General features: G+C 49.8%; 3 protein-coding genes across 18 annotated transcripts; 2 read left to right on the top strand and 1 right to left on the bottom strand.

Annotated features, from left to right (window-relative positions):
- The first annotated feature begins 11,790 nt into the window (after positions 1-11,790).
- Positions 11,791-26,833, top strand: IL2RB (interleukin 2 receptor subunit beta). Of its 3 annotated transcripts, XM_074572729.1 has the most exons (10): positions 11,791-12,048; positions 13,302-13,402; positions 13,736-13,862; positions 15,402-15,507; positions 16,691-16,799; positions 17,790-17,938; positions 18,363-18,543; positions 20,329-20,425; positions 22,199-22,283; positions 23,654-26,833. In XM_074572729.1, the coding sequence occupies exons 2-10, from the start codon at positions 13,321-13,323 to the stop codon at positions 24,479-24,481; spliced, it is 1,764 nt and encodes a 587-aa protein (XP_074428830.1). In that variant the 5' UTR covers positions 11,791-12,048; positions 13,302-13,320; the 3' UTR covers positions 24,482-26,833. The 3 variants fall into 3 exon arrangements, with proteins under 3 accessions (XP_074428830.1, XP_074428827.1, XP_074428828.1); XM_074572726.1 differs by lacking the exon at positions 11,791-12,048 and having other exon boundaries at positions 13,069-13,402; XM_074572727.1 differs by lacking the exon at positions 11,791-12,048 and having other exon boundaries at positions 13,069-13,402; positions 18,366-18,543.
- A 1,402-nt stretch (positions 26,834-28,235) lies between these two features.
- TMPRSS6 (transmembrane serine protease 6) lies at positions 28,236-49,885 on the top strand. 4 transcript variants are annotated; one of them, XM_074579638.1, is made up of 19 exons: positions 28,236-28,922; positions 29,708-29,776; positions 30,552-30,708; positions 30,884-31,026; positions 31,221-31,288; positions 32,536-32,720; positions 35,486-35,527; positions 36,494-36,698; positions 37,055-37,191; positions 37,745-37,857; positions 38,325-38,434; positions 39,510-39,655; positions 40,617-40,715; positions 43,089-43,202; positions 43,496-43,612; positions 44,354-44,522; positions 46,065-46,336; positions 47,932-48,068; positions 48,772-49,885. In XM_074579638.1, exons 2-19 carry the CDS (start codon positions 29,741-29,743, stop codon positions 48,928-48,930), a joined length of 2,409 nt encoding a protein of 802 aa, XP_074435739.1. In that variant the 5' UTR covers positions 28,236-28,922; positions 29,708-29,740; the 3' UTR covers positions 48,931-49,885. The 4 variants fall into 4 exon arrangements, with proteins under 4 accessions (XP_074435739.1, XP_074435759.1, XP_074435749.1 ...); XM_074579658.1 differs by lacking the exon at positions 29,708-29,776 and having other exon boundaries at positions 28,237-29,023; XM_074579648.1 differs by lacking the exon at positions 29,708-29,776 and having other exon boundaries at positions 28,237-28,922.
- A 403-nt stretch (positions 49,886-50,288) lies between these two features.
- Positions 50,289-57,868, bottom strand: KCTD17 (potassium channel tetramerization domain containing 17). 11 transcript variants are annotated; one of them, XR_012586117.1, is made up of 8 exons: positions 57,385-57,868; positions 56,649-56,757; positions 54,788-54,879; positions 53,777-53,872; positions 53,277-53,402; positions 52,408-52,552; positions 51,958-52,030; positions 50,289-50,938 (listed from the first exon to the last, which is right to left on the bottom strand). XR_012586117.1 is itself a non-coding variant. In XM_074579726.1 (8 exons), the coding sequence occupies exons 1-7, from the start codon at positions 57,589-57,591 to the stop codon at positions 51,991-51,993; spliced, it is 948 nt and encodes a 315-aa protein (XP_074435827.1). In that variant the 5' UTR covers positions 57,592-57,868; the 3' UTR covers positions 50,289-50,938; positions 51,958-51,990. The 11 variants fall into 11 exon arrangements, 7 of the variants coding, with proteins under 7 accessions (XP_074435827.1, XP_074435818.1, XP_074435802.1 ...); XR_012586115.1 differs by having other exon boundaries at positions 50,289-51,023; XR_012586116.1 differs by having other exon boundaries at positions 51,958-52,229.
- Positions 57,869-60,948: the final 3,080 nt, after the last annotated feature.

A 60,948-nucleotide genomic window follows, 5' to 3' on the forward strand; every position in this document is an offset into this window, starting at 1 on the left:
TGCTTGCTAACAATGAGGTGAGTGGCAGTTCCAGAGTTAAGCTGGACACATATTTTTGGAAAAGCTGTGTTTGATGAGAAAGGCTTGAGGTTCAAGTCAGAGGTGGAAAGACAAGTGGCGATTGCCCATAAAGTTGGGGAAAATGGGGAGACGTGAGGTGGGAGTGGAGACTTGGAGACCTGAGTGGAAGATCCTAGGAGGGATAGAGTCCTAAGGGCAGGGAGATGACTTTTGGAGCTATCAGTGTGGGTCAAAGAGGTAAGTAGGGCTTTGTTTAGCATCTTTGGGGTTTGGACTGAGGGGACTCCTGCTGAAGTGGAGGAATGGACAAGAAAACAAGAGAAGATGCCCATGTAGGACCTTCTGTTTTGAATTTAATCCATCTTCACATAGCTTCTGCGGTGTTTTGACGTGTACCAGATGCTTCATTTGGCAAGGCATAGAAAACATAATCACACGCATCCTTACAGGTCCTGTGTCCTGTGTCAGGCACACAGCTAGGGCTACATATATTCTAGTAAATGCAATACTCTGCCAGGTCAGAGCCTGGCCTTCTTCGCATTTTTTATTTACTTCTGAGGAAGCAGATAGAAATGTGTCCTCAGGAAGTGCAGGGGTTGCGCTTGTGCATGTTCCTGGCCCCTTGAGGTGAGATGCTGATAGATTGGAGGTGATCTTGTCACAGTTACAAAAGGTGAGGAGTGAGGGAGGAGTGGAAACGTGTAGCCAGACCTTCTAGAAAAGTTTTCTTTGATTTGGTCCTTCAGCCTGCCCATTTGCAGAGGAAAGTGCCATATGAAGAGTCTCTTCAGCCAGATCCCTTGGGGATAAGATGCATGGTGACAGGCGGGATCTGTAGCTGGTGCCACCCGTCACACCATGGATACCCAGCTGGGGAGTTGCTGTAGGTGAGGCTCAGCTCAGGCCAGGTGGACCCTGCAATGCTGTTGAAGGAACAAGGGCTACACTGGGTCAGACCAGCCCTGCTGCCCTTCCAGTGGGTGCAGCCATGCCCTGAAGGCCACGAGACCTCCATTCACCTCATTCACCCATGGGCTGGGTCCTTTTCCATGCAATGGGGCTGCGCTGAGGTATCTGAGCCTGGGGTTGGTGACAGCCAGCACCCCTCTCCCAGGCAAAGCAAGAAGCATGCCCTGGGGTGGGCAGCTACAGCACTACCCTGGGGCCGTGCCTCTCTTTTCTCCTGAAAGACAGGTCCAAGCTCTGCTGCAAAGGGCTCTGTGGCCACGTCTCAAACTTGTTCAAGGTATGTGCCAAGGGGCTGGCCCTTTAAACTGGCTTCCTGCGGGTTTGTGGTCTTGCAGGTATGAAAGGGGGGGGAAGTGGGAGAGAGGAGGTAAAGGGCAGGATATGGTGCTGTCTCCGGGGTAGAAAGTGCATGTCAGGAGAAGCTGAAGGCCCTGAAACAACATCTTGCCCTGTGATAGCTGTGGGAAAGGGGAAGAGAGAAGCAGAGCAAGAAAAGGTATACAAAAGGAGACCTTTAACCCTTCTGAGGGCACTCAGATGGGCACAGGTAGATGTGCCTGCACCCAAAGCACCAGGGAGAGCAGGGGCGCAGCACTTTGGCTCTGCATCTTGGCTCTGCATCTTCCCTGACCCTTTGTCACAGATGGGGCATCCAGTGGAATGGGAATGGGATGGGATGGATGGGAAAGGTCTCTGGAAGCCTCTAAAGCCTCATCCCAGCTCCCAGCCATGGTACAGGGTCTGCCCCACGTCAGGGATTTGTGCACCATTCAGGGGGTCGCTGCACTGTACCGTAGCAGGTTCCCCTTCTGCTCCAGCCTGCTGTCCCTCTTCTCCGCCCAAACCACCCAGTCAACCTGCTTCACTCACACCTCAGCCTTGTTTGTCTCCCAGAGTCCAGGGAGAGAGACGGGGGTGATACAACGACCCAGCCAGCATCGCCCAGTGCTGCAAGCAGAGCCCTCGCCTCCCTCCATCCAGTGCATCGCAGCCAGATGCCAGCAATGGGTTGAACCTGTGCCAGATCTCCCTTTTTCTCACCTTCCCTTTCCCATTGCTGTCTGGGACCTGCCGTTGGGCCCAAAGGGCTGGATGCGGACCCTGCCTGTGGCTGCACGGATGGTGGGGCACAGCTGCGTTGCGAAGCATGATCGTTCCACTGCCTCACATGGCACGGCCCTCCTCTGACCACAGCGGGAAAATGGGCATCTGCCAAGCCATGCTGGGCTTCAGAGGCCAGCTCAGTGCGCACTCTGCTATGACACCCACACATGTATGCACATGCACGTACCAGCCCCATATGGACATCTCTCGTCTTCCTGCCAACGGAAACTGTTGCCCTTTGCAAGCCTGGCTCGCTCTGAAGATGCTATCAGGACGTGGTTCGAGGGGGGCTGAGGCTCCAGGCCTCTTTGGTACAAGCACAGCTCCCTCACCTCATGACATGCCTCCCCCTTCTCCCACAAGCCCTCTGTGATCTCTCTCCCTGCAGTTATACCATGGTGAGTGCCAGGGCAGGTTTAAATCAAAGGCTTCTGACAGTTTCTCAACCCACAGACTGTCCCATCTCTTGAGTTTGTGTCACTTAACTCGCAAATGATGAGGGAATTATTGCAAAATCTTTCCCAGTCTCTGTTTGCAATGGCTGAAATGGGAGGGAGCAAGATGGAGAGCTCTTGGGTTGGAGACGCTAAGGAGCAGGGGGCTCCCCATCTACCTGGGAAGGCTGGGAATGCAGCCCTGGGTGAGTGGGAGGTGGGGGGCTGGGTAGTTTCTTGATTCACTTTAAGCTACTTGCATCCATGCCTTCAAGAAGTGAGGCTGACCTGCATCAACCTCAAAGCTGCTGAGGTGCCTCCACTACCAGGGAGCCCAGACAATGCAAACTGCAGTGCACCTCTGAGGCAGGAGATGTGTCCAAGCCTCACTGGTTGCTACTGGGGGCAGTTGCAATGCTTCAAAGTAGCCAGGGGAAGAAAACACCCAGGGAGAGGAAGGAAGACAACAGTCTCCTGTCTAACTGGCACTGATCCTGCAGGTATCATTTTCGCTGTTCTGGTCCCCTGCTCTGAAGCTCTGACTACCTTCCAGGCGTTTGACACAACGGCATCCTAGAGCAAGACTCGGGCATAGCATCTTCCATGGGGTACCAGAGGCTCACTGCATTCTTCTGTTTGCCCCACACGTGCTTTTCTGGGCTCAAGGCATTCTCCCATTTGCCCCTACAGACACTTCCCCCCACTGACCCCACCTGTCCTCGATTCTTCCCCTGAAGTAGTGGAACGAGGCAGATCACTAGAAAGGGCTTCATAGGCAACCAAGCCTGTCTCCTGCAGCCACGAGCAGCAATTAAGCAGATCTTTTGGGCCAAGGGCCCACAGAATTACTGTTCCACACACAGTCCAAAACACCTCCTGAGACCTTGCTTTGCTCCGACTCCTGCTTCTCTCCATGTGGTATGCTGGTGACACTGGTTGACTCTTCAGAAGACTTATGCAGGCTTTTACAGTTGCACCACACTTCAAGCTTGGTCCTGCAAGGCTTTGACATGTTTTTTTGAAATTCCATTTGTTCATGATATGCCAGAGTCTGAAGCACCCCCCTGACCCTAAGCCAGGCTTGCTTCTCCTCCCTCATCCCCAACCCTGCCAGCTGTGGAGGCAGCACAGCTATATCTTCATGGCAACGGCTAGACCAGGCAGGGACAGTGGTGTGTTGGCTCAGACTGTGACTCTCTTGTCCTGCAGGATGGCAACCTGAACTCTGGGGAAATGGAGGGAGGATCAATGCATTGTCTTCTGTTTGCTGTGGGGCTTTTTTTTCCATCCTACCCCCCGCCCCCCCCCAACCTTTAAGCTCCTGGGCCAGGGCTCCTCACCATTGCAAAGCAGAGAGCTCTCTGAGTGCAAAGTGCAGGGGAAGCGGTGGGAGGGTCAGGTGAGGACCGAGAAGGGCGAGAGGAAAAGGTCAGTGATGCAAGCCCAAAGCAATGGCTCTCAGCTGAGCTGCTCCGCTGTTTGTCCGTGCTGCGCTATTTCTACTCGGCAACAATTCACACATCTGGGGACCACAGCTCCTTCCACCGCCCACGCTCTTCCTCCCCCCTCACGGGGGCTGAGGCAGGGGAGGGGGGAAGGAGGGCGAATACTGCACCAGGCTGCCGGCATCGTTTCCAAGACCGAAGGGGAAAAAAACCAAACCGAGTGGCCCTTTTCAACTGCCACCTTCCCTCCGGGAGCTGAGCATCTCTGATGAAGGAACCTGCTGCCTGCAAAGGGAGTGGGGAGAGGAGGAAGAAAGGGGGGATCCTTTCTCTTGGGGTGCAGGGAAGGTCAGCGCTGGGGCAATGTACTGACGCCCTCATCCTTGGAACATAAAAGCAACAGTGCCAGTTTCCCCTTAGAATTAAGGTCCCACCTGGGTAGACCGTGGCTAAGGGCAGGGACCCTGGGTGCCTGGGGATGCGTGTTGTCCTTGGCCTGTTTCCAGGGTTAGCGTGCGAGTGGAGCCAAGTGCTTGATCCCCTCTGTGTTTCCCGGCTCGGCTGCAGCTCTGCGTGCGTGCCTGCGGGTGTGTTTATGTGTGCGAATGTGTGCACAGGTGCAGGCCGGGGGGGGGGGCCATGTTCCCCTCCCCGCCCCCCCGCTCCCCCCCTCTCCCCGACCTTCTCCACAGCCTGCTCCCAACTGCAGGGCACGGCACCCTTCCAAAAACAGCCCTCCTGGCCCCGTGTGGGCTGCGAGGGCTGCAACTGCTTTTTTTGAGCTGTGGGGAGAGGGAGGATGAAATTATGAACTGTTTCAATGCTCTGTGCCCTTTTCTGCTTCTTAGGCGGGAGGTATTGCAACAACAGGGAATGGTGGTATTCAAAAAGGCATTCCCTTCCTATCCATGCATGCCACCCTAAGGAACAGAAGAGGAGGGAAGTGACACCCTGGTCTTGTTTTTCTCTTGAGCAACCAAGTCGCATTTCCCCTCAGACCTCCTTCTCCCTCTTTCCCAAATACAGGCACCGTCAATGGGGCAGATGTGGTGAGATGTGGCTTGGGCTTTGTGTTATAGCAACAAATCTGAAATGTTTCACAAGTAAAGGGCTCTGTGTCGCATCACTCAAGGAGCACCTTCAGGCTCCTCAGAGACTATAGTGGGGAAAATACTAATTTCCACACTGCTTGTTTTTTCTCCAGGTGATGGTCTTGCAGTGTTCACCACGGTCTGGTTAGTAGTCTCCAGTAACAAGCAGCCTTTCCTACTCCATCTCCCCAATCCAGGAAATGAGGTCTTCAATTGCATGCAACCATACACAAAAACTTCATCAAGCTGCAGAGCTGCTGTGCTACAGGCAGTTCACCCCAGAGAAGGGTTCCCTAGGAGGAAAAGTCCTCAGAGGAGCCAGCCTAGAGCTGAAACCCTGACAGAGGTGGGCTCCCAAGAGGAATGAGGAGCCCTTTGGGCTGACCTGTTTCACAAGCCGGTACATCACTTGGAGGATTGAAGTGCCCTCAAGTCCTTGGGTCAGGTTGTGGGCCTGGACTTCACCCTTCCCTTCCACTCCTTCCACCCAGGCACACTGGTTGTGGCTATTGCCTTTCTCATCATACCTTCTGCCTCCCAAGGTGGGGAAGAAAGAGTAAAGTGCTCATGCGCAGTGATGTTTGAGGGGCAAAAGGAGGGGGGCTGAACCTGAGAAACCACGAAGCAGGGGAAAAAATGTCTCTCCTGACTGAGGCCAGGGGAGAGACAGGAGCACAATTCCTGAGCACCGAGCCATGGAGAGACAGGCAACTGCCCCCAAACAAGTAATTTCTGTTCAGGCATTTTAATGACATGAAAAGCAATAATTGCCATAGTCACAAATCAGTAAACCACAGAAGGGCTGAAGGGGGAGCAGGGGGCTTGCCTTTGGATAAGCATGACATCATCAAGCGTATTTCAAAACAAAGTCAACAATCTAATTAACTCCCTTTCTAGAAACTGCTCAGGCACAGAGATGAAGAAAATGGAGAAGGAGCAAGGAGAGCTCTGAGCAGAGTGGGGGTGGTTGTTGTAATGATTTTTTCCTCTACAGAAGGAAGGGAAATGTGATTAAATTGGGAGCAGGCTTCGCTAGTCAAAGCACCTGAGGGTTTATTCCCAAGAATCTCCTTGCAGTATCATGTCTTGCCTTCAAGCAATTTTGACTGTACAATAAATCTCTGAATTCTTCTCAATTTATTAGGTCTGGAAGCCATCATTGCTTCATATTAGGCTTGTCAAGCATTCCCACACAAGCCCCTCTAACTTTAAATAGAGAGAGATTTAGCACATTGGGAAGCTGCAAAACAGAGCGGGGCTTTATCTTTCCAAGACCGCCCAGGTAATAAGGCAATAATCTCCTGCAAAGATGAGAGGGGTTGCTGGCGCAGAATAGCAAATCAGACAGCTTTCAGCTCATTATCTTGCTCCGGCACAGATTTGGTATAAGGCTGGTCTCTGAATCCAGCGCTGCCCTCCTGTAGGTCGTATAACTTGCACAGGCACTCCCCTCTTCAACACAGCAATTTCAGTAAGCACTCTGGCTGCGCATCTTCAGCATTCAATGCCAGGGGAACCCTCAGGGACTTGCACAGGCGTGTTTTAATACTAGAAATCAATATGACAGACCTGGGCAGTAGACATCTGTGCGTGATGCAGGATCTGGTGCCTGGTCTGAGAATCTCAGTTCTTGAAGAAGGTGGGAAGATGTCCTTTGTGCCCCTTTCTCTGCTGTGGAAATTGAGACACAGAGAGGATGTGAGAGCTGTACAAATACATTGATAGTCCCACGGGTATGCCACCTTCCTTCCAGCTCACACTGGTGAGTTTTCCGTTGCAGGTGTGCCAGGCTAAGGTCATCTGCATACACAGACGCCCCAATTCAGATGACAAGAGATCACTTGCCACACTGCTGTGGCTCAAATGCCTGCTTTGCCTCACACACTGTGTCCACAGGCTCAGACGAGGGCACAGGCACTGACCTTCCTTCATGTTGCTGAGCCCAAGGGTACTGAGGGACACAGAGTGCCAGGCCAGGGTGACAGTCCAAGTCTTAATTGAGTGCCTCTAGGGAGGGACTCATTGAATTCCCTCCCTGGGGGAGCCCTTGTGGCACCACAAGCACCCATCAAGGAGGCAGGCATCCACACCTAGGAGCTCTCTTAAGCCTTGAGTCTGCTGCGTGGGCTTCAGTTCTTCAGACTGAAGTCCTGACAGTATCTAGTTCTACCCAAACATAACAAGGAGTTGGGGCTCAGGTCCTGAGCGGGGGCATCTCGTGACCGTCCCGTGCTCATGCTTATGAGTTCATAGTTATGTGTTCACAGCCAGGCAGGCTAAGAGCGAAACTGCTCAAAAATAGCATGCTTACCCTCCCACCCTTGTTTCCCCACTTCTCTGGGCCTGTGACCATCACCGTCAGGGAGTGAAAGTGAACACCTCCTCCATCCCCCTCCCACCTGTGGCCCCAGGCTTGCCACGAGTGAGAGTGCCTGCAAATGCCTCAGCTTCTTACTACTTGTATCCATGTTCTTCCCTAGCCTGCAGGGCTAGGGAATCCCTACTTCTGAACACTTTGTGTGTATTTGTATATAACGTGTATATTTGATGTCTTCTGCTTTTGTCAGGCAGATCTAACAGGACACTGTCTGGGGGACAGAAGTTGGAAGGGAAGAAAAGCAAGAATATCATCTGCTGTGTAGGTGGGCTTTAATGATTGCTGGCTGGCGTGGCTACTCCCATTGTGGTACCTGATCCCAGAACTTAAACTCCATTGCTTAAATGCCTCTCCACTTAAACACGGTGATGGAGATTAACCTGAAGGCAGCGTTTAGCCTATAGCAGCAATATCCGTAGGAATGATGGAGCAAGAGGAAAAAAAACCTCTTTAACGTTGGCCCGAGGTTGCCATTTTGATACAAAGCAAAGCCTCTTTTAGACCCGTAACGTGAACAAATTCAATAAAGAGCTCACTGATACACTAAACAGTGTTTCCCCGCGGGGCCATTTTTACAGACTTTTTTCGGAGTAGAACCACAATTTAAGGGGAAAATAACGGCAGATGTAGAACAACGTCGGAGTTTTGAGAAGCGCACATATATGAACGGCAGGAAATTCAATGTAAAGGTTATAGCTAAAACAACATTATTTGGAAAGTACCAAAAACAACCTGCAGAGCGTCTAGAGATCTTCACAGTGTATCCTGTCAGGAAGAGAACTTGGGTGGCCATCAGGGCATCTCTGCCCTCCCTCTCTCACCTCCTGCTGGCTTTTCACCCTTCCCACTGCTTGACTCCAGAGTGCCATGAGGACAGGACACCGAGATGGATCTACTGAGCCCTTCACTGAGCTTGCCCCTGGTGAGACAGATGGCTTGTAAACTGCAGGCAAGGCATCCCAGTTAGCCTGGGGCTCCAGTCCCAGCTGAGAGCCAGCAAAGGGAAGGGATGTTGATGGATCGCGGGACAATTCAATACCACGCAATACCTTTGCTCTTCACACTTCTTCACTCTTTCTGTTCTCTTGTTCACCTCTGCCATTCTGCAGAGACTCTCAGTGGATGCACAGCTGAAAATGAGAAGTTTCAGGAGCACTGCTCTGCTCTAATGAAAGCAGAGTGGGGGGAAAAAGTTCAGCCTGCACGTAAGGACCTGCCCCAGCCTTGAGGATTTTTAAAACTTACATTGCTCCTGAAACACCGATCTGGCTCAAACAACACCTTTAACCAAACCTCCAATACCACACTTTTACCTGTTGCTTTGACACCAAACAACAATGCTGACTGGCAAGTTCACCCGTCTCGGTCGCCATTATGGGGACAGGAAGGTAGTCACAAGAACACATCACACGTGTCGCTGACAATGCGGTTTTGCTGGGCTTCTCACATTAAAAATGGCACCATTCCTAACAATGTCGGTGTAAAGGAGATAAAAAGTGCCAAACTCTCAGCAGCCCGACATCCTGGGCAATCAAGTCTGAAAGCTGTGCTGGTGGCAAGTGTATTTGTTTGTATCAGATGGGGCCTGGACACGATGCCTGTGTAGGAAACCCTTTCCTACTTACGCCACACAGTTGTTGTTTTAGCACATTTAAAACTGTGTTTCCAATGCTGGAAACTGATGAATTGATGCTGAGGCATCAATGTTCAGCTGTCTGTTAGCTGATCCATTGGACCATTCCCCCCCCAGTTTTGGAAAAGTCAATCAATTCCAGCCACACTTGACAAAGAAGTATATCCCTTACTAATGTTAAGCAAAGGTGGCTGGATAGAGGAGAGATGGCTCTCCATTTGGATCCTCATTGGGAAAGTCTCCTATGTGACATCAGTCCTTACTAGGTAGCAAAAAAATCAGCATAAGAATCTATCGTAGAGATGAAGATCTAGAAAAAACAGTCTCCAGTGAATTGGCTGACCAGATAAATCCTTTTTTTCAACTATAGCAGCCACTCATCTTCTCTAGGGACTAACTACATGTTGTCTTCCTCTTCCACTGTTTCAAGTACCGTAGTGCACAACAAACCTCATCTGATTCTTACACATTGAAAAAAATGAAAAAAGAAAAAAAAATTAATCAGTGGTTGGGTTTTTTTTCCCCTTGATAAGCTGAACAATAAAAAATGGGTGCTTTGTGCTCTTGCTTTCCCAAAGTGATCTGTGGTCTGAAGGAAAGCGCAGATTTCTCAGTCTGAAGGACAAACGGGAAAAATGATGGTTAACACGAATACTCCGTTGCAGCCGCAGAGCTGGTGATACCAAGAAGTTACTCAGAGAGCACTTCATCGCTTCAGCTGAGGACTTCTCCACCACAGTAATCTGTATTCATTTTAAGAGTGCCTGGGAAAGGCTGGCTATGCCCTGATGTTACATGCCATTACAGTTGGTGGGAGCCTCCAAGGTGCACATACCACAGCCAGTGATTACCAGAGCAGGAAAGCACGCAGCTCATCCTCTCTCCTGCTCCCTTCAAGAGAGGCTGGCTGGTCAGATTCCCCAGTCGCCCTCACAAAGGGTGGTGATAACAAGAGTCTTCAGATGACTACCAAGAGCATTCAAATGATACCTCTCAGACTCCTGGTCCGTGTCGTACGTGGTAAGGAAAGAGGTGTTGCACTCCAGACAGCTCACTAAGTCATTAACCACAATGCTCTCCCAGAAATGGCCATGAGAATCCACTATTGCAACCTCCTTCAAAATGGCTCTGCCCATAGCTTCATATCACTGTTTTACTCCAAAACTATTTTTTTTTGAGGTCTAATATCTTCTGAGATCCAGTCTCTGGGCTGGGCTGCCTGTGACTAAAAACTCCTCCTCTTCCCACACCCTTTTCCAACTACCTGAAACCAAGATCCCTTTGTTGTTAAAGGAGGCCCTATCCTCCAGGTTTATAGAGTCCTCAAAAAGGAGCTGCCTGGAGACTTGAGGTAAGCCTCTGGCAACTTTTGGTCAGCAAAAACTGCTTGCTGGACCTGAGCTTGGGCCTTGAGCTGCTCTTGGAGAGAAAGGTGAGGTGCACAGAGCGGGGCGACCACTGTGTGTATAAAAGGAGATTCTCATCATCTGGCCCCACACCAGCGGCCATCTTCGTGCGGCTCAGACCAGACAGGAAACGTGATATGCTGTATTTCAGAGAATTATATTTGTGTATAGAAAAAGAGAGGTGTGCACGGACACGTATACATGTGCATGCCTATCTGTGAACTGGGCAATCATCTGGCCATGGATTTGTGTTTGTATGTCTGGCTTGGCTTGGGATGTGAAGGCAAAGTGTGCTGGGAAAGACCTCTGCCTGTGGTGAAAGGATCTTCTAAAACTAAACATGCCCTGCAGGGCCTGTGAGGGGTTATTCACCTGTGAAGGTGAGGGGACATGAAGCTTTGGAAGTGTTCAAGGCCAGGCTGGATGGGACTTTAAGCAACCTGGTCTAGTGGAAGGTGTCCCTGCCCATGGCAAGGGGGGTGGAATTAGAGGATCTTTAAGGTCCCTTCCAACCCAAACCATTCTATGATTCTCTGATAAGAAGGTGGACATATTTTTTGCACCCCCTCTGGCTTGTTGAATGGACAAGCCATGCCAAACAGACACTGCAGCTAATGCAGGGTGGTGTTGCCTGTCTGGACTAGCTGCGAGGCTCAAGTCGGAGGGGGTGATTCTTCCTTCTGTGGAGCGAGTGTGGTGTTCAGCTGGGTAGGGAGGCCATGGGATGGGTGTTCCTGTGGTGTCACACCATCTGCAAGTGTGAAGGTTGTGCTTCAGGCTTGCTCACACTCAGCACTGCCCTCGTTCCACTCCTGCTCTGACCCAGGATGGATCCTCTGAAACTGGGGCACTGATGCTGAGACTGGTTTCATTCTGGTATTGCTTAGGTCAATGACTCGAGTTGTTTTTCACAAAGTGTTCCATGGTATTTCTGCTGCAGATTGACTCCTATACCCAGTTTCAAAGTGGTCTGTGCACGTGTACAGACGCCGAGAGTGATATGAGTGATCTGTTTCAGTGTCTGAAACAGGATCTCCTGCTGGTGTCCCAAGAAGACAGGTCCTTCTCTCTCTCTCTCTCTTTTGCTTCCCAGCAATAGTTACAAACTGGTCCCAGTATATCTGAGCACTGCAAGATAACACCTGATCCCTCCACCCTTGTTTCTGCACCTATTGCTTTACCAGCAGGAAGTAGGACGTGGTTTGGGGCTTTTTATTCTCGGCCTCGCTAGCCTTTTCGATACTTCAGGGCCTCGTCTCAGTCTGACAAGGCAAGCAAGCGGCAGCTTCCTGTGCAAAGGTGAGAGGGAGAAGAGAGAGAGACCGTGCAAGTACGAGAGGAACGGCTCCGCAGCAGAACTGCCAGGCTGCAGGCACCTCTCCTCTCATGCCAGTAGCTGGCTGACACCTGGACATGCACAGAGCTAAGATATCCACCTCCATCCCTCTCCCTTTCCCTCCTCCCGTTCCCCTCACTGTTTGATGTCCAGCACCTGCTTCCATCCAACCTCACGACCTGGTACCCGGGGACTCTCTTCGTCTGGACCACTCATTGCCTGGAGCTGGAAGGTAAACGGGGTGATGCCAACTCTCTCCCACATGGGGGTGGCTGATCTGAAAAGCGTCTTGGAAGGAGTTTCAGTCTGACAAACTGAATCTTGCTGTTGGGGAGGGCTGAGCACATATTTATCTCTCCGTCTATCCACAGTCCTCTCAAATCATACCCCACATCTCACAACCACACCGCCTGCTTTCTTTCCCTCTCTCTCCCCTTTGTCTGTTAATGCATTGTCGTCATGTTTTAGTTCCTCTGAACTTAATCTTTTATCACAACGGGAATCGATATTATGCCTCATGCCAGCCCTTTATAAACCCTCTCTTCCCACTCCCCTGGCAGTCCCAGCAGGCTCTAGAGGGACTGTCTTGTTTTGCTCAGCTCTGGCTGGGCTCCAGGCTTACTGAGAGGTGAGGGTGGTTCCTTCTCCTGTGGGCAGAGGCAGACCTCGAGGTACGGGTGTCCAGGTGGATGGGGAGAGAGGGAGGCTTGGATGAGAAGACCGTAAGCCCCATCTGCCTCATATGGAGCGTGGCTGTACAGGCTTTGTAAGACAAGGAGTTTCTCTGGGTGCCATGCGTGGATGAGGGGTGCTGCAGAGTTTCCTAATTACAAAGGCCAAATTTTCTGCTATGCCTAAAAATGACTCCTTCCAAGGCAGTGCGGGGTCTATTTGGTGAGGATGATGCATGGTTTGTACATGACACCGTAATATTGTGTGATATGGCAAAACCTTGACTTTCCAGAACCTGACAAACTTCTCCCTGATTTCCTCCTCTGTCCCAAACAAGCCATTCAAAACCTACCTTCTAAGCGATGAGCTCTGCAACTAGCTTTTGTCAGTTGCGTCCAGAGACCCCTCTTACTCAGCAAGCACCTAGTTATTTCAGCCCTAGGGCTTACCAAAAAGAGAAACCCTTCAAAGCGCAAGCCGCGCGCAGCCAAGGCACCACTCTCTACCTGAGTCAGCAAGCAGCCTGAGACGACACACGCGGACCGCTGTGCGCTCGCACACACATTTCCAGGAGGCATCACTCCTGCAAACAGCCTGTCTGTGCTGCACTGCGAATGGTTTCAGTGCTGAGCAAAACACCCAAGGCAGGAGAGCGATGAGGTGCTGAGGGAAAAGCACAGACTCTGGAGTGGAAAGGGTATGAGTTTCTGAGCCTGGAAGATCGGCGCTGGCTTTGAGCATGCCTCCTGTGAGATGTCAACTTCCTAATTTGCATTGCTGAGCTATGCTGGGGGGGCGTCTTATCTCTTTCAGTGTGTCACCACCAGCACAGATGAAGCCCTCTTTGCTGCTTCTGTGTCACCTTTGGCTGTTCAGCCTCACGCCTCTCTTGCAGGCATCAGACTCGGCACAAGGTAAGAAGTGATTCCCTTCACCCGTGCCAGCTGGGTGGGCAGGGAGGGTGGTCAGTCAGAGGAGTGTGTGTGCCACGGTGTGCTGCTGTGCAATGCTCGTGGTGTAACGCACAGCCAAGAGGAGGTTGCAATAGTTACAGATCTCTTATGAGCACATCAGCCTCCAAGGACATAGAGAAGTGGATGGCTCTGCCTTTCTTAGTTGGAGTCAGTTACCCAGCAGAGGAGTCCGTCTGTAGTTTGGGATGGGGCAGAATTGTCCAGGGTGATGGTTAATGACAAACATAATTTCTAATTCGTCCGCGTTGCTGTCCATCTCTTCCCTGCTGGCAGGTGCCTCCAGCCTCACTTGTTGGTATGACTCGCGGGCAGCTCTCTTCTGTGACTGGACCCCAAGCAGGGAGCTGCTTGAAGCACCATGCCAGCTGGAGATTTCATCGATGTTTGCTTTTTATGACAGGTGGGTGACTGGAGAGGCTGAGGAAAGCCAATGCTTTGAATGAAGTGTCCTGGAAAGTTTACCACTTAAAAAAAATGTAGGCTTCCCCTCCCCAGGCCGGGTGTAGTGGAGTCACAGAGCTGAGGGGCTTTGCCTTGAACTGTCTTTAACTGAATGGGGTCTGAGATGCTGGCCACTGCTCAGTGTTTGTCATCTGACAGTCCCAAACTGTCTAGCACAGCCTATCTTCCAGCTTTATAGCTCTGTCTGTGCTTCATTTTCCAAAAAATCCCTCCTCCTTGGTAGTCACCCCCTGGACTGAATGGCATTTTCAATGGAAAAGGAGGATGTATAGAGATTGGGGTGGAGGAGGGTGGAATTAAAGTTATAGAGGGGCCATTTGCTCATTGCCAGGATGATCTGGGATGTTGCACCATGAGTAACAATAAATGAAGGTAAATATTGTTCCCCTTACCTCCCCTGGCCCTTTCATCTCTCTCAGTTTGTGATGTTTACCTCTCCCACGCATCTCCCAGCAGAGAGGTAGGTGTGTGGCCAGCACTACAGTGGGGGCTGGCTGAGTCTCTGTGGTCTCCAAGTATGACATCTTTAGCCAAAAGATTTACCAGCCTACCCCAGGGCTTTCCTGGGTGCCTGTCATTAGGAGAGGCTCAGTGTGATTCTGGCAGTGGGTGTGTTGCTTGTGACCGTCATAGAGGCACCTCCAATGGGGTGAGATGGGCAAATATGTTCTGGGGGCTGGTGCATGGACCTAGGAAGCCAAAACATTTATATCGCTCCATGGGTGTGAATCACTGAGACAGGGGCTGGAATTTGTGCTGTATTTGGAACTGTGCCATTGCTCGACCAGGGCTCTAGGACACCACCTCTCTGCACCGTCAGCGAGTCCCAGGTTTGATCTGACCTAACAGCAGGAGCAGGCAGCTCAGTCTGATACCCCCTCAAGCTGCAACCCCAGGGATGCTCTCCCACCCTTGTCACCCCTTGTGCCATAGCTCAGCTTAGGCTGTCCAGCCACACTTGTCAGAGCAGAAGAGAGGTCATGGTGCAGCACTGCCAAGTGTGATGTACGGTCCTGATTGACTGGGATGTGACCTGTTTCAGAAGATGCATCCACTCAGCGTATGAGATCCTATGGGACTGTCAGTGGCTTGAAGGACACCTGTAAAGCCTAGAGGGGCTGAAACAGGCACCTGTCTTCCAGGGCCACGTTAGCGCAGTTGTGGGCAACAGGTGTGTTTAGGGTCTGCATGCTCTCTGATATCAACAGGAAGCAGAGAATGTAGCAAGAGGGTTTTGTGAAGACTTGGAAACTGGAAACCTACTGGTGTCTTTGGATTTAAATAACTGGGGTGCATTGGGGAGAGCTAACCGAGCGATGCAGTGGGGAGAGAAAGTGGGATTACATCCTTGTTGTACACTGTTCAGCAAATATGGTAGGATGCAAAATGCTTTGAAAGGCCTTTAGTGTTACATAAAGTTTGACTAAATACAAAAGAGCCTCCCCAGATCTCTGGAGTTCTCCTGCTTAAAACCCAGGTTGTTTCCCTTAACTGAAAAATTCAAGAAGCACTGTGAATTACCCAAGGCAGAACACACGGCTGGGCCAAGAAGATGCATCAAGACCTTCAGCAAAAACAGTAATGTGAGTAATTTGTCTGGGATGTTCGGGCTAATGACAAGGCGGAAAGGATTTGTATGTTGATTTTGGGTGTATAAACAGTGTGACACCCAGGAGCAGTATAAAAAGCCCAAACCTAATCCCTGCCTCCAGTTCTGGGGTTAGGCTTGATGTTGTGTGTTGTTGATATGCATCGCCCCTGTGGGTTCCCCTGCAGGAGGGACTGGTTTCATTGTGAGCTGGGCCATGCTGTCCTGACACATGCAGAAGAGGTGCAGGACAGACAGATCACATGCAGTGTCCCATGTCTCAGTTACCTGGCTTTGTCTCTAATCCCTTCCTCTGAGGAGGGATGGACATCATCACCAGCTCTAAGGTCACCTCTTGACCTCATTTTGCTTAAAGAGGTTAGTACCATTTTCCAGATCATTAACTCCTATGAAGTCTGGTTAGATATGTCAAATGCAAGAGGCAACAACAACACATCACTGGAGCTAATGGTAATGCAAATCCTCTAGCTATTGTTCTTCATTTAAAACAGTCTGGTTTTAGACTCATTATGTGCTTCCTTCAGTCATAGCCAGAGTTACTCTAGTTCTTGTGTTTTCAGAAAAAAACCAAATCCAAATATGAGCTAATTCTCCTTATTGATAAAGTCACAACCAGTTCTAACGACAGACAAGCTTTCTTACATTTGCACATCATGTGCAAAGACAAATTGCAGGGTTGGTAAATGGCTCCAAAATCTTTTCTTTCTAATCAAGCTCATTTCCCTATTGCTTATTTAATACTCTATGATGTATACGGCCTGTTAGTATCACTGCATTTCAAGAGTAATATTTAATACTAATGTCACCTCAGTCTTACCAATGAGCACAAAATGTTTTAGCAGAAATATCTTTTCTCAATAAATGTCACTCATAGCAAGTAAATTTTTCCTGCTTAGTCAGCACATACAGCAATCCTAGCAAACTACCATACCACAATACTTTGTGCCCTTCTCGCCAATGAACAAGAAAAAATCTAATCACGTGAAGTATAAATCTTTGGTTCCTCACTCACTGCTGAGGCTTATGCCTTTAAGCCACAAATATTGTCCATATTTATTGTCAAGTATTCCTAAACCTCTTATACACAGGCAATGCTTAGAAAGATGAATGCTTATTTATGAGGCTTTAGTGTCCCTAATGGTAAATTTTCCTTGTAGACTCAATGCTTCACCGCTGCAGACCGTCTTACCCTGTCTGTCCATTGCAACACTGGGGAGAATATGTCTATGCCTGCACGAATAGAAGATTTCAGTCCACTTGAAAATAGTGAGTACTCGTCTGTCTTGCAGTCTCTGAAGCTTCCCCATAAATTTATAACTAATTTCTCTGCCCCGTCCACCCCTATGCGCCACCCATGGATGATTTTAGACTTGTGTCTTTTCCTTGTCCCCTGCTACAACCAGCACAGATGAACCATGTTGACTGCTGCCACCTGCACCTCTAACACGCAGTGTCATGCCAGCTACCTCCTATCCTGTCCTATATCTGGGACATTGTTAAATGAGAGCACTTTGTGCCAGGACTTCTGGCTTCAAATAGGCAATGACAGCTCAGCTGACCTCCCGAAAAATACATGCTGCAAGAAAGAGGGAAAGTCTTGCTGGTCTTCCCCTGCTGCTCCTACCAGATATGCGATTCCACCCTCCTTTAAGGCAGCTTTGGCATGCATCAGTCTTTGCTGAAAGGATTCAGCTCACTAATCCAGCAGAAAAACATCTGCTTGGGTCACCTTTTTGCTGGATGTGTGAGTTTACCTGGCTCAAGGAGACGTTCAATAGAGCTGCTGCTAGGTAAGGCAAAAAAAGGCATGGCTGGAGTCAGGGATTGGGAAGGATCAGCCTAGGCAGTCTGTATAACTTCATCCCCTGTGGCTGTAGCTCTCTGAAAGAGCAGCTGGAAAGCAGCTGTCTCCCCATCCATGCTCCATTCCTGTCCATACAATTGCCTCATGGATCACCCCTACAAGATAGAATGCGTGGCCATGTGGGATTGATTGCAATGACTGCAGGGGCCACTCTCACAGGCTCCCAGGAGGAGCTGCCTTTAATGTAAGAGACAATAAGCCTGTTGCTTTCAGTGACAGTGGGGAAGAAGGAGGAACAGAGAGAGGGAACTCACTAACAGTCTCTGGTTGTGGCTGGCTGGAGTCTGTGAGCACAGCCAAGACACCAGCCCTGCTGCAGTGGGGTTGGCGGTGGAGCCCTGTTACAGACAGAGAGTGCAGAGGTATCAGCCCTGATCCTTCTCTCTTTCCAGTAAAGCTGAGGCCTCCAGGAAACCTTCAGCTGATTCACAAAACGGAAAACACCTACAACTTGACATGGACCCTGAATATTTCTTCTCACTATTTGGATGGGGAGCGGGAATATCAAGTGCGGTACCGAAACACAAGTCTGTTCTGGGAGGTGAGTACAGAGTGGGGTACTGGGACCTGTCACCGTACGAATCCCAGTCTTCTTTATGTCACCCAACTTGCCCCTGGGCTTCCACTTGGGATGAAACCGGTTTTGGTGAATCTGCAGAGCAGATGACACCCCCTCACCCTTTTACTTTCATCACCTGCTGACAGTGTTTTGTGGTGACATGTAGGCAGATGGGAATCCTATTTTACTTAGTCCTGCCACAAAGAAACCCAGACGGCTCCAGGACAGACCTGAAAGGGGTGAAAAAAGTAAAGAGAAGAAGAATTTTCCTCCGGGGTGAACAAGCAGTGCTTGAGGTGTAGGGATCTGAGACAGGTCCTTTTTCAGGGCCTTGGAAGAGATGGGTACATGAGGCTGTAAGTCATGGCAGGGTGTTGATGGTGCTCTAATTTTACCCTTCTTCCAGAAGGCAGAGAACTTCACCATTTTAACCGTTGAGCAGGACCAGATGTGGATGATGTTTGAGAGCCTCTCCCCCGGCTTGAAATACGAGGCGGCTGTCCGTGCAAGGCCAAGAGCCTCAGGTACCTACAAAGGCGTGTGGAGCGACTGGAGCGAGACGATACTGTGGAGGACACGTGCCAACCGTAAGGATCAGAGTCAGGCAGTCTGGCTTGGAGGGAAAAGAGGGCACTCAGGGAAAACGAAGTAGAAGGGCCAAAGCAGGCTGGGAAGTGGGAGGAAGATGGGTTTGTGGGAGGATTGTGTTAATCAAAGAGCAATAGAAAGATTGGAAATGATCTGCCCCTCCTAATCTGTTAGGTCAGGCTGGCTCAACAGGGCTTAAGGACAAAGATGTCCTGACCCTGACAGAGCCCCTCTGACTTCCAGAAGCCAGGCAAAAATCCACAAAATGTAAATCAGGGACTGTTTCCCCAGAGCAGTAAGGCCAGAAGTCTGACCTGCAGAAGCAGTGGCCAGGACTGGCATTTTCCCAGGTGCTCCTGTGACCTAGGGACATAAATCCAGCTTTCTAAAATGTAGCAGTTCCTTGAAGACATTGATCAGTGAAATGCAGTGAAACAGAGCACTCAGATGTTGAACAGAAGGAGACCTGAGCCTAGGAAGCAAAGTCTCATGGAGAATGAGAGAGACTTACATGTAAGTCCCTTCCAACAAGGTCCGCGGAGACTTGCATCAGTCATTACCACGAACCACAGCAGGGAGGACACCTCCATCCTTGAAAGATAGTGCCCTGAGCAAGTCTTTTTGGTGAGTCATTGGCAGTGGTCTCTCTCATGTCTTTTCCGAAAAATAAGCAGATAGAGGTTATTCCTTCTCATGTCGCCCCCACTCTGCCTCTGCTCAGCCCCTCTCTGTTGTGCCTGGTGCTGGTATAAACAGAGGAGCTATGTTTAGAAAGGGCACTGTGTTGCTGTGGCGATCAAATTTTGACAGCGTGTGATGTCAATGAATAGGATACAGCCGCAACCAGTTGTCATAGCAACCAAGACCCAAAGATAACCAGGGTACCAGAGGCAGAGGAGACAAAGTGATCTTAGCAGCATCTCAAGGACAGGCAGAGAAAGAATGTCCTAAAAATGTCTCCTCCTTCTTTTACTTTGATCTGCTCCCTCACACCTACTCCAGAGGAACTCTGCAGACCCAAACCAAGGGGTACTAGGGATGGAGGGACATGGGGGTGGCAGGCAGGGGAGACGGGCACCAGAATAGCAAGACCAAGCAAAAGTGCACTGGGGAGATGTGTGTGAAAGACAAATTAAGAAAAGTTTGAGATAATACCAGACAAGCCTGAGGAGTGCTAGCAGTGCTGTCAATGTGGGAACTCAGTCTCTTTCTCCTAAGCCCACAATCCAAGTTCCAAAATCATCATGTGGTGGAATGTTGTAAAATTCCTAGCTTCCTAAAGCTTTCCTTCACCTCTCCAAAGAAAGTAGACAGCCTCTTGACACCTAACCTTCTCTATCCTTTGTCCTCCTGCTTTCTTAAAGAACCCTGAACCCCATGACTCTGTCTCTCCCACTGGCTCATAATGCTCTTTCAAGTCTCCAGTTCCACTTAAGCTGATTTTTGGACTCCCTGCTTTCCTTTGCCATGAGACAGACAGGTTGATGGACACTTTAACAAGTGCACTATGCCACCTCATCTGTGGCAATCCCCAGCTGTGGTACTGTTATGAACAGGGACTTCAGGTTGTTCAACACAAATTATCTATTAAGCAATGCCAAGTAGACTCTGAAACCCTCAAAGGCATCCTACACAACACAGCAGAACTCATTTATCTGACCACCTGTTTATTACAATTTTATATCACTGATCATCTTGAACCACCATGGAACGGCTGTAGCTCCTACTGCCAGAATCCTGTCTAAATTTTCACAGCAACTCCCTCATTCTCTCTCACCTTGCAGAAACGTCCCGTCCGGTCTTGCCAGCACTTATAGTGACCACCTGCATCTTTGTGATCATTGGGACTGCCTTCCTTATTAATTTACGGACCCTGAAATGGTAAATGAGAAACAACTTTTCCTCTTTGTTCCTCTCTTGTATCTTGTGTGTCTTCTTGAAACCAGGGTTATTTTTCACTTGGCATTACTCAGGATAGAGAGTGACTTAAAAATATGATTTGTAGTCCAACCTTTTGAGGACGACATTTGTCTGGGGAGATATATCACCACCCAAGATGATGTGGTTTCACCATCATGATTGTATCGTGCCACACTCCTGTGACCTCGTGACATGTCCTGGCTGAATTCAAAACAGCCGCCTCAGCACTTTTGTTGTCCGTGGGTAAGAGTGGGGTTCCCTAGCAGGGATGCAACAAAATGGCATCTTAAAAAGAAGGCCACTGGGTTGAGCAATCCCTCAATAGAAAGGACCAAGCAAGCTTAGGTAGCGCTACCTTCTCGGTTGAACATTCCGGCAAGAGCTCGGGCATGACATAGTGACATTTGGTCTGCAGCCAAAATGAGGAGTACAATTCTTCCTCTCAGTGGTCTGTGCAGTCCTGAAGTGTCTCATCACATGCTGGTAAACATCTACATGATGCTTTAAAGATCTCTTTGCCTGCGCTTCTACCCAGGCACTGCTTTTATTCAGAACTGAAAGTGTCTCACAAGGTTACTCCGTGCAATAATAGGGAGAGTGACCTGTCAGCATGGCAAGGTTAGAAATGGCCTCAGGTTTTCTCTTCTCAGGACAGGGGCAGAGAAGCAGAATGCTGATGTTCGTGACAGGGAGCAGGAAAAATGTTCTCAGGGATGAGGCAGCAGAGGCTGTGATGGCTTCTCCGTAAGGAAAGAAGGAGATGCATATTGAAGGAAGATGGATACTGAGAAAGACACTGGTCACTGTGTTTTACCTTGAGTCATAACACAAGGGTGAGGAAGTATTAGCTGTATGGCACAGAGTGAGATAAAAAGGGCTCCTTTCTCCATGGAGTATAATTAACCTGGGGGAACTGGATGGAAGATAATGCTGAGGTAAGATCCAAGGAAGGATTAGACACGCATGAATAAAAATAGCATCTGCAGTGATGTAAGGTAGTTTATATGCAAGAACTAGCAAATTCTGATGCTTCAGAGAGTACACTGATTGCCTACAGAGGTCAGGAGGGTTTTTCCTCGGAGCATTCCACACCAAACCCTCAGCAAAGAGCTGACACGATCAGCCAACTTCTCTGAAGGACTGAAGAGCAGATTAGATCACTTCATGGTGCCTCGGGATGACAACACAGTAAAGTAGAGGCCACTGGGCTGATGCAGGGCATGCTACACCACACAGTGTCCTGATAATGGGACAGACAGACGTTGTAGCACGGCTTTGGCAGCGATGGTCCCGTTCAGGCCAATATGGTCCTCTGAGTCATTGCAGTGGCAGGAAAGCAAAGAGGGGGCAAATCACAACTGCTAGAACTTGGAAACAAGGGAGACCTGCCCAGCTTGTTATCAGAACAAGGGGCTAAAGGGGCAAGTGGAGAAGTTAAGGTCACCAGCCAAGTCAGGGAAGAAACCAGTGAACTACTGGTTGTGCTTCACTAGGGAAAAGTCTGAGGGGTGGGTATCGTCCAATGTTAGGTTTAAGTGCCTCATCTCTATACCTCTCATCCCTCAGCTACTGCATTTCAGCAAGGACAGCCCTCAGGCTTGTTCTTATTTTACCTCCCCCTCACACCATGGTAGTACACATGAGCTGCAATTCTCTCTCCTACTCATACCACAATGCCAGATTGGTCAGGATCAGGCCCTGCTTCATTCCTCCATCTCATTCTCCTTTCTCAAGGTTTAAGAAGATCCTGAAGATTCACATCCCAGACCCCGAGAAATTCTTTCCCCCACTCGTTTCGGTTCATGGAGGTGACATTCAGGTATGGAACTGGGGATGGAGCCATGTGGTTATAAAGGAGAAACGAGGGAAAGGAGGGTCCATCTGCACATGCCTGGGACAACCAGCAGGTTATCAGACCTACATGTGCACACACGACATGTGCCCGTAGCACCAGCTGCTGGGTTCTCTGTTCGAGTTTTATTTTCTGACCTTCTAAAACCTGACACTCGTCTGAGGCGTCCCTAATTACAGAACTGAGAAACGGCAAACCACGCAAACCTCAGCACCCTGCTCCCCTAATGGGGAGCCTGAGAGAAAACAAGGGAGGGAACTTGGCCTCTCAGATCCCCTTCCACCCCACTTCTGTCCCTCCCTGCCTGCCCTAGGCTGCCAAGCTCTTCCCCAGATTTCCCGCTGCGATCCCCTCCTCCTGGCTGTGAGCCTTTCCTCTGCTCCTAATGTGAATTGCCGTCACACTGAATGGCACTTAGCTGTTTTCTGCATTCTTGTTGTCTCATTCCCTTCTTTATCTACCCATACATTCTCCTTTCCCCTAATCTCTCCGTGAGCATGGGCAGCTGCAAGGAGACGATTACCATTCTGTGCAGTATTAAAGGGAGTGTCAGATCCAAGACGTGGGAGGTGATCCCAAGGGGCATCTCACTTTAGGAAGGATGGAAACAAACTGCAGAGGGTCCAGAGGACAGCAAAGCTTTGGAAAAGCCTACCTGCAAAAAAACTTAGAAAACTTAAACTACAGGGGAAGAGTGTGGAGTAGGGGGGCGGGGGTGTGCAGCAGGCACTGAAGACACTTTCTCAGTGCAGAAAGAACTAGAAAAATTGCTTCACTGGTCATAAAGGCAATGAATTTGGGTGTTATCAAAAGTAGGGTTTTTTTAAGGATAATGATGCACTGCAGGATGTCACTCATGGTGAGTGGGGAAATCTAGGCACAAAGGGCCTGGAAGATCACTTGAGACAAGAAATCACATAGGGCCATGTAGATGTATCAGAAACTGGTTCAGCACCTAGGGATAGATTGCATGAGATGCATCTCAGTACTGCTTTTCATGTTTCCACCTTCATTTTATGGTCTTGTAATTTTTTTTCTTCCTTTCCCTTTAATTCTCCATCTTCCTTTCCCCTCTCCAGAAATCTCAAAACATAGGCTTGCGAGATCCACTCTTGATTTCAAAGTGACAGAAACATATATTCTCTCTGAAAATCGTGCAGATGAGACATGACTTCATGAATGTGAATTTCCCTCCCCACCACCTCTGGCAACTCTTGCTTGGACAGAGAAAAAGTCACTTGATTGCTGTGGGTGCTCAGGAGAAGAAACCTTTGGTTCCTCACTGAGTGTTATACTTTGGGCATAACAGTCTCTCTTCTGTGTTTCTTCCCCATCAGAAATGGCTCTCCTCCCCATTCTCCACATCTTCCTACTGTGTGAACAGCACAACCCCAGAGATATCCATGCTTGAAGTGATGCAGAAGAATGACCAAGAATCCCAGTTTCTACTTTCCAAGGGAACCCTGCCTCCTGATCCTCCCATAGAAACCAGTGGGCACTCTGTATCCAGCTGCTTCACCAACCAAGGCTACTTCTTTTTCCACCTTCCCAACTCCTTTGAGATTGAGCCCTGTCAGGTCTACTTCACCTATGAGCCTTTCACCCAAGAGGGCAGTGGCAGCGAGGATGGCAAGTCTTACCATGCTCTCCCCTCCCCAGATTTCTGCACACTAGCAGAAGACATGCCCGTGTTGTCCCACAACTTCCTTCACTGTATCAAGGCAGCCCATGGCTTCCAAAACAGCTCCTTCGTGGAGGAGACAGAAGGTAAAGCCCAGCAGGCCATGGCTATTTCTGGGGCTCTCCAGTCAAGTGAAGGCACCTCATCCACACCAGTTCTGAACCAGGATGAGAAGGTGATGGACAAAGCAGCTTTACAACCTGCTGAGGCCCTCTGCCATCCGAATACAGACTTTCCTGACCCACCAGACCTGCACGACAGCAATACTATTGAAGTAATGGAGGGGAGTGGGAAGGCAGGCCCTCTGATTGACCCCTGTACACCAACAGCACATGCTACCTCTTCTTCCTCTCAGCCTCCACCTTTAAGGCAAAACCAGGATGAGGATTCATGCAGAACAGCCTTTTCCAGCCAGGTCCCAAACACTGGTGCCTACCTTTCTCTGAGGGACCTCCAAAGCCAGTACAGCCATTGCCCTGTCTAGCATCTGCCTGGAGGAAATCCACAGGTGGGAAAGGTCTTCTCTGCTGGGAAGGCTGGATGGACAGTTTTTTTATTCAGGACATGAAAGTGGCTTCAGGATCAAACCCATGGGAACTGTTCTTTAATGAGGCTGGAGAACACAGTTACTCTAAAGGGCTGCAAAACCAGAAAAGGAATAGGATGTACAAGGTGTAAATTCATGGATGGCTACAGGGGTAGCATCAGTTCCTAGGGTTAGTGAAACAGAGCACTGGAAAGTGGAGGACACTTTGCATGGAGAACTGGGCTAGTGGACAATAAAGCAATACCTGGGGAATGATAAAAGCATATTAAATCTGTTCAGTGGTGACACAGGTAATGGAGACACAGAAGCTTCATTCTTAGCTGTACAGGCCAACAAGGACTCATCTTCATAACTGAACCTGTTTCTCTGCTATTGCTGGATCCAATGGTATAGAAACCCCTTCCCACACTGCTCAAGTGCCATCCCAGACCTCACCAGCCCATTTCTTCTTTCCCAGCTCCCACTAGGAGGCTGTGCCAGCACTTCTGTGCTCTGTATTTTGGTGTAAAATAGCACTCAGCTTTGAAGCTAAGCAGGCGCATGGTCCGTTTGCCTTGTCCCAGCCTAAAAACTTCTAATGGGAGGGAGAAATGTCAGAAGAGGTGGCTTTGAGATTTTGTACAAGGGACAGTAGCACTGCCAGTCAGTGCTGGGGCTGAAGGTGAAGTGGATGAAGAATCTCTTGTTAACTGCCCAAAAGTGTAATTTTTATTGTGATGTCCCCACCTCAAGTTTGAATCAGAGATTACATTCTGAGCTACTCGGTCCAGCTTTAGACTTGAGTCTCTAGGGTCAGCTCAGAGCCACAACTATGTCAGCTGTCTAAGCAGTGCAGTGTAAAAAGAAATCCCCATTATTGAGTTAAAAATACTGGGGAAATCCCCTCCCCCCTCCTTCTTTCCCCCAGGTCTGATGATGGCAGTAAAAAGAGCGCACACAATTTCCCATTCTTGCTGCAATATTTTTCATGAAATCGAAAGCCTCTCTGCCCTGCTTGGCAAAATACGGTTATTTGACTACGATAAGCTGATTGCAGAATAGTTCATCCCACATCCTGTGTATTAGTGGAAAACATCGCAACGGTGCTGCCCATTCCTTCCATTGCTCAAGGGAAACCATTGCCTAATTAGCAGCAAAGATGTGGTGAATGAGCCCAGAAACTAACCCACGAATCAGCACCTTTGCTGAAAAGAAAACCTCCATCCACTCACAAAGAAAGGGGATAGCAAAGACTACTTTTTTTTTCTTTTTTTTTTTTTTTTGTTACCTCTGCATTTGCTGATCTGGGTTGAGAAAAAGCAGCACACTGCAGAAGAAAAGTGGCAAGGCAAAGGAAGACAAGCTGTTCTGGTTACATCCATCCCTGCATTCAACTTCTGTACTGTCTGTTTGCTTTCTGCCATATTTCTGGACTATTCAGCAGTGGGAAAATACCAGCCCTGTGATAAAGATATTTCCTTTTAGAGTTTTTATTTCAAAAAGGTCAAGGATATCGAACTTGGTGCTTCTGTCACCCCTGTGAGTATCAGCCACAACTAATTCTTCCCTAACTCTGTCTGCACAAGCGTTGAGCTTCCCCTTTGTCCTGGTCCCACGCTGTTACCTGACCTTGCATTATGCGGCCTGAATGTCATTATGAGTACCAGCTACTGGGTCACCCGCTGGCTTGGATTTCACCTCAAAAGAGCTGCTCAAAGGAGTTGAGCCTGCCTGTGGCTGAGAGGCTGAAGGAGCTATGACCTGTCCTCTCATCAGCTTCTTCAGCACCTGCATCAAGACGTGGACTGCTCCATTGTCTCCAGGAGACAGCAGGTGAGGAAGACCCCACAGCTTCCCAGATAAGGAAGCACAAGGCTTGCCCAGCTGATCACTGATGGACTTCAAGAAGAGACACTGAATCCCTTGACCCTAATGGGCAACTTGCTGTCTCACACGGGACAAGGTTCCTAGTTGTGCTGATGGTTATCCTGTCCTGATATAGGTCTTCATAAGCTTCTCAATTATTCTTGCTGCTAAGATGAGTACAAAAAAAAAAAACAAAAAAACTTTGCCTCTTTGTAAATAAAAGAAATATTAAGAAAACTACGGTGTTTTTCTGTCCTTTGGGATGGGGGAAAAGGATTAACAGGTTTTCTGAATAGGGGACTAGGCAAAGCTTTGCTCAGACCAATATACCTTTAGCCCTCCTTCCTACTCCCTCCACCAGGGGACTCAGACACCTAAAACAGAAAGCGGAGTTGGAAGTGATCATGCTGCAGACCCCTGAGGGCCATCCTGCCGGCTGGGTATTTCCCCCCCTCCTTGTGAAAGTGCTGACAATTTTCGAGCTGGCAAGATGTTAGTACTGCATTCGCCACCACGCTGGGTGTGAATGTGTGACACACTGCGGCAGGAAGTGCTCAACATCAGATCTGGTGATAACCGGACCTTTCTTCCAGGAAGACAAGATCATGTGGTCTCATACGTGAGTAACCCAGGTTGTGAATACCAAAGGCATAACACTCTCAGTGATGCGGGGCCCATTCTCTGCTGGGTCCCCAAGACCTCTTTGGAAATGTCACATGGGGAGCGGTCCCCTCTCAAGCTGATGCGAACGCCCAGCATGTGGTTCGCAAAACCACAGAAAGATGCTACAACAGTGTCCATCAGTACCAGAGGCAAACCAAAGCTGAACGCCAGCACTGTGTGGAAAATACTGAGCTAACCGCCGCAGACAAGTTCTCTCTTTATCTTAAGCCCAGAGACAGCAAAGATAGCTGTCACATCTCTCATCTCCCTCTTTCCAAGACACCTTTTTCGTAAAGAGGCAACATTACTCTCAGCCTCCTCCCACATCCCTTCCTTTTTTTTACTGTGGAGAAGCAGAAAGTGAAGGGTACTTGCAGCAAAGGAATTCCTCTGAAGCCAAATCTGATCAAGGTTTTGGGTCCTTGGTTGATTCAAAAGCCTGTGGTGATAGATGTGGTATCCTTGCTTAGATAGATCAGATTGAGTTTCTATATTTTTTTGTTCTGCTGAAAACACCAGAGAAGGAGGATGCTTCTTTCCAGGAAAGATGGATACAAAAATTAAGGTGTCTGGCATCGGGAAATGCCCTCAGCTGGGTTCTGACACACTGTGGCAAACCCTCATACTGTAAGCTTGGGAAAGCCATATACGCATACATGTATGTCTAAAAACGCAGCTAGACCCCAGTTATCCGGGGAAATTTTGGCTGAAAGTAACTTTTTAAAGGGAAATCTGGTCTCTTAAAACTCCCAAGCAGTTCTGATAGTGTTTCTTATTGTCATTGTGTGCCTCAGTTTCCCATATGTACAGCAATGAGTAAGTCAGGATAACCACACTGACACATTCCCAGTCAAACACTTCAGCTTTTCATCCACATACAACGCTTATCTACTAGAATCCACCACGAGGCAACTACAGCAATGTCTTTCAGTCTTCGTCCAGTCCCAGACTAAACCTGAACCAGGTGCAGCACTGAAAGCAGCTATCCCTGCCCAGCTGCCAAAATAAGCTCAAACGAGCTCTGGCCCAAATGGTCTGAGCCCTAGGTCAATACCACTGGCTGGAGCTCAGTCCCAGGTCAAGAGTCACCCATGTCCCCATCCGCCTGCCCCATTTATTGACAGAGTAACTTTATTTACTCTGGGCTAGCTGGAGCGTGGTTGCTTTTTGTGAAAAACAAAGGAGCACGTACAGAGCTGCGGGGCTGTAAGCAGAAGGTGGTGCAGGCAAGGTAGGTGAGGAGGACCTGAGGCTAGAATAAAAGCAGATGCTGCAGGGAGGAGCGAGTTGTGGTGCAACGGAGTACAGGGAGCCCAGCATCAGGAGACTGGGCAGCAAGAAGCACAAGAAGACCAGAGGGAGTCTTGCAGGTGGGGACTGAGAGACGCTGTGCTTTGCTGTCATCTGCATGACCACGGTGGTAACCGGACCCGCTGTCTGCTGCTACCTTCCCTCCTTCAAGCAATCTACACCTGCCAGCCATCATCTGCTCCATCCCTGTCCTGGGGAGCACACATCCTGCATTTTGCCTCTCCCTCCAATGGGACCAAGGAGGGTAGCTAAGAAATATATCAGTTGCTCAGCAACTTCTTGTTCCCTGAGGAGGACAACATAAGCTATCTGTACCAGCCTCCTGGGTTGTTCTTCTCTGCACAGCTGGAGGTGATCCTACCCTGACTTTCTCCAGGCTCCCCTTCTTCAGCCTGCGGATCTTCTCCCCCTGCAAGAACTCCGAAACCTCCATTTCAGAAAAGAAAAAAGCCACTGCACAGGGTGTGCTGACCCATCGCGGCAGGACGGTGCAGGACAAAGGCCAAGCTGAAGGGACACGGCATCGGGTTATTGATCACTGGGGAGACCTTGAGCTTGGGTAAATAGATGTCCTCCTCTCTACCCCACTCCATGTGTATGTGAGCTGGCTTGCGTAGGCGGGTGTGGGCCAGGCCTCACAGGCGGCAGCAGGTTTCAAAGGTAGGTCTGCAGGTCTGGGGGAAACCCCGTGCCTACCATCAAATCTTCTAACAAAGAGGCTCTTCTACTGCTGCTTCCTGCCCTCCTCCCCCAACCCCTCCGTCTGCGGTTCTTTGCTTGTGCCTGCTGTTTCTGAAGGGATGCTGTGATAGCGGAGAAGCGCACTTGCTCTCCTGGACCACCCAACCTGGTTCACTGGGGAGGACATCCTCCCCAGGTGTTGCACAAAAAAGTGGCCCGTGGTAAGGAAAGGAAGGCAGTCTGTGCTGGTCCTGTTTGTGCAGCGTACCTCTCCAGAAAGGTGCATTAGAGCAAGCAGATGTGCAGCTGATTGTCCAAGTACCGATCTTCACGAAGCTGGGTTTAATGTTTCAGAGTAAGTTACCCAGTGCTTATGTTCTGCGAGCATGTTTCTGTGTTGCAAGGCAGCCTGGAAGGATTAGGGCTCAGTAACTGGGGGAAGGCAAGGAGACCGAGGAAACCACTCTCCCCTATCATGTGGATACCATCCCAGGGTATCCACATCTGCAACAAGTTCCTCCTGTGCATTCATGCCCACACTGTCACACCTTTGCGCACCACTGGGCGCAAAGATGACTCGCAGACACGTAGACATGGCACAGGCATTCCCCAGGATCTCTGTGCCCTCCGACATGGGTGCATTCACATCCCTTTCCTCTTCAGCCACAGAAACACAGAAAGCCTTTGAGGGCAGCCATGCACTGGGTGATGGCAGAGGAAAGGAGAAGGAAGGTGGGTGAGACAGGTAACCAAGATTAATGTGGCTCTCTTGGGCAATGGCATTTCTTATCCTCAGAGTCTGGGGCTGACAGAAGGGGTGCTGGTCAGGATGAAGCAAAAGAAGTAGCCTTGGTTAAATGAGGGGCAAAGCCAGAAGGTGTCCCCTGGCACAAGCAGAGGGTGGCAGAAGGGCTGGACATTGTTCAGGTGCTCTTTCCTCACTAGCTCAGCTAGTGAGCCAGTGCCAGCGAGGACTTAACCCTGGGACACATGGTCTGGTGGGAATGGCAAGGTTTGCTTACCTTTAGGGACCAAGAACAAAATGGCTCAGCAGGCAAAGTACAACTTTAGGCTCCCAGGCTGGGCTGTTGTGTGCAACTTCTGTGTGCATTTTGAGGTCATGGATTTTCTTTTGCATTGATTTCTAGGTCAATAAAATACTGGTTTTAAAACCATTCCCAGCCTGGGAGGACAATATGTTTGCCTCTAGAGAAATCCATTATTGTACTCATTTGTGGTTTTGGCAGAAGCAAAACCCAGGAAACGCCTTTGAAAATTGAGGGGTTACCCAGGAGGCGTAGACAGGACAGTGTCCTGTAAGCCTGTCTCCCACTGAATTAGGAGTTTTACTCACATCTGCACTGAGTAAAGTCTTTGATGGTTAGCACAGAGATCTCTTGGGGCTATGGATCTTGGGAGAGGAGCACAGAGGTGGCAGAGCACCTCCAGACATAGATGTAAAGGGATGCAGAAAACCCAGCCTGACCATGGTGTGCTGTGTCACTAGATGCCCCTGATGGAGGCCGAGGAACAAGAGGAAGATGCCAACTCCCTCTCAAAGGACGGGTCAGAGACAAACTCCCGTGACTGCCTACGCTATGTGCCCCTTGGGTTAGCCTTTCTTTTGCTGGCTGGAGCTGCTGCAGCAACCTGGTATTTCCTAGGTAAAAATTCAACATGTTTTGTCCCTGCGTGGGAGGTGGATGGGGTATAGTCAAGGCAATACCCAGCCCAAAGTGCATTAGTGACTCCGGGTGATCTTTATAGACTCATACATAGGGGTAAACGCCTCTCTCCTGCATCTCAGCAAGGTAATCCAGTAGTGTCTTCTGTTGGCAGACTACAGACCATGGCACCTGGAACCGTCCGTCCTGCAGTTTTACTCTGGCAGCCTCCAGGTCCTCAATCGCCAATACTCCCCGGACCTTGGGCAGGTGGAGTCCAGAGCCTTCTGGTTGGAGTCAGCTAAGCTCCAGAAGATGGTGAGGGCAATTTCATGACCAGAGCTGGCCCAGAGGCAGTTCAGTGAGTAGAAAGAGGAAGGGGTCAGGTACCCCCATCCATGTGACAGTCTTGGTGGGTCTATACAGCAAGAGGGATCGAACATAGGGTTGACCATAGGTCCTTTGCCACTGTAACATTGCACAATAGTTATCAGACGACATTCTCGTTGCAGCTGAAGGAACTCATTCGTGCCACAGAGCTGGGTCGATATTACAACTCGAGCACAGTGTATGCCTTTGGGTGAGTAGCACCCACAGCATTTTTGCTTCTTCGTGTGTGAAAGCTTACAGTCGATTGTACTCTGATTTCACTGAAATCTGGCCATGACAAACTGCTGCAGTCCCCACCATTAGGGTTAGGCTAGTCTGGGCAGTCCAGATCCAGAATGTTTCCAGCATGACAGAGCTGGGGATATTTTGAGATGCTCATTTTCATCTGAGGTCATGAGGAAAAGCCAAAACTGAGAAATTTTTCAGAGAGGCAAAAGTTCAAGAGAGGAAAAAAATCACTGTCAAGAATTGAAAAAAAACCAAAACAACCCTGGGCTTGGCATTCTCAGTAGAAACTAAGCAGCTGGAAATTAATTTCTCTAATTCAAGAAAATCATTTTATGGCCTGATTCTAGGCACCAAAAGGGAGAGGTCAGAATGCACGATGGAAAAGGTGTTCCAGCCAAGAAGCACAGTCCACCTGGGAATAGGATAAGAATGGAATGGGACAGATGTAGGACTACAGCTTTGCAGGTCATCACAGTAGATCAAGAAAGCAGGAATAACTTCCAAACTGACGTATACATTTGCTCCTGATTTTTTTCTATGGAAAATTGCACCTCTAAATTTGTCCTTCAGCTAAGGAAAATTCCAATTTTGATGTAACTCCATTTTCAACTGGGGAAAGAAAAGTTTCATTTGCTATTCTTCCTCTAGCCTGTTACTGAACAAAGGTTTGTTTCAACATCTCTTCCCCCTCCCCCAGCCAATTTTCTCTGCCAGCTGGTTGAACAGAGCTTTCCCAGTCACAGTCTTCTGCAGCTTGAGCCTGCCCAGCATTAATGGCTTGTGGTAAGGTACAGAGTCATAAATCATCCACTTGTCACCACTGGGAGGTGAGACAATGAAGTCTTGAGCATTTCTTTTCAACCTCTGTTCAGTAATAACCAAAGGTCACTTCTACCTGAAATGAGACTACTCATCAGACCAGTCTTGATTAATTATCACATTAATTTGACCACGTATGGTCATCACTAAAGCCAGATGGCATAAAATGGCTTCTTCCTCCAAAGGACTGAGCATTAACTAGCACCATGGATGTAGCAGCTTTCATGGTCCTCAGAGTTGTTCCTCTGGGTCACAGCAGCGCAGCTGGCAAGTCCACGCAGAAATGTTGGATGTGTGGAAAAACAGTGGGGGGTTAATCTCTGGGGTTTGCCTCTCTAGTGATTCTGGAGAGGAAGAGAGAGGATATTTAACATGCTATTTCTCTGTTAGGGAGGGGGCTCTGACCTTCTTCTTCTGGTTTGCCCTCCAAATCCCTGAGAGTCAGCAGAAGGAGGTGACTGCTGAGAAGGTAAACACAATGCTCCACCAAGAGCTCTTCACCAGCTTCAACAGTTCGGGCAGCCTGTCCTACCAGACAGAGTACAGAGTGAACCCAGACTCACTGGTTCTGCTGGGTAAGTACCATCTGCTCAGCTGTGGCCTGAGCAGTCAAGACTACTCCAAGGTTTACAAGGTCTTGAAGGGAGATTAGGAGAAGAGGCCAGAAGTCCCTACTAAAGGGGGTAGAGGAAACCCAAAGAAGATAGGGAAGAAGTGAGGATCAGGAGATACAATTACACATTTTTTTTCCTGATAGACAAGAACTGAAGTATGATTAAAAAAAACCATTATTCCTTTGAAGGATTAAAGGTTACTGGGGACACAGCTGACCGAAACCAGCTAGGTTACACTTTTTTTTTTTTCTTCCTCCTTCTCCCACCAGTTTTGGCTTCTGTGGAGTAAGATCTTACATGGGTCATGACTTTGATCAGCCCTGCTCAAAAATAGCAAGCAATTAGGTTTCCTGCTTTCCTTTGGGAGATTATTCCAGGCTACTTGATCGCAAGAAGAACAAAGGCGTTGTACCTGAGTCACCACTAGTCTTACTCTGAGACAAAGCATTGTTGCCACGTCATCTCCTGACATGATGTTAAGGATTGTCATTGCCCAAAGTGAAGATCATAGCCCATTCAAAAAGCCATCCCTACAGAACTTCTCTAAAATAGGTGTTAGATAAAGGACTAGGCACTGTATCTATATTCAATGCATCCAAGTCCAATGGAATTTGTATTTGGTCTTTAAAATGAGACTTAACTTCTCAGACTGATCTAATCCCTCTTACAGAACCCCAAACATCTTAAATACATTGTGTTTCTTCTCTCCCCTTGCTACTCTCATTTCCAAGTTTCTTCTTCCCGTGAAATGTTACATCTCCAAGTTTTTTCCCCCAGGCATGTTATCTTGCATTTTTCTAAGGCGAATCTCATTTTAATCTATCCCACCCATATTTTCTTTCACTTTTCACACCACGTCTCAATTGTTTTGTTTTGGGGGTCATTTTTTTTTGTAACCCCAAAGAAAATTTGATTTCTTCAAAACCATTTTCAATCTCTCATCCGGAACATTGTGTTAAGATCTTATTCTGAAGCTGCATTAGCATCTCATAAAGACATCTCCTCCCTCAGTTACCATTAGTCCCTTACTACTTCTTATGATTTGTTTCCACCATACTAGACCTTATGCTCAGCCAATCTAAATTAACTTTCTTAAGAAAGATATCATAAGACAATATGCTAAATGCTTCCAAGTCAGACCATTTTCCCTTCATTTACTCACTTCACAATGTAACTCATAAACAAATAAAAAGGATGGTGCCATTTTTTTAGCTGTTCCCAGCTCCCTCTTATTCCCTTTGCACCTATTTCACTGTTTTATTCATTTCAGCAGACCACACTTCTTTCTATTTTGGAATTAACACACCAGTTGTAGATTCTCCAGCTCCTTCTGCTTTCCCTAGTCCTTTCCTCCTCCCTCTCCAGTCAGAAGCACAGCCTAGCAACTAAGGCAAAAGCCAGAAACCTCTGCACTGCTGAGCCAGGGTGACCTCAAGCCAGTGACTTAACCTCTGGCTTCATTTGCTCTGCAAAATTGGAGTGAAAAAATAGCTAGCTAGTAGCAAGTCATTAGCATTTCATTGCTTTCTGACAGACTCATTTGCTGACCTGCGTAGCTTTAAACATCAAGTTTCACTGCAGCCTGCTTTAAGACACAGAGCTGCAAACCACTGACTAGCGCAGGAACCTCTCCAACATCTCCAGTGCTTTATTTTCACTAACAGCTACACTCGCCCCAGGACACTAGCCTCCCCTTCCGCCCGAAGAGTTTCAGAACATCATTCTCTTTACAGGAACCCAGTTTTATTACCTTCAGTTAAAATCGTACTTAATATCAGCTCAGCATACTCCTTCCCTGCAGCACGTGAGCTGCTCTAGGGGCCTGCCTTATGCCTGCAGGATCATCTTTTCCACAACATCTGTTTTCACCGTGAAAAAATTGCTCAGCTCTCCCCACAGAATTGCAAGCTCTGCTTAGGAACTACAAAAGACCAAAGCCCTGACCCAGGCAAGCCCCCAACAGCAATTCTCACACCCAACTGATCTCAGAGTGCCTTTTGTTTTGGCCATTATTCCCAGTAGCACCTGATCTCTGGCCGCTCCCAGTTCAGCTGGGACGCTGGAGCAAAGCCCAGCTCTCCTAAAAGTGTTGTCCACCCTGTGACTCTGTTTTGCAAAGATTTGTAGTCCTTGGTGGTGGCTTTCTCTGCAACTCACTTCTCCAGAGGTGGACTCTGCAAGGATGTTGAGTAGCTTACCAATCAGTGGTCATTTAAAGAGACCTCATTCCCCACCCTCGGTAACTCCCATGCATTTCAGTGAGGGTTGTTTAAACTGGGAGAGCAAGGGAGGGGTAAGGAGACGGTGGGTGAAGGCTCTGGGAAGTGGGATTGAGCCCTGTGGTGTGGCTGGCAAAGGAGAGGGGTGGCTGGCAGAGGCAATGCCCAGCCCTCCTGTGAAGGGGAAGAGGTTGTCCTGGAATAGCACACAAAAACGAGGGAGGAAAAAAGGCAGAGAAGACCTTGGTGGGCTGGAGAGCACGAATCAGAGCTGCTGGATCTGGGGCAGAGGCCAGAGAGATTTCCCAGAGAGATGAGGTAGGGAAGGCATGACTGAAACTGCTCTCTGAAAGCAGACAGAGAAGCACCTGGAGTGTGCCCCATGTCAAAGTTTTAAGGGAGCCATTTATGTAGGAAGGAAGAGAGTCATCACCTGCCATGATAGCATTCAGATACTGCCAGTTTATCTTTTTGTTTATCTTCCTTTATATATTTCCTTTCTAACAGAATCCAGTGTGAAAGACATAGTAGTGCTGAAATCCACGCTGGGTAGGCTATTTTTTCCTTTCCTTTTGAGTTTGTGACTTTGCGGGAGGGATTTTTACAGGGGACGGAAAGTTTCTTGGTTTCCAGGAGTTGTAAATCCTGGGAAGGGGAGGTGAGAACAGTCGCAAGGGAGCACCAGTGCCGCTGCTTGGCCAGATCCAAACTACATGACGTGGCTACTTGCTGGACCATTCTGAGCATCCTGACACCTCTGCCCCAGTAGCACACCACTGTGCAGAGACACCAGCTCCCAGGGGCAGTGCAGCCACCTTAGTAAAGTCTTGTCCCTGTCCTGATGACTCCTGTCAAATAGCTTATTGTACTGGTAAAACAGTGCTAATTCCAGGCCCTATTAAATCCTATTGAGTGGGGTGGGAGTTTCCCTGCATGGCTCTGCACAGGATGTGGTGTCAGTCATTTAGGAGACTGTTGTCTAAGCCATGTTTGAAGGTGCTTTTAGTAATTTCAGGCAGTGTTGTAAGTGCTGTGGCTAGCAGCTTGCATTAGATATACTATTGGAAACTCACCTTTAAGCTGACTTTTACTCAAAAATCCTGGACTGGAAGCCTGCCGAAACCTGGAAATCAGATGAGGAGGGTGTAAATCCAGGAAGAATATGGGGGTGATAGGAGAAAGAGATGAAAAAGAAAATTAAGCCAAGGGAAGGTAACTGCACTGTGCTGATATTTAAAGCCTGAGATAGTACTGGCTTAACCAAGGAAGAGGGGACAGTTCTTAAAGAGAGAAACTGGGACACTGGTATGAGGGGACCTGTGCCACTGCAACATATGTAAGAGGAAACTTAAATCACTGGCATGAGTCAGCCTCACCCCGAAACAGGGCTCACACTGATATCCCAAGTGACAATCACATATCTTAAATTTCCCTTACAATCACTCCTAAGCCCCTCTTTCCCTCCATTTGTATCACCCTGAGGATTAAATCCCTCTATCTTTCCCCTGGATTCAGGTTGCTACAGATACAGCTATGTCCAGGAGGATGATGTCCTAAGGCTGGAGGGCCCTGACTACCTGGCCTCCAGTTGTCTTTGGCACCTCCACGGCCTCAAGGGCTACATGATCAAGCTACGCCTGGAATGGACTCTCCCGGACTGCAGGGACCGCCTGGCTATGTATGATGCAGCTGGGCCCCTGGAGAAACACCTCATCACCTCGTAGGTAGCTCCTGAGCAGGGCGAGCACGGCGGGGAAGCCGGGCAGGATGGCACGACACACCACAGCAGGGGAAGGTGTCAGACTACATCAGAGGAAATTCTCTTTGATGCAGAACCTGCCTCTCGCTGATCAGCTGAAGTCACTGATGTGGGATATCACACAGCCAGCCGTGCAGTCTGAGAGATTAAGGCAGCACAAGCTGCCTCTCTGCTGGCCCTTTATTTGATTCAGTTAGTGCCTCACAGCAGGCCTGTGCTGTGGATAACACAGACCTCCGTTGTCTCTCTTTCTCGTTCTTCTCTTCTGTTTGTTTGTCGCTTACTTCACTCCCATCCTTTTATCTCTTTCCCCTCAGAATCTACGGCTGCAGCCGGCAGGAGCCCGTTGTGGAAGTCCTTTCATCTGGCCCTGTCATGTCCATTGTATGGAAGAAAGCAATGTACAGCTACTATGACCCCTTCATCCTCTCAGCACAGGTGGTGCCTCTCAAAGGTGAGGAAGGCTGGAGGAGAGCGGCCATAGATACAGGACAGAGATGGGTTATCTCCTACAACTTCACCGCTCCTAGAGGTGCTGCATCCCCACTAGGAGCAGAATTAACTCGAGATTGCAAGGGTAGAGGTGGTCAGTAAAAAGCAGGTTAAATGTTGCTCACCTGGAGTCATAAATTAGCATCTGGCTCAAGTCCTTACAGCCCAGGCTCTGGCAAGCAGAGACTGAGTGATCGTGATACTCTACGAGAAGGCCAAGCTATCATGCATGGACAGACTAGATGTGGCCTGGACATCATGTCCAGACGCACCTGCAGATAAATCTCAAGTCAATGGAAGAGTCTAAGGCAGCAATATACATTTACCCTTCTCTGGACAAGAGGAGGAGGCTAAAAGTCTTGCCAGGTAGAAGTGGCCCTTTGAAGGTGTATGGTGGAACAACCCAGTCACCTTTAGTATCAGGCCTTAGAGCTCCTTTCTGCCCTCCTACAATGGTATCCCCAGGCCGAGGTTGAGCTGACAGGTGGCCGGGCTTTGAATGTCTGTATTTACAGCCTGCGAAGTGAACATAACTCTGCGGGAAGACCTGGAGCTGCAGGGGAAGATCGGCACCCCGCACTACCCCAGTTACTACTCGCCCAACACCCAGTGCAACTGGCACATGAGGGTAAGAGCCAGCTCCCACAAGAACAGCCCCCGCCTCCCTGAAAGCCACGTTGGGGGGGGGCTACGGCCAGCGCTGTCAGTCAGATCATCATGGGAAGCAAGCAGAGGGTGGCAGCCTGCCTAACCTCCACGTAATGTGAGTTTCCGAAGGGGGAGGAGGCTAATATTGCGTGCTGTGGCGGAAATGCTGTAGCTGAGGAGGAATCTGAAATTTGGTCTCTGGAGGAGTTCTTCAAGGCAGAACCAGATTGCTAGGAATTCATAGGAATTACCATGCTTTGAGACCAGAGGCAGAGCCACGCTGGGCTGCAGCGTGGCCCCAGTTTAAATGGTTCTTCCTTCTGGCCTGCAATGTGTGAATCAGCAGCTCGCCACTTCACGTCTACCCTGGCTGCTGTTGTTGCACGGAGTGGGCTGCAGCACTCACAGGAGCCGTCTCCACTCTGCTCTGGTTCCCCTCGCCTGCAGGTCCCGTCCCTCGACTACGGGGTCACCCTGTGGTTCGACGCCTACGCACTCAGCAGACAGAAGCACGACCTGCCCTGTACCCAAGGCCAGTGGATAATTCAGAACAGAAGGTGTGTGCTGGGGTCCTGGTTTCTGTCTCTCACTACCCACCTGGAACTAAACTGGGATTAAACCTCTGCAGGTTCCCTGCTTACTTCAGCCACCAGGTCTGAGGAAGGAAAAGCCTATCATCACACTCAGTGGCCACTGTTTGTGCTGGTGCCTCTTGCTTTTCTACTTCTTTTTCAGCCTCTCTTGCCCACAGGCTCCCCCCCAGTGAGCACATTTCTTACAGATTTGCTTCCAGCTAGCAGCCTGCCTTGTCTGTCTTGCTGTTTGCATCAGGCTTCCTAGTTTTCTCCTGTGTGTGTAACCTTGGTGTCCTCCCACGTCTCCTGTGTTTGCAAATCTGCCTGTCACCACCTCTGCAATATTATCTGTGCGTGCCATTGCTTTGCATCCACCTCCGTACAGATCTTTCACCTAGCTCCATATCCTCCTGCTTTGACTACAGCCAGTTCCCTCTGTGGGACTTCCCAAAATTAGCATCCATACGTAGCTGGGGCTGCTGCTTACCACCGCCTAGGTGCAAAGGAGCAAGAGCTGCTGTGCTTCCATTTCCGCAAAGCAGTCTCCAAGGTGGATGGACCTATGGCTTTCTTTTTCCTCCCACTTACTGCAAAATTGCCCCTTTCCCTCCCAAACTTCCCCCAGCCCATCTCATTAACTTCCTCTCCACTGCTCCTGTGGGAGTAACTTCTTTTCCTCTGAAGGGTCTGATCCAGAAGCTCTGTTCCCCTGGTTTAGGATTTCCACTTTTTCTCTCCCTGCCTTCCTCTCTTAAACAGTCAGTGCCACAGTTTCTACAACATGGCTTCTTTGGGAAGATAAACGTAAGAACTGAATTGCTTTGTGTGGCCTGAATTCATCACTTGCCCAGAAAGTGGGAAATGCCCAAAGATAGTAGGATCACTCTGGATCTCATGCCATGTTGAAAGCATTTTGCCTTCCTGGCTTGCCCCCCACACCTAGTCTGTGTGGCCCCCTTACCACCCGAGCCCCACTGAGCCCCCTTGCCCCACTTTGTTGTCTTCTCCTCCCTCCCTGCCCGTGACATTTACTCCTCAGGTTGTATTTACTCCTCAGGTTGTGTGGCCTGCGGACCCTGCAAGCCTACGCTGAGCGGATCCCAGTCACTTCCTCTGCTGATATCACCATCACCTTCACCTCACAGATCTCCTTAACCGGCCCCGGCGTACAGGCAGCTTACAGCCTGTACAACCAATCTGACCGTAAGTTCAGGCTCCTCCCTGCTCCCCAGTGGGGTGGTGGCTACCAGCAGCCCCTGTGCACTTGGCTTGTGTCAGGAGAAACACAAGGCACATCCTGGGAGCCCCAGCTGCCATCTGCCCCTCAGGCACGTGCTCACAAATCAGTGATGCACACACCACCAGTTTCCCAAAAAGAAGAGGCATTTACGTGCAAAGATGCTTCTGCACATGTGGCCCTGTCTCATGTTGCCAGAGCATCCATGTGCCAAAGCCCAAGGTCCGAGAGTTGTCTACAGCCTCACTCCTGTGCTCACATCATGGACTGGCCTTGGGAATTCAATGAGAGACCATTTCTGGCTTGAAGAGATTTCTATTTTGATTATAAGAACTCTTACAGAGAGCGGTTTCCTGCTCACCTTGGAATTTGTGCAAGTGAGAGACAAATAAAACCTCACACAAATACACATACGCACAGATGCAAATGTATGACCATAGTCTGTCTTTCCAAGGTTTCTCCATCTCCATCCTAAAGGGTGCCTGTAATGCACACCAGTCCCTGAATGCGTGCACCTGCCAACACGTGTCTAACACCAACCCCTTCAAGGCCCCAACCAAGTTTTAATAACAACTCCAAAGAACCTATTTCAGCTTTCCCACAGCACTCAGGAGCCATGAAACAGCACTAAACCAGAGGTATAACACACCAGGTGGGTGGTTGCCCTGGTTCTTGCCCGTTGGTACAACGGGAAGCAGGGAAAGAGCCCTCCTTCTCCTGGTGCATAGCCTGGCTCCATTTGCCCATGTTTGAAGTGGATGACGTGGCAGATTTTGGGGAGCGCAACGAGTGCCACCGGCACGCTGCCGCAGCACGTGTGTGGTCAGGAAGGTGTGCAGCTCCACGCCCCACTTTTCAAGCCACGGTGCTCTGCTGCAAGGAGGTTTCCAGTCACTGGGGACTAACTACTCTCTGGTGGTTTCACAGCCTGTCCTGGGGAGTTCCTGTGTTCAGTGAACGGCTTGTGTGTTCCAGTCTGTGACGGGATCAAAGATTGCCCCAATGGGCTGGATGAGAGAAATTGTGGTGAGTGATTTCTTCTCCCCGCTGGTCCCTGGTCTCCTGGAGCCCCTTGCTCCTCCAAATGTAGGGAGAGATGGAGAGGGTTCATTCGGCCTGGGTACAGCCTTGTACCACCCCTGCGGGACCTTAAGCCTCTGCATCCTTTAAAGCTTCGTCTTTCTCGGGAAGGAGCAGCAATGCTTCTTGCTCCTGTGCACAACAGAGTCTTCCTGGGAGAACCCCCTAGTACCCATGCACCAAGAGCTCCAGGCAACCTGAAAGAAGCCCCCTGCCCAGGCTGTCCCCCACCTCGTCCTGCTTTCTCCCCACCCAGGCCTGACAATTAACCTCAGCCCTGGCCTACAGCCCCCTCTGCTGTCATACCACTCGGCATCCCCCTCCCAACCCTCCCACCTTGCCCACACCTCCCTAAGCCCACCAGCTGCCCTGCTCTCTCCCGTTTCCCCCCAGGCCATTTGTGATACTTGATCTGTACAGTTCCTCACCCATATATTGTGCTCCAGTTTGGGAGCATCTAAGTCCTCATCCAGTCATCAGTTCTTTACGCCAACAGCAGTTAGTGCTGACGCAGACACTGTCCCCAGCATTCCAGACTCCTGCAAAACCCCGTTCTCACAGGAACAGCTATTCAGGCTCAGGCATGACACCTAATTAATCTGTTTTCCCATCCCTTGCGTGAGGTGGGGGGCTCATCACATTGCTGCCATCACTAATTTTTCATTAGTTGTCCCCTACAGATGTGTTTTCACAGACAAAAAGATCCCTGAACCACTAGAGACGGCCAATTCCAAAAGACTCAGAGGAAGGTATAGAAAAGTCTAAAGTAAAAGGAAGGAGAAATCTTTCTCAAGGAAGTTTTTAATTTAGTGCTGGAAATGTGAGAGCTCTCACAGGATCGCTGTAGCTGGGTTTTGTATTCTCTGCAGTCTTACTGATGGTGCACTGTCAATCATCCAGCTGTCTGACGTCAGGGCTTGCTTGTTTCCCTCATGGATACATGTGCATCCTTAAGAATATCTAATCCTTTCTTGAATCCTGTTAACTTTTTGGCCCCAGGAATTTCTTGTTTCATTCAGTTCCACAGGTTAACACAGACAAAGACTAAACAAAAGAAGTATTTGTTTCTCAGTGTTTTCAAACATTCCTTTATATTTGAAAAAGAAAATAGAAACATCATTATTTCCTTCCTTTCTTATACTCTTGTCACTGATGCATTTCTGCTTACTTACTCCATGTCTGTATGGAACAGTCCCTGTCTTTAAAATCAATGTTCACATTTCCTCAGACCTTCACATGCCTTTAGTCATCTGGAAGCCTCATGCTAATTACCGAAGAAATTATAGTCATTGCAGGAAGAAAATGCCCAGGAGGTACTGGCCCATCATGTTTGGTGTTGCACATAGATACACACAAACACAGGACAAGTTCCTGCTATGAAAATGTATAATCAGAAGTCAAACTCTGTGATGGGCCTTAGGCCCATCTCCATCCTGAGTAGCTATCAGAGCTCATGGACATTGAGGAATCCATTGGTGTTCAGGACTCATCTGTATCAGAGAGCAAGGAGAGCAGCTGCTCTGTAGGGGAAGGTGACACACTGGCTGAGGGTAACAGCAAGGCAGGAGGAACAGTGACCTCTCCAGACAGGATGCAGTCCTACAGAACCTGAACAAGGCAAACAGAGCAGGTCTGGTGATGGTCGTAACACGGGTTCAACCAAGAGCCCAGTGATCACAAGACAAATCCATGGTGATGAGGCAGGTCTGAGGCCAAGCCAAGAAGCCAATGAAAGTTATGTCAGCATCAGCAAGGTACAAGGTAGGGTGCACTCATACCTACAACATAGATCAGGCAAAGACCAACAGCAAAGACCTCAGATCAAAGGCAACTTAGGACAAGAGGAAACAGCCTCAAGTTGCGTCAGGGGAGGTTTAGATTGGATATTAGGAAAAAATTTTACACTTAAAGGGTTACTAAGCATTGGAACAGGCTGCCCAGGGAAGTGGTTGAGTCACCATCCCTGGAGGTATTTAAAAGATGGGTAGACATAGTGCTTAGAGATATGGTTTAGCAATGGTTTTTATCAGTGTTAGGCTAATGGCTGGACTAGATGATCTGAAAGGTCCCTTCCAACCTAGGCAATTCTATGATTCTATGATTCCTGAGCAAAAGGAAGCCAGGGTCCTGCTCTGCATGTCAGTCTCTTTCAAGACTACACAGTTGCGCTAAACCAGAGCTGGTCTGAAGCACAAGCTGCCAAATCCTTATGAAGTGTGGGAAGAAGTTGCAGAGCCTACTGGTGCCCTTACAGCCCTGACCTCACGCCTGACGCCTTGCCTTGCATGCCTAATTCCTGGGTGCTTCCCTCCCGCGCAGTGTGCCCTGCGAAGTTCCAGTGCCGCGAGGACAGCACGTGCATCGAGTTCAGCAAGGTCTGCAACCAGCAGCTGGACTGCATCAATGGGAGCGACGAGGAGCAGTGCAGTGGAGGTAGGGAGGGGACGGCGCTGGGCTGGCAAACACCTTCCCTCACGCTCAAGCCAAGGCTGTTGGTAGCGTATTTCCCTCCTGAGAGGTAAGGGCACCAGCTGGAAGTTAATGTGCCTGACCTGCTCACAATGTTTGCTCTGTAGATGGCCAAGCTTGCTCAGGAAACTCCCTGTCATCATTTACGGAGTTCCCCCAAGTTCTCTGTTGCCTTTTTTTTCCCCACTCAGAGGAATTCAGGCTGTGTTTGCAAACTGCCACCCTCCCTCAGCCCTGGCTCCCCTTCTTCTTTGCAGGGGTCCCCTGTGGTCCTTTCACCTACCGCTGTGAAGACGGGACCTGTGTGAAGAAACCCAACCCCCTGTGTGACACCACTGCAGACTGCAAGGACCTGTCCGACGAGAAGCGCTGTGGTGAGGAAATGCTCAGTCGCACGTCAGCCCGGCAGGTTCAGGATGCCACATAGCTGCAAGTCACCCCTCTTCCCACTGCCACCCCAGCACAAGCACTCACCCTCCCTTGTTCCACCACCGTCTCCCTACCCCAGCCCCGTGGCAGCAGTGCCACTGCAGGATGGGTGGCAGCAGCCACGAGCCGGCTCTCTGTGCTGAGCTGTGAGCCGGCATTTACTCTTTGGACAGCTGCTCCCCATCTCCTTCAGGCAGAGGCATCAGGCCAGGCAGACGAGTCTCACAGGCCAGGTCCTACCCCACGGGCTGCCTGTTGGACCGCTGTGCTGGCTTGTGTGAAGTAATGCCATCCTACAAGGCTCCAGCCAGGAAAATCACCCCTGACCGCATGGTCGCTGGCAGGGAGAGAGCTCGTGTTTTGATTTCCCTGCTTGGTTTTTCTGGAGCCTCGGTGGGCAATGAAAGGGAACAACTGCGAGGGTCCCTCAACAGGATAGCAGGTAGCACAGACAGGGTACTGCTCTGAAGGGTGCTGTGCAGGTATCGGCAGAGATACGTGCTGGGAGGAAGTGCTCGCTAGACCTGTCCTGGACAGTAAGTACATAAAGCATCTGCTGGCTGGGTAAGGCAAGGGATTAGAGGTCAGTCTCTTCAGTCAATTAAGTAGGAAAGTAAGGGCAGGCACAGTATATCGTGTTCCCTTCCTCCCCTGAAGTACCTGTTGTGTCTCCTCCTCCTCCTCAGACTGCGGGCTCCAAGCCCCTCTCAGCAGGATTGTGGGTGGTGCGAATTCTGTGGAAGGGGAATGGCCGTGGCAGGCCAGTCTGCAAGTTCGGGGACGCCACATTTGCGGGGGAACACTCATTGCTGACCGCTGGGTGGTCTCAGCTGCACACTGCTTCCAGGACGAGAGGTAAATGGAGAGGGGAGCGTGCTGGGCAGGAGAAGGATTTGTGTTGCTTTCCGTGTCATGTGTGATGGGAGGATCATCTGGCTTGTGAAAATGTCATGGGGCAGCCACACCCCTCATCTGGCACCCGTGGCATGCTTCTCGGTGCCTTGGAGCTGGAGGAAAGGGTACGGATACATACACCGTTGTTTGTCTGGGCATGCGGGGGAAAAGGGGCAGCGCAGGGATTCACAGAGCAGCTTTGTGAGGGCAATGGTAATGGAAGACACTTCACAGCTCCACCTTTGCTTTGGCTCTGGCTTGTCCCCATGCTGTCAAAACCATGTAGGTGTCAGCGTGTGCTAGGATGGGGCCAGGATAGCATTACTTGTGAGGGATGCTGTTTGAGTCCCCTGCTGCCCACCCCCAGGGTCTGCCCTTTCAGGAGGAAGCACAGTCTCTCCCCCAGTTCCTTCCACCCCGTGTACGTACCACAACAGTAGCAGTAACATGCAGATCAAGGGGGTTCACCCATTCTTTCAAACTGGGAAGAAGTGAGGAGGAGGAAGGTCCACAGCTGTGCTGGGCAACAGGGCTGGGTGAGGGAAGGAGTGTCCACCCTCAGGCCCAGTCTCCACCTCCTCCAAACTCCCCTTTTCCTCTACCAGCGAGACACTGGGGATCCCCCACCTTCCCAGCTACTACTGCTGGAATTCCCCAGCTGCCTTTCCCTTCTGATGACATGTGAGCTTGGGGAGGAGGAGCTGCTGGTCATCCTTATATGGTGACACCAACATTGGTAGGACTGGAGCTGCTTTGCAGCTCCGCTTCTCACCTCACCCTGGTCCTGCCACGCTCCTACTTGAGTCCTACAACCCTGCAAGGAAGACCACCAGCACTGGGGGCAGGCTTTTTGATGAATTTGCGTGGGATGAATTTGGCCATCTTAGAGATTCTCAATGCAGGATGGATGGAGATAGCACAGCCCTGTTAGATGGTGTATGCATATGCATGTGAGTGTCAGGGAGAGCATTTCAGTGGGGTGAGAGTTAAGAAGTAAGGGGGGAAAAAGAGTAATTTCTTTAAAGGGCTGTCGTACCTTTTAACGCCCTCACCTCTGAGCTGCTTTTCTTGCTTCACTGACTCTTATCAGTTTCTCAGAGCTTGCTCCCCTTCTCCATGTCTCCTTCACCTCACAGCTTTGCTTCACCAGCTCAGCTCTTGCTCTCTGTCCTACCATAGTCATACCAAGCAAGCCCTGCTTGCTTGTCTAACCTACATATACCTTTTAGCCTGCTTTGCTAAGGGAAATAAGTAAATATGAGCAAATTGCCTGTGTGTAGGAGTGTCTGCCCAAAGTTGATTCCGCTGTACGAGCACAGCAAGGCATCAAAGAGATGTCCCAACTTGTTTCTTGAAATCAGTAAACAAATTAAAAAAGAGGCCACTCTGAGGAGATGATCATCCATATCAGATACTCTTCAAAAGACTGTGACAGAAGCAGCCACGGTCTGCCCATACTTCTCTGTTCATGTGATGAGTTATCTTCTCTGTTGCATCCTACAGACTGGCCTCTGCCTCCATCTGGACTGTTTACTTGGGCAAACATTTGCAAAATGCCACCAGCCACACAGAGGTATCCTTCAAGGTGATCCGCCTCTTCCTCCACCCTTACTACGAGGAGGACAGCCATGATTATGATGTGGCCCTGCTCCAGCTGGACCATCCTGTGATCATCTCACCCTCAATCCAGCCCATCTGCTTGCCCGCCCCTTCTCACCTCTTTGAGCCTGGCCTTCATTGCTGGATCACTGGCTGGGGAGCCCTCAAGGAAGGTGGTAGGTGCAAGGTCTTTGCTGGTGGCCTACTATAGCAGAGCCAAGGTGGAAACATAGGTTCAGATGTGGGGTAGGCAGCACAGACTTCTGTTCACCCCAAAGCATTGTGACTCCTTCACCCCCTTTGATTTGGGGTCACAGGTTGGCCAAAGTTACCAGTCGAGCGACTTGAAACCTCATTTGGAGAGGCAGGCGTGACAGTCTGGTAAGCTATATGGGGACAGCTTGTGTTCCTTCATCCAAAGACTAGAATAGCCCTTCAGGAATTAGGGGTCTGACAAGGGTCTATTCAGCTGCGGCCACAGCATGGAGCAGACCCAGTCCTAAAGCCCAGCCCCATGCCTACACGGACACGTGGGCTCCTCTTGGGTGATTCCCCAGGAGCAGAGCCTGACCAGAGAAAGTAGAGATGAAAAACTGCTCTTCATCAAACCAGGACTGGATCAAAGAATAGAATAATAGAATCATAGAATGGTTTGGTTTGGAGAGGACCTTAAAAATCATCTACTTCCAACCCCCTGCCGTGGGTAGAGACACCTCCCACTAGACCAGGCTGCTCAAAGTCCCATCCAGCCTGGTCTTGAACATTTCCAGGGAAGGGGCATCCACAGCTTCCCTGGGCAACCTGTTGCAGAGTCTCACCACCCTCGGTGTAAAGAATTTCTTCCTAATATCTAATCTAAATCTCCCCTCTTTCAGTTTAAAACTGTTACCCTTCGTCTTATCGCTACAGTCCCTGGTAAAGAGTCCCTCTCCATCTCTCCTGTAGGATCTCCTGCGGACACCTGTCTGAGGCCCTGCAGCAACATTTTCCCCATGTCAAAGACCCTAGGACTTGGGTCCCCCCAGTAACACCTGTAGCAGTAAATTCAATGGGAGCAGTGCAGGGTCTGAGTGGTGTCCCCTGAGGATCATGCTGTGTAATTGTTAGCTTGCACCCTGGTACCATTTTGGCCACATAGCACCCACACACTCCTGAGGGATGGCATGGGCCAAGACCTGTTCCCATGGGGTGGTACAGATGAGTCCATTCTGTTTTGTGAGGAAGAGTTTAGCTGTAGGGGCATGACCCCTCGTGTCGCCTCCCCATAGGACCAACAAAGAGGTGCAGGCTGTTCTTTAGTGGTGCCTGGCACAGGAATGTAGATGTGCTCACCCAGGTCAGCTCAGTGCCTTCACTCACACTCATACACTTGCTCCAGTTGCTTCCTAAATGGAAATACTCACGGGTCTATCCAGAAGCAGACACTTTGCTTTGCATACTTAACCAGAAGAACTTAACAACCATTTTAATGAGAAGTAAATCCAAACCTCTAGCATCCCAGAGATTTCCTCAAATAAGAATCCCCCTCGTTCCAAAATCTGAAGTGCCCACAACATATTCCTGTAGGGAAAGGGACTGCAGGGGAATGTTGCTCCTTTCATGCAGGTGAAACGCTCTGCTGAAAGTCAGAGACTGTGATGCCAGTGGAGAGCAGAACAGTAATTCAGATGGCAGCTGTCAGCATGCAGTCAGATAGGCATGGACTAGGGGATCACCATTGGGAAGGTCCACCATTGCTAACCTGCACTGCTTTTGGTGCTCTACCCCTCAGGGCACATCAGCAATGTTCTGCAGAAGGTGGACGTGCAGCTTATCCAGCAGGACATCTGCAGTGAAGCCTATCACTACATGATTTCTCCCAGGATGCTGTGTGCTGGGTACCACAAGGGCAAGAAAGATGCCTGCCAGGTAACAGAGGAGTTGTGGGATCAGGGTTGACTACTGGAGGTGGGGTGTGTCCCAAGTCTCCCAAATGCTCTTCATAGCCTGAAATGAGGGTGAAAAGACCAAAAAATGCCTGACTACCCCAACCCTTCCTCTGGTTTAAGTGGCCAACAACAGCTCTGAGGACCACTTCTCCCCAGCATCTTTGCCTTAGACGGGATCCAAACACACTTAAACTCCCTTTCTCATTTCAATCCATTCTGCGATCTTTACCTCCCACTTCCAAGTCTACATCAGTGTCTTTCCCCCTCAGCTTCATTAGCATCTGTCACACACAGTAACCTGTTTGTTTCTTCATTAATACCAAGCTCAAGGAATTCGTCTGTCTCCCATACCTCCGGTTATCCAGTTAAATTCCACCAGCTCTCCATATATTGCTCTCCATGTATTTGGAAATGACACATGGAGCAGAAGGAAACAATACAGCTGTCAGCTTCTTGAGAGCTGGAGGAATTTGTATCATGAAGGAATGCAACAATGGGTTGGATGTTTGCACTGGAGACTGTTTTTGACATCTGCCTAAGGTACAAGGGATGTTGCAGATGTCCCAGGCATGAGTTGGAGGGATACAGGAATCTGCATACAGAGAGACTCAAAGCCGGTGTAATCATACAGCAGGAGAAGCTGGTGGATCACCATCACCCCATTTTTCTTTCCTTTTCTCTAGGGTGATTCTGGAGGTCCACTGGCCTGCAAGGAACCCAGTGGCAGGTGGTTTCTGGCTGGTTTGGTCAGCTGGGGAATGGGATGCGCACGTCCAAATCGCTATGGAGTATACACCAGGATCACTCAAGTGCTGGGCTGGATGAACCAAACCATGAGCTGAGAAAAGTGCATCTCTGCCTTCTCCCCATCAGACCTACGCTCACATGGCACTTGTTCTTGATCTTGCTCACTTGCCTCTCAGAAAGAGTTTCTGTGTGGGATGTTGTCATACCCAGGATGCTCTTCTGAGCAGGGTAAAAAAAAAAAAAGGCTGCCATGGGGATTGTAGGAAAAAGCAGGCAGACCCTTTTCCCCCTCAGTGCTTCCCAGGGAGCATCCCAAGTTGTTTTTAGACCATCCATCCAAAAGAGTTGGAGGGGGGCAGGGGGGGACAATGACACGGCACACAGCCATGGTCCCAAGTTGATGATTTCTGAGAAAAGGAATAAGGGGAGCTGAACTTTCCATGAACCATGTGATTCAGCCACAATCTTATGCTGGAACATTTGCTGAAAGAAAATGTGACTGATGTAGTTAGAGATTCCAGTAACTGTGAAATCAATCTGCCTCCCTCTTCCTTCCTGCTGCTCGTCCTTCTTCCCCCTTCCCCTCCCATCACTCCTCCTCTTCCATCTCCCTAATTACTTCTTTTCTTAGCTGTCGTGTGCTGCTCAGCTCAGCCAGGCAACTCTTCACGTCTAACTGACTCCCAGGCACGAGTCCAGCATCACACCCCCAAGCGCGTGTCCTGCCTCCCTGCTGGAGCAGCACCAGCCTCCATCACTGCACTTTCCTCAGGGAAAGGCCCCGGCCCCTCAGTAGAAACTCTGGAGCAGCCTCCCATCCCCTTCCCTCAGCCCTTCTAAATATCTGTAACATGAGGGATTCTCATCTGCTTCCATCTCCTAACTTAGATAATCTAGGAGGTGAAGGAGAAGGCTTCAGGGCACAGGGCTTAAACAGTCATTGCTATGGGTTTGGTTTTTTTACTGAAGATATACATCTATATATGTGTGTGTGTATATATATACAATGGGCCACTCTCTGGAATTAGAAATAAAATTAATTTGAGGGTTTTTTTGGCTCGAGTTTGCCTTACTCTGTTAAAAATTGTCTTGGGGTTTGTAGCTTTTTGACCAAACTCCAATCCTGGCACTGGGAACCGGCAAAAGCTTCCACACCCCTGGCCCTCCCTCTCGGCTGTCCCCCAGGCACAGTGGGGCCAATATGCTAGCTAGATAGGTGGTCCTCACTTATTCTTCTGATTTAGGGGCGCAGATACTAATAAGGAAACCTGCTCCGGAGCCCACCTGCAGCGGGGATGCAGCACAGATGCAGTGGGAAGTACCTCCAGCCCCCAGAAGACAGGCGCAGCACAGGCAGCTTCTGGTGGCTCCAGGTGATGAATCCAAACTCCTCCAGCTCCCACCCCCTTCCACCAGCACCAAATTTCTGCCGCTTGAAATGAGAGGCAGCAAGGAGGAACAGACTGTGAATTTTATTCAGGAGTTACAACCTGGCATCCTCAGGCACAGCAGCGAAGCAAATGCCCCGCTCCCTGAGGCAGGGATCTCCTCACGCTAGCAGACACGGCATCGGGTGCCAGCGTGTTCCCGGTACCGGGGCAGCACGCCTGTCTCCTCCTCACTCTGCCGACACAGAGCTGCTTTGGGGTACAGGGAGGGAGGCACCAACGAGCACGACAGCCAGCACAGGCACACCCCGCGAGCAGTGCAGGTGGCCCAGAAAAGGGCAGTGGCTTTGCATTTGCCCTCCGGCCACAAGCCCAGACCAGTTGCCTCCAACATCAAAAAGGGCAAGCACTGGCCCTACAGCAGCTGCCACCACCTCTGGGCCCCAGTCGCATCCAGGGTGTTCAAGAAGGGACCGCAGGCTGCAGTGGCTGATCACTGATGTCCCCAGCAGGGGCCACTGTGACATTAAGGAAAGCCAGCCTGCTTGGCATGGCAGGAGTCTGTGGGCTCCAGCTCCTGCAGCTCCTTGGAGCATCTGCCCTCCTCCAGGGCTGAGGCTCAGGCCTCCGAGGTGAGTTTGTAAAAAACAATGGCTGCGTGTGAAGAGTGAAGGGGGCCGGGGAGTGTCGCTGTGGGGCAAGGGGCTGCCGTACACTGCAGTACAAAAATAAAGATATAAACCAGAAATTAAAAGGCTGGAGTGTTGGGATCACATCCTCAGACCTCTGGCTTGTAACAGCTACAGAAGGAGAGAGAAAGAGAGAAACAAAATAAATGGCAGGAAAAAAAGAAATTTTGAATGGAAGGGAAGGTAAGAAACAGGAAAATGGAAATGAAAGCAGAAATGAGAACAGAAGGAAAAGAAAAAAGTAGAGGACTGAGCATGGGAGAACAGAGAAAAAGGAAGGAAAAGTCCACGTGATTAACATGCACTGACTTTTAAGAAAATAACACTCAGGTCCCACAGCCACAGACAAGGAGGCTCTTGAACAGAGGGAGAGAGAAATGTCAGCCAGTTAACAAGTGCCCTCCACCAGGACGGAGAGTGGCACTGAGCAGCTCTGGTTTAACAAGAGCCCTGCAGTTTTCCAGTATGAGAGAGGAATCCTCCTTCCAAAGCTTTCTGTACCCAGCCCCACGCACGCTGGCCAGGCAGCCTCCCTGAGCAGCAGACACAACACAGAGGCTCATTTCGCACGCAGCTGCAAGAACATCTGGAGCAGGGACCAGCCACTTCCACTCTGCCTTTGCCACCCTCTCCCCGCGGCGTGCTCACCCTGGCAGGGGCGGTGGGGGGAAAAGTCCAGGGAAGCGAGAGCAGGGAGGGGAAGACAAGCTGCTTTCTGCAAAGTGCTCTTGGGCTGGCAGGCAAAGGAGCTGCGGGTGGCAGCCTGGAGGACCGATCTGGCTTGCGTGTCAGGCAGACACATGGCAGACTTCCCCCCCTTCCCCTTGCTACCCCTGCCTGTTTTGCATTCATTTCCACCCCTCTTCGTTTCTCCCAGTTGCACTCTCTCTTTTCTGCTGCCAGAGCCTCTGGTCCGGAGCCGTAGGGCCTGCTTGGTGGGTAAAAGCACACCTAAGATGAGAATCAGAAAAGCCACCTTATGGATGAGTCAACCTCCCCCCCTCCGCTCCTTCCCCTCCCCAAGCTCTACAAACCGGGGCCATACCCACAGGAGGGAAGTGAGTCACTCATGCAGAGCTCAGGCTGGCGGGAGCTGAGAGTGCAGACAGGTAGCGTACCTGCAGAGGAGGAAAAGTGAGGAGCAGAGAGAGACAGGGCCCCGGGCAGGGGCAAAGAGAGCAGAGGGAAGGATGCAGGAGACTGGGGAGTGGGGCAGGGCAGGAGGTAGGTGACAGTGCTGGGATGGACGCGAAGGGGAGCAGGAGGGAGGGTCTGCAGGAAGAAAGAGTTTAGTGCAATCCGGAATAGATGGACAGTCTGCAAATAAAAATATAATCGTAAATAAACCAAACAGTTTAAAATACAAAGCAGCAGCCACGGTAACAGCCCTCCCCTGTCGGCTTTATCTCCAGGGATACTCTGGCTCCTGGAGAGGACTGCCCCCACACCCCACACCTGCCCTAGTCCTTCCCTGTTGCTGGCTGTGAGCTCTCACCAGAAAGGTGGACGGGTCTATGCTTGGGGGGTTATTTTTATCATTTTCCTCAAGGATTTGCTGCACCTTTCTCCTCTGCTTCTGCTTCTGCCTCTGCCTCCTCCTCCACCTCCTGCTCTTCCTCCTCCAGGTCCTCCTCTGTGCTCTGTGGCCCAGCATGCAGGACAAAGGGAAGAAAGAGTGGAGATACTTGCAAGATGAGCCATGGCAGTTCTTTCTGACACACAAGGGAATAAAGCAATGGTCAAGACACTGGAATAGAAAGGGACCTTCCCCCATGGCCAAGACAGCTCTGGGTCAGAGAGCAAAGAGACTTGTCTTCCTCTGGAGCATCACATCAGGGCTATCTAATCCACTTACAAGTGCTGTGATCCCACTGCCCAACAACTGCCATCAGTCGCTAGTGTTCCTTCCTACGTCCTAGGTGTCTACAGGACGTCATGCACTGCCGCACGTTTCTGTCCTTCCCTCAAAAGGGGAGCAGGTGATCTCCTGCCCCTTAGGCTGGGACTCAGCAAAAGGAAAGAGAATGCTGCAAAACCTCCAGGGAAATCACACCCTAGCAGCAGAGTGACACACGCAGCATGGTCATGAGGAGGCATGAGGGGGATTTTAGAGTAGCATGACAAATGCCAGGGTCACTTGCTAAAGCCATTTGCCACACACAGCCAGACACCACCACTCTCAACACACGCACTCCTTTTGGGCAATGGGTGTAATGCTATGGTGCTGAACACCAGGACAGACCCCTGTGTTTCACCACTGAGATGCCCCACAGCCACAATGGAGAGAGGAAAGGAAAATGGAGCAAACAAGAGTGAAGGATCTCATAGGCAACGGGAGCAGGGCCATAGCAAAGTTGGTCTCACCTTGGCTTTGTGGCTGGCCTCACAGCTCAGGCCATTGGGGGAGTTGTACAACTCTTTAGAGACCACGCACAGGAACTCTGTCTGATCCTCATTCCCATAGTTATAGGATGAGCCAATGTTTACAAGCTAGAAAAGATGAGAAAAAGAATCACAAGTGCATGTTACTGCAAACATCCACTTCACTAGGAAAGCAAGGCAGAAAGCCCACCATGCAGCATGGAGTCCAATCCCTACCCTCAATAGAAAGGCCTCATAAATAAGGTGAGGAGGCAGCACAGAGAGCCAGGAGAGGAGTCAGCCAGGATGCAAAACAGCTTAACATCACACAGCATCCTCTAAACTTCTAGAGAAGGGGCAAGAGAGAGCCAGTGTGACAGCATCATCAATGGCTGACCCAATATTCTCAGAGAGGGAAGGTGACTTGCCTGGGAACCGTACGGTATCCATGATCTTTTCCCCAAAAGACAACTCCTGCCCAGCCTCCTGTACCCTCTCCATACCTGCTCAAAGCGCCATCCATCCGACATAGTGGAAACCATCTGAGTGAGCTCTTCTTCCTGGCACTGTAGCACGCGGTAGACATGCTTAGGAGGCACCTGACAGCAAAATTGCAGAGCATATTGACAACAGTCAGATGCTAAAGGTTGTTGCCCTCCTGCTGAAGGAAGTAGTAGTACCCCTTCTTGACAGACCTGTCCTCTTCCCCATGACCCTGGCTAAAGAGGAGTGGAAACCACAACCCAAATTTCTACTATGGTGTTGTGAGGAGCAAGAACAATGGTATCTCTTCTGGAGAGAATGAACTGAGCTGAGAGCTTCCTGCATTGTCCCCAGAAGATACCAGGCTCTTTCAAGGGGGAGTTTGCATTTGTTGTTACAAAGTCATTTATGCAAATGCCACAAATGCTGACGGGGTTTTGTGAGCGCAAAGTGGCTGTGTTGCTGGAGGCTTACAACCTGAGGCAGACATGATGAAAAGTGAGATATCAGCCAACGCTCCCAGAAGACAGATTTTAAAAGGTTATTCGCCAAGATGAGGTGTGATTGTGCCACAGGATTGATTCCTTGTGCCTCATTGTCTTCCACAGACATCTCTTCATACGTTCCCTCCAGGTTTCTCTACAGGTATCCCTGTGCTCTTCACTGTGATTACACTTCCAGGACTCCCCATGCCTCTGCTCTCCTCACAAACATTCTTCCATATCCCACAGCAACGAGCTGCCTTCTTCCAAAAGTTAGAGGAGCTGATTTAGTTTCAAGGGCTACATGCAGAATTACTTCTGGGGATGCAAAACAAGCCTGTAACTTGTTTATTGTAACTAAAATGGCGGTAGCCTGTCCCCTGCAAGATTTTGCTCTGTAGACATTAGCACATAAACTCCAATTAGTTGCTTCTTTCCACTCCTTGCTGCTTCTCCCAAGCCTGCCCTCCCTCTAGACTCACCTCTCCCTTCCCACATTCCCTCCATCGCCCACCGCACTCTATCTTTCCTTGATATTTCTCTCCATACCTGAGTTACTGGGTAGTCCTTCTCCTCCAGTCGATCCTTGATTATTCGGATTAAAGGACCAATGTTATAGAACTCGGCTTCTTCCAGGACCCCTAAGGAAGAAAGACAGAAAGACCACAAAGACAGAAAGTTAATAGCCCGTCTTTGTTTTCTGGCTTGCAAAAGATCAATTCTGAACTTCCCAAGCTCCATAGGGAGAAATGACATTGCAGCCTCACTTTCTAACAGGTTTCTGTTGCTTGAAACTCTTACTGCGGAGAATTGAACCCTGGCCCTCTGCATTGTATTTCTAATGCTCACCCCGATTTCCTTATGCTGCCTGCTAATACAGAAACAAGCACTGCCAGTGAAGGCTTGTGCCAAGGGCTGCTAATACCTTTCCCAGATAACTGGCCAAGGAGAATAAATGTAGGCTCCAGCCTCTCTCAATGACCACTAGTTACCTACCACCTTGTTCAGGGCCTCTTCTTAAGGCAGAGAACCACAACTTGTTCTGACCTTGTCACCAAAAGGCCCCAGAAAATCCCAGCTTTCCTCCTGGGCCAGTTGGGGTTACACGTACCTTGCAGCCTGATATGACTTTAGATGATCTTTGGCTCTCTCCCCTGTGCTTCACCTCACAGCATGTAAACAGAGAAGTGGTTTGGGTTTTTTCTCTATGGTAGCTGCATCTGTCACCTCTCCTGAGACTCACCTGTTTGCTAACAGGCCTTCAGGGAAAGGGAGGTGGGATCCCACAGGGTTGGTGAGGGAAAGGCAGCTAGGAGTCAACACTCACATGTCCCCAGGGCAGTACACAGACAAAGCAGGCAGGGACATTGATCCTTCACTACCCAACACACTCAGACCTCTTCTGAGAACCTCACTTACCCGTGAATTGTCTAATGGGTTAGTTTTATGCCAGCCTGAGTGTCTGCAGCAGGAAGTAAAGACAATGTTAAGCTATGAATGGAACTCCTGTTTATGCTTCAGATTTGATGATAAAACCTGCGGAAGAACTTTGTCTGACCTCAGGATTACAAGAAATGACAAGTAGGAAACACCTCAGAACTGTGTTTTTTACAATTCTGTACCACTGCTTTGATATATTTTTTGAATTACAACTCATAAGACGATTCTGGAGAAAACTTTCCTTCCATTAGGTAAAAATATGCAAGAGAGAGAGGCAAGAAGACTAATGAACATGCAGAAACTGTGCTCGGCAAGGGCTGGACAGCACAGCCTGTCTTTGGAATTGGCTCCTCGTTAGACTCCAGCATCCAAAAAATAACAAGGCATTGGGGATCACTGGTTGGTAACACCACAATGTTACTGAGTTATCCTATTGGACCCTCTGTCAACCTCATATGAGGGATTGGTTTGTCTGGTTTGCTCCATTGGAATTGCTGCAGGCCACAACCCATCAGAACACGAGCAGCATGCATCGCATATCACTGATTAATGATGGTCTTTATTACAGTCAGTAGAAGAGATGAGCTTGATTTTGTTTGGTCTGCTGGGTTTTCATTCCTAATTAGAAACAATCAGTCATTAACAGAAAACTCAGTCACAGAGCCTGGTTAAAAGTGGATCAGGACAAGTAATAAAATGATTTACTGATCTACTTCCATCTTGATGACATCTCTGTTGAACAAACAGTTGTGAAGCCACAACACCTGTAGGATACCCTCCTCACATACTCCACACCCCTTTAGTAAAGGAAATATCAGTAAGCTTTCCAAGAGCTGCAAGGACAGCGCTCTCAAATCCCCGCACTTCAATCTCCAGAAGGAGAATCAGAGACGAGGTCAATAATAAGCCCTATTGTGTCCTGGCTACAGCAGTGAAGTTAAGGGGTAAGTTTCTGAGCTCCAAGACTCACCCTCTTCAGCCATATCTTTATCCAGCACCAGCTTCCCATGACGGAGGAAATTCAGGATGGGTCCAAAGTAAGTGGGGTCCCGGTCTATTAGGTATGCACCAGTCTCATCCTAGCAACAGAGATAGACCACGAGGAGAAAAACCCTGTGGGAAACTTGTAACCAACCCTCAGATGCTCCAAACCATAAGAAAATACAAACCTAAGCAAAAACGTCCACAATTTGTAAGACTCCTTGGAAACCACAGGCCTCTAAGAGTCCCTAGCCAACTAGCCCAGCTTGGATTTTAACTCCTGAATTGGCATGCCCAGCGCGCCCACCTCAGCATAGACTGACCCAGCTGAGAAAGCCAAAAAACCAGGCCTCAGTCTCCTTCTGCATCTGTGCGTACAGGCCTGGTGTGAGAGAACAGAGAGTCCCCTTACAGGGGACAAGGCTCAGTCAGGCAGATACAGATGGGAGGTAGACGCAGGGGATGTGGGGTGACAGAGAGGCAGGTGGGGTGAATGGGGGCGGAGAAGAGATGGCTTCTCTTTTCCCCAGCTTGGGAAGACAGGTACCAGGCTACAACACAGCAAGGTGGGATCTGGCAATGGGAAATCTTTCACAGGAGAAAGAGCAGGCATTTTGCACCCAGTTACTCCTGCAGCTGTCAGGGTCTGGCTCCATCCCTGCATCCCTCCAGCCCTCCCCGGTCTCGGTGGGGGCAGGGTGCAGGAGGCAACCCAGCTGCCTTACCCGGTCCGACTGCAGCTCCTCGCCCTGGCACAAGCGACACAGGAAAGATTTCTGCTCCCGGCACAGGGTCTGCCTGGTGGTGAGGAAGACGGTGCCCCCCACGTTGAGCCTCACCCACTTGGCCTGGGTGCCAGCGGATGGTGGGGTGTCCCAGGTGCAGCGTAGCCCCACGGCACCCTGCATCTCCTCCCCGCCCTCCATCCTCATCCTCAATCCCTCCCCGCCCCGTCCCCCGCCGGCGTGCAGGGACTGCCGCAGGTGCTGCCTGCCGGGGAATGCCGGGATCTGTAGTTTATCTGCCTTTCCCTCCGCAGCAGCCCTGTTTCCCGGAGGCCAAGGTCCTCCCTGTGACCACCTAGGGGGTCCTGAGGGGGAGGAAGAATGCTCTGTGCTGGAAGATATCGCTGCAGCTACCAGGAGTGGACAAAATCACAGCTCAACAGCACCGATGCTCCCTGGCTTTTCCCCTGTTCCCTTTTCCACTACACTTTGGAGGTGCAGGGTGTTATGCAAAAATCGTCGGCATTTATTTCCATAGACATCCCCTCTGGCTCATTAAAAGGTTCTGGGAACTGTAGTTTGCAGGGACATGCACAAAAGGGTGCTGGGAACTGTAGTTTTCACAGTCCACTGCAAAAGAGGACGTAATGAAGGGGGCTGAACTGTACTACGTGACCCCAGCCCTGCAGCTGGTAGTTTGCCTCCTTCCAGTCCTGGGTCCTTCCAGTCCTGCAAGCTTCCTCAGAGTCAGGAAGAAGAACCTCCTCCCTGGCAGTAAGCAGATTAAGCCAGTCAGGGCTGTACTCCGCAGCTTTCCCTTCAGGAAAGCCATTATCCCAGGCTCACAGCTCAGTGCCGCATCAGTTGCCATGCTGTTCTTGCTGCAGAATGTGCAGACAAGTTGCCTTCTTGCTAACATATGTAGGGATGCTTCTGCAAACTGTGTCCTGGATCTGCATGAAGTGCTGGCAGGGGGCAGGAAGAATTTTTCTTCCAGCTCAGAAGACTCACTGATTCAGCAAACTCCCCGCCCTGTGCTGCCCTACCAGCACAAACCATGCCAGACAGCGTCTTTTCTCTGTGCTCCTGCCATGCCTGCTTGTGTCTGGACAAGAGAGAGCTCAGATTTAAACTTAGAGTGGAGTTTTACCTCTGCCCCAGGCATGTATCACCCGTCGAGGCTGATGTGCCAATCCTGCTATGCTGAATCCAGCCCTGCCTCTCCCATTCGCTCCTGCCAGGCTGAGCCTGGAGCTCAGCAACTCACATCCCACGGGACTCTGTTGAAATGCACTCCTTGGCACAGACACAACCTCAACAAGCTCTCTCTCCAGCAGCTCTCCTTTTCTCACTCCCATAAGCCCAGCCGCGCTTGCCAGCAGCTCGGGCATATTAGGAATGGAAAGGAAAGGCTGATTTTTTTCACCTGAATGTGGCCCAAAGTCTTCCTTCACCTAAGCAACTTTCTGGGTCTTCCTTGCCAGGGCAATGCAGCACTGCAGAGGCACCATGGTGACTTGCAGACACTTTATTGTTCTTACACCTAGATCTTTGCGAATTTGAGGTAGGGGTTTATTGGGGGAAGAGGGTGGATACAAAGAAAGATTATGTTTTACTCATATTCCTTTCCTTTTTGTCCTTCCCTCTTTTATTTCACTTACAAATCACTCCCTTTTATCACTACAGGACATGAAGGCAGCGTCACCCCTCCCCCAAATCACCCAGGATTTCCTTGTCAAAGACAGTATAACTGTGTACTTTGCTCCTTCTGAGGAGGAGTGCAAAGGGGAGCAGGGGAAAAGAGCGCAACACGGAAAAGGTTTCGAGATTGCTGACCTACAGCTAATTTAAGCACAGCAATAATTCAGCTACTGCAGGTTGTAAATTCAAATAACTCTGGATCTCCTGTAATTCATAGGAGCTGGCCAGCACTAGAATGATCAATAAGACAGAGAGGATGAAAAATTATTTTTGCCTACCCGTATGGAGCAGGCTTTGGCCAAAATTAGTGCCCAGCCCTTGAACCAGTCTCCACTGAGCAGTGGTGTGCATCAAAGATTCTCAGACTAACACTGACCTGAGCTGAAGCATCACATAGCGCAACACAGCTCTGGGCTGAGGGACTGTTGCCCTCCTACCTCGGGCTCTGAGTGAAACCACATCAAATCTGAGAGCTCTGCCCTGCGCCCTGGTGTGCAAGGGATGCAGGACTCTGTGCTGGCCACAGCCCCAACAGAGAATTCGGGTGAGGACTGTGGCTCTCTGATATGAATACAGTAGTTGGGTGGCAGCCTATAGCCCCTTATCTCCCCCTTCAAGAAATCTGCCCTGCCCTAGTTCTCTTCCTTCTTCTATCAAGGGTTCACCCTGTCTCCCTTTCCTCTTCTCACAGCCCCTCAGCTTCTTGCTCCTTTTTATGTCCCATCTCTTATTTTCGAAGCCTTCCTCACCAGTCCCTCCCATGCCAATGCTGCTCACAGGTCAGGGAGGGTCTGCATTCAGAGCATATCTTCTTCCATCAACACCACCCTCCATCTATGGCCAGCACTTCAGGTCTTGCTCACCCCAGGGTCACGGTGTGAAAGGTTAGTTGATAAATCTAAAGAGGTATACTATGAGTAAGGAAAGAGGTCAAGGTACACCACTCCCATCCCCAGAGCCTTCTTTTCTGCAACATACAGCACTAACTTTACTGGAAAACCCCCAGGCCAGGGTGTTCCCTACTGCACAGGAAAATGCTCTTTAGCAAGAAATCAGTCCAGGGTGAGTTACCAGCTGAAATGCTATGAGTTGGTGGTATGGGCTAAATACAGGCCTGATTTGCACTCCATCACCAGACGTAGTTCTGAGATGCCACTAGCATGGCCTTGTTAAGGTCCATTAAAATTGAGCAATAGAACGGAGGAGAAATAAATTTAAAGAATCAAATACATGTTTCTCCTGCTTTGATGATAACTATACATAAAACACATGCACAGAAACAGAGACACAACAAGAGCTCACAATGCCATACAGCCCAGCTGAGTACCCAGTTAAATGATGGGGACAATTGCACAGACAGACTGGGGGCAAGAAAAGCTGGACAGCCACTGGGTAGACAGGTGAGTGGGGCTGAACATGAGCTGAGGAAAACAGAACAGGGGGTAAACTGAGAGTTTCCTGGTTCAGCAGGCCTGCAACGCAAACCTGCAGAAAGCTACACACACTGCGGCACTCCGTACACACATTGCAGCCTGATGAGACAGCTGGGTACACGGAGTACGATGCACCACTGATGTTGCAGAGCTGCTTTTAGGGAATTGGTGCATTGTGGAGCATCAGTGGGAGCAGGGATCGCCGTGTGTTGGCACAGTGTCACCACTCTGCCAGGCTGGGATTAAACTTGTGTGATCATTTAGTTAATGAACGCACTGTGGCATGAGGCACGAGAGAAGAAACTGTCTCCTCTCTCTTCTTTCCAGGAAGTGTGGTGGGGAGGACAAGTAATACTCTGACATTTTCCATTAAACCAACAGTGAACTGGGCAAAGAAAACTTCTCACAAAGGACTTGGGGGCGGGAGGAA

This window comes from Larus michahellis, chromosome 1, assembly GCF_964199755.1.
Source record: "Larus michahellis chromosome 1, bLarMic1.1, whole genome shotgun sequence".
Classification (NCBI taxonomy): Eukaryota; Metazoa; Chordata; class Aves; order Charadriiformes; family Laridae; genus Larus; species Larus michahellis.

What these genes read in the sequence shown, in the direction of transcription:
- IL2RB (XM_074572726.1), top strand. Translation starts at nt 13,273, where the DNA reads ATGCTGGGGGGGCGTCTTATCTCTTTCAGTGTGTCACCACCAGCACAG. An exon ending in ATGTTTGCTTTTTATGACAG is followed by an intron (nt 13,863 to 15,401) that starts GTGGGTGACTGG and finishes CTTAAAACCCAG; the next exon opens with GTTGTTTCCCTTAACTGAAA. An exon ending in TTCATGGAGGTGACATTCAG is followed by an intron (nt 22,284 to 23,653) that starts GTATGGAACTGG and finishes CTTCCCCATCAG; the next exon opens with AAATGGCTCTCCTCCCCATT.
- TMPRSS6 (XM_074579638.1), top strand. Translation starts at nt 29,741, where the DNA reads ATGCACTGGGTGATGGCAGAGGAAAGGAGAAGGAAG. An exon ending in CAGCTAAGCTCCAGAAGATG is followed by an intron (nt 31,027 to 31,220) that starts GTGAGGGCAATT and finishes TTCTCGTTGCAG; the next exon opens with CTGAAGGAACTCATTCGTGC. An exon ending in ACAGGTGGTGCCTCTCAAAG is followed by an intron (nt 37,192 to 37,744) that starts GTGAGGAAGGCT and finishes CTGTATTTACAG; the next exon opens with CCTGCGAAGTGAACATAACT.
- KCTD17 (XM_074579701.1), bottom strand. Translation starts at nt 57,591, where the DNA reads ATGAGGATGGAGGGCGGGGAGGAGATGCAGGGTGCCGTGGGGCTACGC. An exon ending in ATGGATGGCGCTTTGAGCAG is followed by an intron (nt 53,403 to 53,776) that starts GTATGGAGAGGG and finishes CATCTTTTCTAG; the next exon opens with CTTGTAAACATTGGCTCATC. An exon ending in GACTCACTTCCCTCCTGTGG is followed by an intron (nt 50,939 to 51,957) that starts GTATGGCCCCGG and finishes TTTGTACTGCAG; the next exon opens with TGTACGGCAGCCCCTTGCCC.